Source organism: Medicago truncatula, chromosome 2, assembly GCF_003473485.1.
Source record: "Medicago truncatula cultivar Jemalong A17 chromosome 2, MtrunA17r5.0-ANR, whole genome shotgun sequence".
Taxonomy (NCBI): domain Eukaryota; kingdom Viridiplantae; phylum Streptophyta; class Magnoliopsida; order Fabales; family Fabaceae; genus Medicago; species Medicago truncatula.
In genome coordinates this window covers 9,677,690-9,731,679 of record NC_053043.1, presented here as the reverse complement: position 1 = coordinate 9,731,679, position 53,990 = coordinate 9,677,690, and the positions used below count along the sequence as shown (strand labels likewise).

Sequence of the window (53,990 nt, the reverse complement as noted above, 5' to 3'; positions counted from 1 at the left end):
ATAAATCATTGGAACCTGGTGTTGGAGTACTTATTTTTCTACATAACAATGCTCAAAGTATGAAGCTGACATATCCAGAACTCTTGTGATGAATGAGAAAAGTAAAGTTTCAATACTCACTTCAAAGCATTAGAATCATGAGTCATGAATTGTAAAGATTTCAAATTCCAAATTAACCTGCCTCATCAAAAGCTTAAAAAATATCAATGCTTGGTTGGTGAATTGTCCAGACAACAGTTCTCCACACAACAGTTTTATAATTCAAATTTATTTATTTTTAGACAAAATAGAACTCAAATTGAAATTAAAAATATATTAAGTGAAAAAAAAAAAGTAGCTTTGACAATGCAAAAATAATTGAATTTGCGAAGTTTTATTTACGAAATTTTTCGCACTCCCGAGCCAGGGTCCTGGATCCACCACTATTGGTGGGTGGTTCTCTTTTGCACATCTTGTGCGTGATGAACAACTTTTTATAATCTAATATATTCTATTTTGGCTTGTTAAAAAAAAAATCATAATAAATTGCTATTTAAAGGTCTTAACTAGTGCCCAAAGACATCAGTTAACATTTCCTTTTTTTTTTTTTTTTTTTTTATACTAAGGTGTTGACACTTTAGCGGGAGAAAACAATGTGTAATGGCCTTGCATTCACTGAATTTTAGCGGGAGAAAATCATAATATCCATGTATTTTTATTTATTTTGAGGGTAATGGTTAATTGGTTGCGATGTTTTGTATTCTGTCCTAAAATATATATAATTCCTGAAGTATATTGCTCACTTGATATCAGGAACAGATTTTGGAAACTATAATCAAAACTTTGACATTGTACTTTGAGCATAATATTGTACTAGTGTATGATAAAAATATATACTTCATCTTATAGAATTCTAGAAGCTAGTAATGACAAACGGAAAATATCTGATAGAACTCAATTTGTTTATCATTCAACTAAAACCGCTCTTCATGAATAATTTTTTAATGGGGTTCTATAACTCTATGTATATGCTATACTTGCATGGTGAGAGAGCTTCCTGCATTGTTGATGTAACTTGGAGATAAATCTGCATCCCACTCCTTAGTTGGAATACGGGTGCTACATGGTTTGGAAGGATGGGTTGGAGAGGATTCCTCACATTTTTAATGCGATGAAGGATGAAAATCCATATTTGATGTACTATAACGATTTAGGGATGCACTTTTTTATATATTTAGGCAGGAGGGAGTAGCAATGAAGAATGAGGCGCCTGTGAACTTTCTGACCGACCGATTAAATAAAAGATCGACACTTAGACATGCAGATGTTATGATGTACGAATGAGTAGGAGGAAAACATGCATGTATGAACTTGATTGGGGTTTCACCACTCATGGGATTAGGGATCAGACCTTTTATGGTAGGACAAATAGCCCTAAAATATGCGTCAAACAAAGTGGTTAAGAAAGCGTGTTCTGACTATCACCAATCACCCTTTCAAAATCCGAAGAACGAGAATGGAAATAAGTAGATGAAAGAAGCAGCTTCCAACTATCAAGATATAATGTGTCCTTGTATCATTTACTTCAATTTGTTTCATTGATACGCGAATGCAGAGAACCTAGTTAACATGGCTTCACTCTCAAATATCCCTCTTTTTCTTTCATTTTCAATCCCTCCTCCTTCTTCTTGCAACCCCAATTTCAAATTCAAAACCTTTTCCCACGTAAACCAGCAACATTCTCACAACCCAGTTACAAATTCTTCATCTTTATCCAAACCCAAAATCTGGGTCAATCCCAATAACCCCAAATCCAAACCTCTCCAAAACAAAAACAATAACAAACCTTCTAATTCTCGTAACCATTTTCTCCTTAAATTCGTTCAGTCTCTAGACTCATGTGATCCCACTCACCAACAAGTTAATGCAATTCTCAATGCTTTCATAAGCGACGGCGTTTCGGAACGTGATGCTGTGTTTATTCTTGATAAGATGACAAATCCTAAAACTGCCCACATTGTGATGGGATGTATTAGGGATAGGATTGAACATGTTAGAGATAATGGGGTTGTTCTTTACAATGTGACATTGAAAGTTTATAGGAAATGTAATGATTTTGATGGTGCACAGAAGGTTTTTGATGAAATGCTTCAAAGAGGGGTTAAGCCGGATAATATTACTTTTACTACTATGATTAATTGTGCAAGGATGTCTGCTTTGCCGGATAAGGCGGTTGAGTGGTTTGAGAAGATGCCGGGTTTTGGGTGTGAGCCGGATGCAATTACTTGCTCGGCTATGGTGTGTGCTTATGCGCGTACTAATCATGTTGATATGGCTTTGAGATTGTATGATCGTGCGAAAATAGAGAAATGGCCGGTTGATGTAGTGACATTCTCGGCATTGATTAAGATGTTTGATTTGAATGGAAACTATGATGGATGCTTGAATATGCACTTAGAAATGAAGGGTCTTGGTGTGAAGGCTAACGTGGAAATGTATAATGTTTTGTTGGTTGCTATGTTGAGAGGCAAGAGGCATTGGCAAGCTAAAACTATATATCAAGAGATGAAAAGTAATGGAGTTTCACCGGATTTTACAACGTATTCAACTCTTTTGAGAATCTATACTAGAGCGCAATTTGGTCAAGATGCTATTAGTGTTTATAAGGAAATGAAGGGGAAAGGAATGAATGTGAGTATAGATCTCTATAATGTGCTTTTAGCTATGTGTGCTGACGTTGGATGCAATGATGAAGCTCTTGAGATTTTTCAAGACATAAAAAATTCGCGGACCTGCACACCTGACAGTTGGACATTTTCAGCCTTGATTAATGTATATTCCAACACTGGGAAAGTTTTCGAGGCGGAAGCAATGTTGGATGAAATGATCAAATCTGGATTCGAGCCTAATATTTTTGTTATGGTATCGCTTGTCCAGTGCTATGGAAAAGTTAAGCGAATTGATGATGTTGTGAAGGTATTTAATCGATTCTTGAATCTGGGCATCGTTCCAGATGATCGCTTCTGCGGTTGTCTGCTGAATGTTATGACACAAACAACAAATGAAGAGCTTGGTAAACTAATAGGTTGTCTTGAGAAGGCTAATAAAAAGCTTGGTTTTGTGGTAAGATATTTGGTGGAAGAGCAGGATGGTGATGGAGATTTCAAAAAGGAAGCATCAGAACTTTTAAATTCAATTGATACTGAAGCAAAGAGGCCCATATGTAACTGTCTGATTGATCTTTGTGTCAATCTGAATCTACCTGACAAAGCGCATGACCTTCTCGGGATCGGGTTGAAGCACGGAATATATAGGAATATACAATCAAGATCTCAAACAAAGTGGTCTCTACACTTAAAGAACCTCTCGATTGGCGCTGCTATGACTGCATTACATCTTTGGATAAATGACTTGTCTAAGGCTTTGGAATCGGGGGAGAAGTTTCCACCACTACTTGGAATTAATACCGGTCGAGGAAAACTAAAGAATTCAAGCAAGGGTTTAGGTAGTGTACTTCAATCACATTTGAAGGAACTCAATGCTCCGTTCTGTGAAGCTCAAAATGAGGTTGGCTGGTTTTTGGTTACAAAAGAAGCAGCCAAATCATGGCTGGAGTCGAGGGGTTCAACCAAATCTGTTGCTACTTTGGATTCTCTGGTTTTAAGTGCTCCATCAATGACCCTTACCTATTGAAAATGTTCGAGGGAATGATTTTGTTGGATTTCTTTCATGCATTTTCATACTTCAAATTGTGTATAAAGTGTTCTTACACAGTGTTATCGAGTTCTGCTTCTGACTCCAAAATTTTGCTCTGTCAGAGGAAGGAAGAAAACCTTGAGAAGATTAATAACTTGTGAGGTATTCGCATTGCAATTAAAATTTCAAATATTCAATTTTTATGCATTTTTGGTTTCCCTTATACCCAAACAAAGAGGATTTGATGTAAAAATAATTCAATTATTCATGCTTTAGTAAACTTGAATAATTATATTAGTTTGAAGGAATCACATTCCCTCCTTTCTGTCTCTTGTTTACATTGAAGCTGAATTTTCACTGTTTTAATAGAAACGAAGCTATTAAGACTAATATTCTAGTTATGTAGGCCAATACTCCTTTTAGGAGAGGAATTGTCATATATTCAGCTAATTGAGTGAACGATAGTTTGAGGTGGGACAAAACAAATTTTAGATGTGTTTATAATAGTTTTTAGGTCATATGTGTTACTTTGAATGGGAGCACTTGCTTTTACATGTTCTGTATTGCTCTTCAATTTTTTATTGACAATCATTTAATAGGAATTGTTCCTGTCGATTGGTGATTTTGAGAGTTCTGAACCAAAGCCAATAGTACTAGTCTTGATGCATCTACTCCTCTCTCTTACAATGCAATCCAAGCCAAGAGAACTAGGATTGAAGAAAAGGAATTGAAAACACCATAAGAAGATTGAAGATAAACAGAAGCAACAAAAAGTTAACTCTGATTTTGTTGCTAAAACAAAAGGTCTTGCTATCTGATAGTCGATCTAAACTTAATCTTAAGCATATAGTTCCAATAGATAAAACTAGTTCTCATGTAGGTCCAAAATTTGCATATAACCTTGTGTGGGGCAGATGTTATTCGAGATGATGTTACTTATGCTTTGGGCAAGTGGTGCTAAATTACTGTCGTGTTGAAATTGCATCAGGAACCTTAAACCAAAAATCTAGCAAAGGGATGCATACCAAGTGGATGCTCAAATTAGATGGTCTCTGTAGCTTTTATGTGACTTATATTGCCTGCTAACACTACCAGAATATGGTCCTGGTGTGGTCTAGATAGAGGAAATGATAGAGGTGTATATTGATCATGACTTTGTAATCTTATTAGGCATATTCATGGCATAGTGGTCTACTGGCTTGTAAGTAGAGCTCTTTCTTTCTTTATTTTGATAATAGTAGAGATCTTTCTGTTTGTATCACGAGGAACTTTGGTGTATTTTCTTTATTCATGTAGCGGTGGCACATGACTGGGTTACCTCTCAAACTCTTCCTAGAAGGTGGGGAGAGTGTGTTCTAATGATGTTGAGCTAGATGTAAATTAATGAAGTACTAAAAGGGCAACCCGGTGCACTAAAGCTCCCGCATACGCAGGGTCCGGGAAGGGGTCCCACCATTTGGTGTATTGTACGCAGCCTTACCCTGTTTTACACAAGAGGCTGTTTCCAGGATTTGAACCCGTGACATTTCCAGTCACATGACAACAACTTTACCGGTTGCGCCAAGGTTACCCCTCGAATTAATGAAGTACTATTTATAAAAAAAAAAAAAAAAATCATTAGAAGCTGAATTTTCTGGTTAATAGGGGTAGATATTACTTCTGTGACAAACAATTGGAACTGCCTTTTGGCCTATTTGTCCAGTTTAGCATGCACACATTTTGGAGCAGACAATACTATTTCCCTTGCACGTAGCTTCTTCAGACATATGTGATGTGGCCTAAATGTTTAAAACATAGGAGGAGGACACCCTAAAGAAGAGGGAAGACAGAAGGTCGAGAAAAACCATTTGTTTAAGAGAGTCACTTATATTTTCCTCTAAGAAAAAGAAAGTCACATGTAGCTTTGTTGCAGACAATAGTAGAAGTGTGCTAGTATCTTGATTGGTGTAATTTTTTATTTTTCTTAGCTTGGTTGCTATGAGTTAGCCTAATTGGTGTGGTCTGTGTTGCAGTGTGTGTTTGGATATTTCAAAAAGTTGCGGTGCTGCCGTAGGTTGGATAAAAGCTAGTAATTGGAGCTTTAGGAAATTGCGGTGAAAATGGTCTTAAACTTGAGGTAGCGGTGAGCTACTAGGTTACCAAACACCCACGTAGCGGCATGAGTAATTCTTTGTAGGTGGTTTGTTTGCTATTTATGGTGTACCATTTTATCAAGCTTAAGGTCCTCCCTAAGTGATCTCTTGAATCCTTCTCAAAAGGTGTAGAGAGTGTTCACTTATGGTATTGATGCCAGATAATTTGAATAAAATTTCTATCTAATTATTGAGAAAAAATTTGTGGAGTAGCAATTTGATCCGCACACTCTATGCTCCTGCATATCATTACCTATTTGATAAGAGGTACTCCGGGTACCTTTTTTCTACTTTGAACATCATATCTATTTCATTTATCGTCAAAATATAATGATATAAAATTATTAGCAAGACTTATGTAATTTTTTTTCTTGAAATGTGGGTACTTACTAGACACAGAAGTTGGAAAGAAAATACCCAATGTTTTATGTAAACTATCAAAGTAGTCTTTGATTTTCTGAAACATAGTAGTTTATAAGAATATGAATATTTCAAATTGGTAATATTTCAAATTGGTCCACAACTCCGTAAAATATTTCTCATTCTCAGTCTTCTGCATGCAAATGTCTGCGACTAGACATTGTATTACTTGATGACGAGTCCATTGAGTGTATCGTTTATGGTTCTAGTTGGAAGTCTTAGTCATTAGATAAAGAATACAAAAGGAACAAACCATAAAATTGATCTATAATTCTGTAAATTAGCCTTAAATTAGTCATTCCATGGAACTTCGTGCGTGAATTAAGGCTGTCTCAACTATTAACATGACCATTAAACATCTAATTGGACTCCACATGGACGTTCATGGAAGAAGATGGTGGTAGAATGCAAATGAGACATGAGAAGAAGAGGATGATTTTTGTACACAAAATTTAAGGATTTTACTTTTTTTTAACAAGCCAAAATGAAATTATATTACCAAAAACAATAACAATTTCTTAGCACAAAGTGTGCATAAAAGACTACTACCAAAGTACAACGAACTATAACAAGAGGAAAAACCCACCGGTGATTAACCAATGCCCAAACAAACTAAAGGACATGACCACCACATATGAGTTCCAAAAACAAAAGTGGCCTTTTTAGCTTTAAGCCACACTAACGATAACAACTTAATTTTATCAAGCAATCTAGGAGCCTCGGTTACAACATTTTTAAACAAACGATTGTTAGGCTCACTCCAAATCACCCAAGTAGTCAAAAGCCAGATTAACTGAAGAAACGATCGCCTAGCTTTGGCAAAACCTGATAAACAAGTGAATTGCACGAAGTGATGAGAAATAATGTTGGAGTCGACCCCCACACAACCTATCCAGAGCCGCAATTGCTCCCATAAATCCGCAAAAAACGGGCATGATAGAAATAAATGATCTGATGTTTCAATCGAACCACACCCTGTGACACAAAGAGCAGTGTCTAACTGTAAGATGCCTCTTGATGCCAAATTTGATCTCGTCGATAACCGATCCCTCATAAGACGCCAAGCAAAAATCGACACCTTCAAAGGAACCTGATGATGCCAAATCAAATCAACAGCACTATTCGAGATTTAGTTGACAGTCGTTGTTAACACCTCATAAGCACCTCTAACAGAATAACTTCCTATAGGGTCAGGAAGCCAAATCCAAGAATCTGAAATATCAGTAAACAGAGAAACATCAAGCAGTAAAGTCCTACACTCCTCTAAGACAATCTCCTCCCACGCCCACAGCCTCCGCCTCCAACTCCACCCCTCCCCACCCCGCGACAACCTCAAGGGCAACATGTTAGCCACAGTAGTATATTTGTCTACAGCTAAATCGAACAACCTGGGAAACTGCTCTCTAAGGGGCGCCCCGCCACACCACCAGTGAAACCAAAACAACGTATCAGAACCATCACCCACCTTCCTATGCACACTATCACCAAACCAACTACCCCCTACACCACCATCACCATCTCTAATCCTCCCCACCTCCCTCCACCAATAAGAACAACTCCGGCCCCCAACCTCCAACCTCCCTCCAACCTCGCCATAACGGGCGACTAGAACACTATACCACAACCCTACTCTATCTACCAACATCCTCCAACACTATTTACCTAACAAAGCAAAGTTAAACTCCCTCAACCTCCTAACCCCCAACCCTTCAGACTCCTTTGGAGAACACAAAGTATTCCAACCTATCCAAGTAATTTTCCGACGGTCCTCACTCCCCCCCCAAAAAAAATTATTCAACAAAGATTCAATGGAAGAGATTATATCTGATGGAGCTTTAAAGAAGGACAGAGCATAGACAGACAACGAAGTCAGAACTGCTTTCAAAAGGACCAAGCGACCACCGAACGAGAGAAACCGGTTATTCCAACCTGACAATCTAGATTTAATTCTATTCACAACAGGGTCCCAAAACGAAAGACGACGCGGATTACCCCCTATAGGTAAACCAAGATACATGAAAGGAATCTAGCCCACTTTACAGCTTAACACCGAAGCCGCCTCATTCAACCACGACTCAGAAATATTAACACCCACTAACAAGCTTTTATTAAAATTAACCTTCAACCCCGACAAGGACTCAAAAATGACAAGAGTGGCACGGAGAGCACGAACATTAGCCCAACTTTTCTTCCCTAACAACAGAGTATCATCAGCAAATTATAAATGGGAAATATCCAACGAATTAGTTGTCCCAACAGAATAACCTGAAAACAAGCGATTGTCAACCATAGCTTTCATCAACACATTTAGACCCTCAGCTGCCAGAAGGAACAAAAAAGGGGACAGAGGGTCCCCCTGACGGAGTCCCCTTTTAAGCGGGAATTCATCGGTAGGACTACCGTTAACAAGCACGGAAGCTGTAGCTGTGCCAACACATTCGCTAATCCATTTCCTCCACAGAACAGGAAAGGGCATGCACTTCATAACCTCATCAAGGTAACCCCAATCAACTGAGTCGTAAGCCTTTTCAAAATCCACTTTAAACAGCATGAGATCCTTCTTTAACTTAAAAGCTTCATCAACAACTTCATTAGCTATCAGAATACCATCAAGGATTTGGTGTTTCTTCACAAAAGCCGATTGCGTCTCAGACACAACACTACCAATAACTACTCTCAGTCTATTAGCTAATAATTTCACAATAACTTTGTACATACTCCCCACCAAAGAAATCGGACGAAAATCATTCAAGCGCTGAGGATTATCCACTTTCGGAATGAGAACAATGAAAGTAGTATTGATACCCTTTGCCAACTTACCATTGCGATGAAACTCAGACACAAACCGCATGATGTCATCCCTTAACACACTCCAGAACTCCTTAATAAAACCAAAATTGACCCCGTCAGGACCCGGGCTTTTAAAGCTATCACAGTCCCAAATTGCCTCCTTCACTTCGTCAACCGAAAAACGTTTAATCAAACCCCCACCCTCAGACACAGACAACACCTGAAACCGAAGGTTAGACACACTGGGCCTCACCACATTATGCGCCATAAAATGCTGAGCAAAATGAGTGAAAATAGCATCCCGAATAGGCCCAACTCCTTCGATCCACTCATCCTCAACCAACACAGAGCAAATAGTGTTAAAACGACGACAGGAAGACATAAGAGAATGAATTTTTTTTGAATTCGCATCCCCTTCTCGCAACCAAAGGTTTTGCGACTGCTGCCAACAAATACTGGTATTCAGCTTGGAAAGGGAATGAATCTTCGCCGAGATACTATAAAACTCATCACATTCACTGTCAGACAGGTCCTCCACTTCCCCTTTCCCATCCAACACCGCCAAGCGGTCTTTAAGATTGACTATCGATGCAGGTAAATTACGGGTATGAGACTCATGCCAATCCTTCAGGGCAATTTTAATTTGTTTGAACTTCTCTTTTAAAACAAAACCACCCCATCCATCAACCTGCAAGGATTTTCACTTATCGGACACGAATTGATTGTACCCCGGTACCTCCGTCCAACATTTTAGAAATCTAGACGGCCGAGGTCCCCAATTTTCCTCATCCACAGACAGCACCAACGGACAATGATCCGACAAACCTCTTAACTGAGCCACCTGAATGCAATTAGGCCACTTCAAACCCCATTCCTCAGAGATCAAAAACCGGTCCAAACGACTCATCGACCTACCATCCCCTTTGAACCACGTAAAAATACGACCAAATAAAGGTAAATCTATCAGAACATTATCCTCAATAAAAGTATTAAACGGCACATACTCTGCCGATCCCCCATAATCCGACATCGATCTTCTTTCCTCCTTACCCCGAACCGCGTTAAAATCACCGCAAACACAAACCTTCGCCCCTCTCAGTGCCCGAAGCCGAATAGACAACTCATCCCACAAAAGTTTCCGATCACTACCACTACAAGGGGCATACACATTAAAAAGATGAAATTCCTCATTAGAAGCTAAAAAACGCCCATGAATACTCAACACATGATCAAAACTGCCCGAAGACCAAACCTCCACCTTCGAAGTATCCCACACCGTCAGCAGACCCCCGGACGCCCCTTGAAAACGCCAAAAAGAGAAGGAAACCGATTGACTATCGCAAATTGACGAACAAACCCAATCGTCATAGCAATGCAACTTAGTTTCTTGCAAACACAAAATGAACGGGCACTTTTCCTTTACCAGATTTCGGACCTCTTTTAAGGATTTTACTTTTACAGGGGTTGACTTTCATTTTAGTCATCAAGATTAGGTGTATGTAAGCACAATCTACATATTTATGTCACGTCAACAATTGAGATAGAGATTTGCAAAAGGACTAACTTGAGTAACGTTTTAATATTCAAGGATTATTTATTTTTATTTATTTTAAAATTTACATAATCTCAATTACTAATTTAAGAATATCGTACGAAGTCAACCATTTTAGCTACTAAAATGTGTAACTAGAACATCCAACATTTATATTTATCGGACAAATCGTCAACTTAACACAACATTTATTCTTTTTAATTTTTATTATCTCAATTACTAATTTGAGAATGTTTTACAAAGTCAAAGACTACTTTAGTTATTAACTTGAACATCCAATCGTATACTTAAGAGACAAGTCACCAAATAACACAACATTTCATTCAAGGGTGATTGATCAATTTAAAAAAAAAAATGTATTAAATTTGGATCTCCTCAAAAAGTTTTTCAGGGATATCTATTCAAAAAGTTATTTTGGTGTTTAATAATAAAAAGGTTATTTAGACACACGAAAATCAAACACCTTATTCGATAATATCTTATAAATATGAATAGTGTTTGAACCGATGAAAGGGAAAACAAAAACTATATAAAGATTCGAAAATTGTATATACTATATACTCTCCGGTCCTAAATATAAGCAAATTTAGTTTTTTAGGTTCATTCAATTAATGATGTATGTGATTCATAGTATAATCCACATATATCATTAATTAAATGAACATAAAAAGTTAAATTTACTTATATTTAAGACCGGAGGAAGTACATACTGTATTGATGTTAGATTTTGGTTTCTAGAAACATTTGTTAGCCATACAATGCCCCTAAGTACTCAATGAACACAAAAACATTAATGAAATAGTAAACACTTCTTCCAATTTAACTATAGGTTTGAGTTCAAATCTAAATATGAAATGCAACATTATAATTCTATTAGACTTAATAAATTAGTCTTTGTCGCTCGTCGATGGAAAAAAAAAAAAAAAAAAATACTCAATTAAGAAGAGAGAAATATAAGATTTTCAGCCTCCTGTTAGATTACTCTCTCTCTCTCTCTCTCTCACACACCTCAATACCAAAATGTTATCCAAATTTCACAAACATAGAAGAAACTCAAACTGAAATGTACTTGACCCATCAATTTTCCACCATTTTCTTCTCTTCTTCTTCCCAAACATTCAGTTCAGTTCAGTGAAGTACAGAGGAAAATGGCTCAAGCTTACCCTCTCTGTTCTTCTCCATCTTCTTCTATCTTCCATGATTTAACAACTCGCATTTCAATTTCATCCCCTTATTCTTTCAAACTTCCCTATAAATTCAAAACCTTCTTCTCCTTCCAACCTCTTCAAGAAAACTCCGCAAATCTCAACAACCCAAATTCAAATTCCTCATCTTTATCTAAAAGCAGAATCTGGGTCAATCCTAAAACCCCCAAACCCAAACGCATTTGGAACAAATCCGACAAAACCGTTTCATCTTTGGCCAAATTACCCAAAAGTCTTAATGAGCAACAAGTTTCTGAAATCTTGAATGGTTTAGGAGACAATGTTACGGAACGCGACGCCGAAAACATTCTTCATAACATTGCAGATCCTGAAACTGCAATTTTTGTGCTTGAATTCTTCAAGCAGAAGATTGAATTTGAAAGACATGTTGTTTTGTATAACGTGTTGTTTAAGTTGTTTAGGGAAATTAAGGATTTTGAACAAGCGGAGAAACTGTTTGATGAAATGCTTCAAAGAGGAGTGAAGCCTGATGTAGTTACGTTTTCAACTTTGATTAGGTGTGCTGCTGTTTGTTCTTTTCCACATAAGGCTGTAGAGTTGTTTGAGAGGATGCCGGATTTTGGGTGTGAACCGGATTATAATGTGTCGTCTTCGATGATTTATGTTTATGCGAGAACAGGTAATGTTGATATGGCTTTGAAATTGTATGATAGTGCGAAAAATGAGAAATGGGTTATTAGGCCAGTTGCGTTTTCGGCTTTGATTAAGATGTATGGGATATTGGGGAATTATGATGGGTGTTTGAGTGTTTATAATGATATGAAAGTTCTTGGTGTTAGGCCGAATATGGTTTTGTATAATGCTTTGTTGTATGCTATGGGGAGAGCTAAGAGGGCTAGGGATGCTAAGGGTGTGTACCAGGAGATGAAGAAGAATGGCTTTGTACCGAACTGGGGAACGTATGCAGCTCTTTTGGAAGCTTATTCGAGAGGACGGTTGAGTAAAGAAGCGTTGAGTGTGTATAAGGAAATGAAGGAAAAGGGAATGAGTATGAATAAAGTTCTTTATAGTATGCTTCTTGACATGTGTGCTGATGTTGGGTTTGTAGATGAAGCTGTTGAAATATTTGAAGATATGAAGTGTTCCATGACATGCCAGCCTGACAATTACATATACACGTCCTTGATTAACATGTATTCGTGGAATGGAAAAATTCCGGAGGCGGAAGCAATGTTGAAGGAAATGATCAGTTGTGGATTAGAGCCTAATATTTTGGTTCTCACAATGTTTGTACATTGCTATGGAAAAGCCAAACGAACTAATGATGTTGTGAATATATTTAATCAATTTATGGATACCGGAATCACCCCTGATGATCGTTTGTGTGATTGTCTTTTGTATGTCATGACTCAAATACCGAAAGAAGAATATGGTAAGATAACAAATTGCATTCAGAAAGCTAACCCAAGGCTTGGTTATATTGTGACATATTTGATGGAAGAGAATGAGGGTGATGATGACGGAAATTTTATGAAGGAAACATCAGAACTTTTAAGTTCAGCTGATGATGATGTGAAGAAGTCCTTATGCAATAGTTTAATTGATCTTTGTGTTAAGTTTGGCTTGCAACAGAAAGCTCGCAACCTTCTTGACTTGGGATTGATGCTTGAGATATACAGCGATATACAATCGAGATCCGAAACTCAGTGGTGTTTGAACCTGAAAAAACTCTCAGTTGGAGCTGCGATGACTGCTTTTCATGTTTGGATAGATGACTTGTCCAAGGCTTTTGAATCAGGTGAAGAGCTGCCACAAGTACTTGGAATTTCTACCATCCCTTGGAGACACAAGCGTTCGGATAAAGACTTGGCTAGTGTATTTGAATCATATTTGAAGGAGCTTAATTCTCCTTTCCATAAGGCTACGAATATGTCTGGCTGGTTTTTTACTACAAGCCAAGAAGCCAAGTCATGGCTGCAGTCTAGAGGATCAACTGAAACAGTTGCTTCTTTGAATAAGACGGTGTTAGATGTTCTTGCTGAGGCTCATCTCCATTGATATTGTTGTTATAGGTTTAGCCATGTGCCTTGTAGTTTCTATCCATTTTTATTGACCTTGTAAGGAAACTTTGGTATTAGATTCAAAAGATAATATTTGTGTATTTTGGATGTCTTGAATTGTGAATGAAAGCCTGATACTGGTATATTCCATTAAACATTATCTTATATTCTTTAATTATTTTTTTGAAGGAGTTATTCTTTTATATTAAGGAGTATTTGTCACATTGTTTACTAGAGTAAACTACCGAAACATTTGTGTAACCTATAACAAACTCCATACCTTTCTTAGACAGAAAGAAAGAATAGACTCCATGCTTCCTCAAGTAGTCTAATGGAAAAAATATTTAGTTATAGGCTTAAATATGTAAAGGTCCCTGGAAGTTCGCGTGTTTTTGGCTAAAACAAACCCTGTAAGTTGTTAATTTTTTGGTTTTAATCCCTGACGTTAACTTCTGTTAAAAAAACGTGTTGCTGGCAAACGGAGACACACGTGGCGAAGGCTGAGTTGGCGTTGAGGGACCAAAACCAAAAATGCAAATTTGCATAGGGACGAAAATGAAAAAACTTAAACATCAAAATTTGAAATTTAAAAACTATATCTTCTTCATCCCTCTGTTTTCTCTTGTTCATCTCCCTTAAAAATGGGAATTGGGTTTACGTTTTATAAATTCCAATTGTAAAAGTGAGATTCTCTAAGAGTATACTTTCTGGTATAAACGTCGATTCTTCCTTTATCTAAATGGCTGCACAGTTTTTCAATTGTAAGCTAGGGTTGCTGATGTTTATACACCTTGGACTACTGGTTGGTGTTAGCTCAATGAAGGTATCAACATGGCAACCATTGTTGAAAGTTCTTCGAAAACAGATTGGGATCGCGAAAAACAGATTGGAATCCAGAGAGTTACTAATGACAAAACAAGAAGAAGCCACTGCTAATTGAAATTGAAGTATCCTTCATTAGTTTAATCTGTAATAATGATAAGGAGGTTAAGGATTCTATCTCCACCTACAATATACATGACTAACATTAGCATATACTACCACCAACAAACTAATATTTGTCATATGAAAAAAATGGTAATCTTTGAAGTAAAAACTCTGTTAGTAACTTACTGGCTTCAATTACTAATAGAGTATATATATGCTATTTTATTTTGTAAATTTGTTTCCTTTACAGACCCAATTCGTGCTGGATCATCTCTCTGATCTTCAACGCAAGCTATGAGAAGAAAAAAAACTTTCCTTTTCCACTGTATGATATCTTATTCTAGCAGTTTGCTTTTACTCACCAATTAGTTACTTGTGTAGGAACATATGCTAAGCGAGGCTAACAAGTCTCTTAGACAAAGGATATGTAAAAAACACCTCATCAATCATGTTATAGAAATCAACAAAAATATACACACCAAACAACATATATTGTCACTTTGGCAGGCAGATGAACAAGAGAAAACAGAGGGATGAAAAGGATATAGTTTTTAAATTTTAAATTTTGATGATTACGTTTTTTCATTTTCGTCCCTATGCAAATTTGCGATTTTGGTTTTGGTCCCTCAACGCGAACTCAGCCTTCGCCACATGTGTCTTCGTTTGCCAGCAACGCGTTTTTTTAACAGAAAGTTAACGTTAGGAACTAAAACCAAAAAGCTAACAACTTACAGGGTTTATTTTAGAACAAAAAAAGATACAACGATGAAAACCAAAAACACGCGAACTTACATGACCTTTTATATATTTAAGCCTTATAGGTGCAATTTTCAATTCGCTTTTATATCATTACTAACCAAAAACAATTCAATGTACTATTATTTAAACTAATTATTTTTTGTCAAGTAGTATAATGACTAAAAAATTCACTTTTTTTAAATTAATAAGTGTGGTGTTCGAAATTCGAATCGCAGTCTTACATATATAATGCAATGTCGATGCTAATTGAAACTAAAAATTTAGTCTTTTAAAATCTAAAATAAACATATTATAAAAATAAAATAAAACAAACTAGCATATAATGCATGCTTGGTTTCACCGTAATTTAAAAAAATCAGTGTTTTGTTTTAAAAGCTTACACTTTAAAACTTCAACAAAGTAACGGTGTTTTAGAATATAGCGGGTGATTCCAAACATTGCACATAGTAGTTTGATCATGTCTCCAAGAAAATAATATATTTTTCTTTTAAACTAAGATTAATAGTTAGAATAGTTTATTGGCTAAAAATGCACCTCTTAAGATAAATAAGTGGGTGTTCGGGATTTAAACATCGACCTTCAGCTATATCATGCGATATCTCTCTTTATTATTATTTTTTTGGTACAGTGCAATATCTCTACCTGAGTGTTGGAGGTTCGAACATCGGTCATACGGATGAGAGTAACTTCTCTTTCCATTTATTGAAGAGAATTGCTGTTGACACATTGCATAAAGCTGAGGTACACGAGTAATTTACTTTTTTGCCCTCTCGGCAGTTAACTGCCGAGGAATACAATAACCGGCTGCAGTTGACTGCCGAGGAAAACCTTGGTAGTTAATTGCCGAGGAAAACAATTATGCAGACAGTGGGTTATGCATAATTCTAAAACATTTCCAAGCCATTTTTCGGCCAGTTTTTACCTATAATTAAACCAGAGCATTTCCAAAGGCAATATAAATCATACAACATTGAAACTCGGTCATAAACAAGAAAAATACAATATCTTTTACAATTGTCCATAATTAAATCAAAACGACATTTGGTTAAAATTACACAAACGCTTGAAATTCATCAAAACGTTACACAGTGTCCATAATTAAGTGTCCATAATTAAACAACTCATTACACATCATTAAATTAAATACCTACTTACATTCAACGCAATTGCATATTGAACGAACATACAAATATAAAATATATTATCTTCCACCATATTCCGAAACATAAACTCGACGTCGCTATCGTCACGAATAAGCCAAGGCATATAGCTTGCCGTTTTCCATGCGTATTCGTCTCTATCTTCTCCTAGGTCTATGCATGACATTTGACCAAACAAGTGACGTGTATATTGATTTTCACCAAGATGCTCAAAATAAGTGTTAAGTTGTGCATTCAAATCATCAAGAGAGTCCGTCGGCGTTATCATAACATTAATTGTCTTTTTAAAAGCGGAGTACCTAACAAGGTCTTCAATTTTTGCAACCTCGGACATGTTTCACTTGACAAAAGCTTTAAGAAAAGAATCATAAATTAGAACAAAAATTAAATGAGATGTAATAACGAATAAATTAAGTGCGTAAACATTAATAACGAATAAATAAGTATTGCACTAGTTTCACCATATAAAAGTCATATTATATATATATATATATATATATATATATATATATATATATATATAATATATCAATATAAATTACATAATGTTAATTATATATTGGCCACAAAAAATTGACGTTACAATTTCAACCCCAAAATATACGTCGGTGTAATTTCTACCAAAAAAAAGGACTAACACCGACAAAAAAAATCACTCAAAAGGGCAAGTGATTGGAGAAGATCAAGTGACATAGAATCTTCCTCATCTTCCACAATAACTTCAAATTGTTGATTTGGTTTTTCGGGAGTGTCCAACAAAATAGGCGCCGCTTTGTTTGACTCCTTTTGTGGTTTCGGCGGTTTGTTTCCACTTTCAATAGCCATGAGCTTTCGGAACAATTCATGTTGATCCAAATACTCATCTTCGCAAGTCACCACATCTTATTTCTTGTGATTGTGCCACTCCGTAGATGATGGAGGTGGTGGACAATCATTCTTCAAATAAATAAGCACGAAATGATTCGGAATTGCCCCAAGGCACAAGATGAGAGTTTTTTTTATTAACCGGCGGTGGTGGCCCTCTTAGTGGAAAAAAAGATTCAGAGTTTCCAACTTCAAGATTTGTCAACACTACCACACACCTTTTGTAATAATTAGCAACAATGTGTCCCATGTTCGGAAAAGTCAACCACTTATCAACAAGATGTGCACAAGTTTTTGTATTTGCGGGAGGATGTAAGTCATTTAAAATGTAGTTATAACAATCCTCACCCGCAAATACTTCAACATAATCATCTCCATGATCTTTCAACTCTTGAATAAGATGTGTACGGATCATGAGATGATTTTTTTCGGTCAAGCCCATGAACTCGGCTATAGCCCGGAATCCACAATGTTCATCGCCAATAACATCCACCACTTTTTCAATAAATGGAAGCATGAAGCGTGACATATAATCAATAGGCTTCATAACCGGGATAGCCTCAGACTTTGGATACCGAGTAGGTGGTGGAAGTGGGGAAAGTGATGTTTTACCAAGACGAGCACCTTTTTTCCTTTTATATGATGATGTTGTTGGTGATGGTGACGGTTGGCTATCCGGATTTTGGGAATCAACAACCTCCCACGAAGAAGGGATCCGACTAGTCGATGCAATTTTTTCTTTAGACCTCGCAATATCGACTTTTTTCTTTGCTCCATTGGTTGGTACTTTTCGTTGTGGTGGAGACATCATGGTGGTTTAAGGAAATGTCAACTGCCGCGAACCCTCTTTGACCTCAAGCTTCATTTGGAAAGGGAGTTTCTTTAGACGTTCTACATTAGCCTTCAACTCAACCTCGACACAAAAACCAACTTCGTTACTTTCTTCGCCCATACGTAACTTATGCCAATGGTGGTATATCTCATCCAATAAAATTGACTTCTCTTCAAGGAGCTTAGTAGCAATTTCGCATGCACATGGTAGCCCGTAAGATGTCCTTTGAACACAACCACAAATGTCATTGTCCATGCACAATGTTGAAGTTGAAGTAAATGTCACTAGAAGGAGGGGGTTGAATAGTGACCCTTTAAAAAATTTCTCTGTACTCTTAGAGAGTTTGAGCTTTCAATACTTTGCTTGAAATAAGATGATTATTAAAACAATAAATAACAAAGCATAAAGTAAAGAGTAGAGTTTAGAGAGATCACACAGAGAAGTTATCCTGGTTCCCCCAATATGGGTTAGTCCAGTCCCCACAGCTTTTGTGAGATTATCCACTAGTTCTTAGGAGTTTCTTCCTCCTCTTTGCAATGTGCAAAACAATATGTATTCTCTAAGCCTCACCAGGCTTACACTGACTCTCGAGCTCTCTCTGAGCTTGAGGCTAAAACAACTATGTATTCTCTAAGCCTCACCAGGCTTACACCACTGATATTATTAGCTTCAGCAAGCTTACAGTATCACTCAAGATTTTACAGGCTTGAGGATATACAATCAAAATGAGATTTGATGTTTGGATCTAATTACAACTTTCAAACTTAAGAGAATGAGAGATTGTAGTTTGTAATACTCTTAGAAAGATGATCCGAAAATATGATTTGGTTCTGTAAGAGTATTTCTGATATTGAGATTGATTGATGAATTTATCGCTTGTAAGTAGGCTTGTGATTGTATTGGAAATTCATGCTTTCTTTGTTGAGAGAAAGCTTCTATTTATAGCCATCCTTCATCCTTCAATATCTGCAATTGTTCATTCTTGTGTAGACGCCCTTGCTGTTGATAGGAATTGCAAAACTGCCATTGTCCCATCTTTTGTACGTTGAGTTTTGAGCTTGCCAGCCTCGGCCTCAACTTTTAACACCAAGAGCTTGAGCTCGAGCTTGAGCTTGAAATGGACCAGGAGTGTGGGTGAACAGTGAAAAGTACATGAACAGTGAAAATATATTTTCTTTTTACTACTGTTTGTATCTTGTTCTTCAAGATGCATCATTTGTCATTGTCCTTGCAAAGCTTTGTCTCCAAGATACCATTTATAAATTATATTTGCATACTTGGTCACCAAGTCATTGTACTTTATGTCTTTTTGCTTGCTTGCTCGTCAAGATACCTAATAGGGCTTATGTCATCATCCCTTTCTTTTCCAAATGATTAGCACATGATTGAAAGACAATTTTCCCTTGCATTTGCGCATGGTTTTCTTTGTGAAGCTTTCTTGGATTAAATCATTTAATTACCCTTTAATAATGAACACATATTCTTCTTGAGAGCTTGAGCTTGAAACTCCAATGATACATGGCTTTAACAATGTGTGAGAATTGGACTTTCCTATCCTTAATAAAATTCACTCAAGAGCACACATTAAATAACCAAATAACATTATAATCTTAATTTTAATACAAGAGTTTGTTTATCATTTAAAAACAAGTTCAAAGGGATTTTTGCTTCAACAAATGTTTCCCTACAACGTGTCTCTTCCAAAGCAATGTTGTCCAAAGCATATCTAGACACATGACCACCTAACCCGGAGTACAAAGTGACATCTTTGAATCTATGTTCCAACACGCTAACGCTCTAACCAAAGGTTGTTTGTATCGCATTGAACTGAAGCAGCAACATGTCATGTATTTTCTCCCAACAAGTACCCAAATCACTCACACTATTGTCCAAATATTTCTTCAATAAAGCATGAGCCGATTCGACCCTGTTGGTGGTCCTACAACCAAGATGCAACACATGGTCTGTCCATGCCCTCACAATTTTGTCATTCACTTCATTCAAGGTGGTCATGGCATAATTTTTGAAAAGTGGGAAATCACTACATGAATCTTGGAACTCCACTAATGCATTTGCATATAACTCTTGAGTGGGCGATTCAACCATAGCTTTCCATGCCGTCATTATCTTCTTGACAACATTGGGATTACTCACTTCTTTCCCATCCTTTTTTCCCAAAGGATATTTACAATCTAAGACGCACCTTTGTTTAACATTTGCCTGCACATGAAAGTAACAATTCATTGCATAACTTTCGGGGAAAACATTTGCAACTGCTTTCATCATAGACATATCCCTGTCGGTCACAATCACCTTAGGTATATTAATCTTTGACGTAAGAAGTTTATGCAACATTTTTAAAACCCAAACAAAGTTTTCCTTTTCTCATGTGTTACAAATCCAAACCCAACCGAATATGTCAAATCGGTCGAAATGACCCCAACTACCTCAAACATTGGCATCATGTACATGTTGGTTTTGTAGGTGGAGTCCATAATCAAAACCGTTGGAAAATTGTTAAACAACTTAACGGATGTTGGATGAGCCCAAAAGATATCTTCGATTGTAGTACTTTCACTTTGTGTTCTTGAGTAATAAATATAGTTGTGCTCCTTCAACTTCGACATTAGATATTGCAACGACTTCTTGTCACCTCTATTTGCCTTCCATATTTGTTGATGTTCATTGTACACTTACTTCACATTTTTCATGCAATGTGGTCTTTTGTTCTTCAAATGTATCAAAATATTTCTTGGAAGCATCTTGCTCTTGGTTAAGTCACGTACAATCTTCTTGTCGTCCTCCTTTAGTCTACCGGCAAGAATGTGTCCTTCTAAAGCCGGCTCCATTGTAACACTCCTATTTCTATTAAAGCAATTAAACATGCGAATAATACATTTATTCAAGAAATAGAGGCTACGCCACATTCAAAATTCAAAACCAATAAACATGTATATAAACCTCAACAGTTCAGCGGAATATAAACCAGAGTAATCAAAATATGTACATGTCATGAATCAATAAATTACATCACATAGATGCATCTCAAAAATCCCAAACAAAACGGGTAATCTCCAACAAAACAAAATCCAAAAATAACCTAATCTAGACCGACACAGCAAGCCTAGATCAGAGCCGACTCAACACCGATACTGGAGAAAGCTCCCGATATCACCAAGCACTACTCCTGCACAACGTCTACCCATCCATACAGACAGGTAGGCGGTTAAAATCACTGGGGGTAAGTATTACATTATCATAATCCAAATAACAGTTAACATGAATATTTCAATATCATGCATTTGATCAATAATAATCACATATTAATACTTACATCACATCCCAATATCTCACATCAATAATCATCAATCATATGAACAATTATCAATTCACAAATATTCATTCACAATTACCAATCACATTTATCATGAATAATCATTAATAACATTTCATGAACAGTCACCAATCACATATATCAATAAGACTCATGGCATGATATGCACCTATAGACACATATATGCATGTGGTACCAAATCTCCAAAAAGGGTCGTCACCCAAATCCAGATCTCAAAAGATCTCTGTCAGGCCGAAGCCCTATAACGAATAAAACATCGTATCCAGATCTCAAAAGATCTCTGCCAGGCCGAAGCCCTAAAACTAGACCTCAAAACATCTCTGCTAGGCCGGAGCCCAATAATGAATAAAACATCATTTCATCTCGACTATGATGCATGGACATGTAACAAGACTCGATAATGCGACAACAATCACAATTTTCTCCACAATATATAGAGCAACACCCAATTATATTGTTCATCTCCACATCATTTGCATTAACAAGAAAACATGCCCATTCATAATTAAATCATAGTATTCATCATCACATAACAACATGATTATCAACAATGTTATTCAACATCAACTATCACATATAGTTTCACTCATTCAAGCATTTCCTACATCATAAGTAAGATAGCATATACATCTCATGATAAATATCATATCATTCATTCATACAACTTCACATAGTTATACAAGAATGGTCACAACAATTCATAAGACAATACGACACAAAGATTCACTAGACTCCTTTTCACAAGGCTAATTCTTTCATAAAAACACTCCTAGATGATTAGGATAAAGTCCATATACATAGAATTAAGTTTGGAAACAATTGGATCAAAGAAAATTGCATTTTTAAGGTTTTTAGAAAGACAACATCGTGGCACGTTGGTTTTCCATCGTGGCACGATTTTTCCAGCATCAGAAGGACTGAAATTCTGGTCCAAATCGTGGCACGATGGCCCCGAATCGTGGCACGATCCTGGTTTGACAGACAACGCCAGATTTTCCAATTTCACGTTTTCGCGCGTAAAAATCAAACCGTTAATCCGTTTTCGATGTCGTTTTCACCTACGTGTTCATGACACTTAGTTCTATCTTAATGTATAGAAAAATTCAAGTTTCAACAACCCCAAATTCATTTTCAAAAGCCTTACACAACACTCATTTTCCAAAACGGTTAACAAATGAATTTTCACCCGAAACTCCCGTTTTCCCCCAAACGACTCGACTATCACAACTACAACATAAAAACAGAAATTCCATCAAGTTTAACTCATCCAACCACATAGACAACTCAGTCAACAACTTTGTATAACAAATTTCACTTCGGGTCCTTCACATGAACCTTTATCACAACTTCACCATTACAAACAACTTATTTCATAAAATGGAATACTCATGTTATCATTCGACAACAACAACATATCTAATTCAACAACACTTCATTTAGACATGAATTCAACAACACAATATCCCAATCCAACAATTGAGCAAAACACATAAGTATTCATTTTCACCAAACCAACAACAACAACTTATTTCACAACAACAAAATTATGAATCATGCATACCCAAGCCATGAATTAGCATCCATAACATCACTTAACAACATCAACATCTATTGATCATGAAAAATATCGCAATTCATCAACAACCATGCATAATTCACCAATTGAGGATAATTTACAAACTACCCATTTTCATACATCATGAACTTGCAATTTCATCATCAACAATTCATTTAACATCAAATTAACATATTCAAACATATCTCTACAACATAACCACGAATTTCAAAGATTGGGTTCATGATAATCACTTATTCCCATAATCAATTATGCATAGAACAAGAAAAAAAGAATTAACCAAATGATTATGATAAAGACTAACCCCCTTACCTTAGATGAAGATTAATCCCAACTTAGGTTTCAATTTAGCTCCTAAGTTCACTCCAATCCTTAATTCTTCAAGTTCTTCTCTCTAACCCTTATTCTTCTCTTCTCCCACTTTCTTTCTCTACCACTCTCTAGAAAATATCTTATGAAATGAATGAAATGATACTTTCCTAAGACAACTCCTTAGGTATGACCCTTAATGGGCTTAACCTAGTTTCTAGTGGGCTTAACTCATTTCTATTCAAACCAAAATATTTCTACACTTCAAACGATATTTAACTAATAACGGTAAAATGTCACTAACAGTCACTAAACGGTAAAATCTCAATTTACTCTAGTAACTTAGTGAAATAACTATTCTCACTAATCACTAAGTAATTCCCACCAGAATTATAATTTTACCCATTCTCACAAAATGACCAAAATGCCTCTAAGTCTAAAATGACTAAAATACCCTTCTAACACGGAAACCCATGAAAATGCACCCAATGATGATTAATCACACACAAACAAATATAAACACATAATAAAAGTAATTAAAATAAATCTAGCTAAAAATCGGGCTGTTACACATCACATGGTTGTGAACTCCATTAAGAATGTTCAATCCTCATTCCTTTGTTTGCTTACTTTGATATCCACTAATCATGAACAAGCACCCACATTTTCTTGAGCCCGTTCTCGCATGCTTTGATTTTTTTTCGGCACTTTGTGAGCTCCACTTCTTTCACACACTAGGCGGAACATTGGATTGATCAAGCTTGATCTTTGTGTAACAATTGTAAATCCTGCCTTATTTGCTTGACGGCGTGCCCACTCAAGCAATTCTTCTCTATCTTTCGACTTAACGTTGTCTGAAAAAAAACTAGCTATGTCGAACTCGTGGGCTTGAAGTGGGAGGACACTGGAGCCGCCAACATACTTTGAAGCTTTAACATGGACGGAAGCTCCATCAATGTTTGATTTCGCTTCAACCTTAGGCGGTTTGACATCTCCGGAAATTTTGACAAAATTTAGTTTTGTCTCTCCCGGAACATCTTCCGCATTCTCTATCATTACTATAATTAAACAACACATAAATATGAATTAACAACTAACTAATGCATAAACATCAATGCCATAATGAATTAAAACAAAAAAAATAAAAAAAACTAAAGAATTTTTTTTTGGAAAAAATGGCAGTTGCTGCCATTTTTTCGTTGTGAAATTTTTTCACAAGTATTTCTCGGTACCTAACTACCGAGGTTTTCCTCGACATTACACTATCGAAGTATTCCTCGGCAGTTAACTGTCGAGGTTTCCCATGACAGAGTTCTACGTAACTGACGTAGTTACCCATAACAAAACCAAAAAATGAACGGATTAAAATGCTCGATACCTGTTTTTTTTTTACGTCAAAAGTGTGTTGATACCTCCTATGCTTGATGCTTGAATGATTTTGGATCAAGATTTGATGAAAAAAAATATTGGATTTGGGGATTGATTGGAGGTGGTATTGAAGTTGATGATGAAAATAGTATATATAGGGAGCAGGTGGTTGTTTCATAAAACATCGGTAATTAACTGCCGAGAGGATAAAAACGTAAATTACAAGTGTGCCTTGCGGGTAGAGCTGTCAAAAATGGGGCGGGCTCATGGGCCGGCCCATATTTTGGGCCGGACCGGGCCTAAAAAACTAACCAAAAAATGCACTCGGGCTTTTTCGGCCCAAGCCCATTTGGGCCATAAAAAAGTTGGGCCGGGCCGGGCTGGCCCATTGGCCCATATTTCATTTTATTTTTGTTAAAAAACAACATATTTTTTAAAAAAAATATCAACTAATTTAAAATTTATTAACAAAAAAATATTTAAAAAAATAAACTTAATAAATATGGATGAATTTAGCTTACAGTTTTAAAATTTTAAAGTTTATAAATTATTAATTTGATTTAATTGAAAGAATAATCTAGAGTTTAATTATTATTCAATGTTAATGTAAAAATTATTTATATTTTTATGTCCATCCAATCATATTTTAGCAAAAAAATAATGGTGAGTAACTAATACATAAGAAAATACATAAAAAAAAGTGAATAAATTTTAAAAATAAAACATAAACGAGCCTGGCCCATGGCCCACCCGGGCCGGGCTCTAGAATTCACGGCCCAATCATTAACGGGCCGGGCTGGCCCATTTCTATAGTCGGGCCCGAGCCGGGCTAGGTCGGGCCGGCCCATTTGACACCTGGGAACAACAATTCTCTTTATTCAAACCATTTAGATCGCACTCACCGTAAGTTGGTTACTTACGGATAATCTTTTCTCACTCACGGTCACTGTTTCACAGAGGAAAAATGCTTCACACTCACACTCTTTGCTCTTCCTTTCCTTCCACCCTCACACCCTTCTCTACTTTACACCCCAATCGCAAACTCTTCTCCATTCAAAACCCAGATGCAAAGTCTCCACCTTTATCAAAATCCCACATCCGGGTCAATCCCAAAAACCCCAAAATCATTCAAAACCCAGATGCAAAGTCTTCACCTTTATCAAAATCCCACATCTGGGTCAATCCCAAAAACCCCAATATCAAATCAATTTTGAACAATTCTGACAATTCCATTGCTTTTGAAACTTGCCAAATCTCTTGACTCATGTGATCCTAATGAGCAACAAGTGTATGAAATCTTGAATGGTTTTGAGGGTAATGTAACCGAACGCAGTGCCGGGTTTATTCTTAATAACATGATGAAACTTGATAATGCTCTGTTTTTTTTTAGATATTTTGTAGACAAGATTGAATCTGTTAAGTGTGTCGTTCTTTATAATGTGATGATGAAAAAGTTTCGGGAAATTAAGAATTTTGAAAATGCAGAGAAACTGTTTGATGAAATGCTTCAAAGAGGGGTGAAGCCTAATGTTGTTACGTTTTCGACGATGATTACTTGTGCTGAGCTGTGTTCGATGCATCATAAGGCTGTGGAGTGGTTTGAGATGATGGGCTCGTTTGAATGTAAACCGAGTGATGATCTGTCAGCCACTATAATTGGTTCTTATGCATGCGTTGGTGATGTTGATACAGCTTTGAGATTGTATGATTGTTCGAAGAAGGAGAAATGGGACCATGATAAGAGGGTGTTCACGGCGTTGATTAAGATGTATGGGAATTTGGGGAATTATGATGGATGCGAGAGTATTTACAATGATATGAAGGTTCTTGGTGTTAAGGTAAACTACACAACATACACTAGTATGTTGTATGCCATGGAAAATGCTAAGAGGGCATGGAAAGCTAAGGCTATATATGAGGAGATGTTAACCAATGGATTTTCACCAGACGGTTCAACCTACAGAGTTGTTTTGAAGGCGTATTGTACAGGAAGGTATAAAGATGATGCTTTGAGTGTGTATAAGGAAATGAAAGAAAAGGGAATCAATATCGGTAGAATTCTGTATAATATGCTTCTTAAAATGTGCGCTGATGTTGGTTATGTAGATGAAGCTGTTGAAATATTTAAAGATATGAAACATTCTGAAACTTGCCATCCAAACAGTTTTACATACTCATCAATGGTTAACATGTACTCCTGCACCGGAAACTTTTCTGAGGCAGAAGACATGTTGAATGAAATGATTGGTGGTGGATTTGAGCCTAATATTTCCATTCTGACATCTCTCATTGGTTGCTATGGAAATGCCAAACGAACTGATGATGTTGTGAGGATATTTGATAAACTTTTGGATTTAGGTATTAGTTCTGATGATCGCTTGTGCGGCCGTCTTCTGCATGTAATGACACGAATACCAAAACAAGAACTTGGTAAAATAACAGATTGCATTGAGAAGGCTAATCCAAAGCTTGGTTTTGTGGTTAGAAATTTGATGGAAGAGAGGGAGGGTGCAGATTTTAGGAAGGAGGCATTAGAACTTTTTAATTCAATTGATGACTACGTTATAAAGAAGTCTTTGTGCAACAACCTCATTGATCTTTGTGTCAGTATGGAAGTTCAGGATAGAGCTCACGACCTTTTTGACTTGGGACTTAGTCTTGAGATATATACAGATATACAAAACAGATCTCAAACTAAGTGGTCTTTGCATTTAAAGAGTCTCTCAACTGGAGCTGCTCTAACAGCCTTACTTGTTTGGATAAATGATTTGTCTAAGGCTTTGGAATCAGGGAAGGAGCTTTCCACCAGTACTTGGAATTTATACCGGGACTCAAAAAAACAAGTCGGCACCTAGAGTAGTTGAATCATACATGAAAGAACATAATGCTCCATTCCAAAAGGATGCTGATATGGCTGGCTGGTTTTTGACAACGAACGGAGCAGTCAAGTCGTGGCTGCAGTCTGGAGGTTTATCTGTAACAGACGACGCTTTGAACTCTAGGGTTTTAGGTGTTAAGGCAAACTTGGCAACATACAATAATATGTTGTATGGAAAAGCTAAGAGGGCATGGAAAGCTAAGGCTATATATGAGGAGATGATAAACAATGGAATTTCACCAAATCAGTCAATCTACGGAGCTGTCTTGCAAGCGTATTGTACAGGAAGGTATAAAGATGATGCTTTGAGAGTGTATAAGGAAATGAAAGAAAAGGGAAAGGATATCGATAGAGTTCTGTATAATATGCTTCTTAAAATGTGTGCTGATGTTGGTTATGTAGATGAAGCTGTTGAAATATTTGAAGATATGAAACATTCTGAAACTTGCCATCCAAACAGTTTTACATACTCATCAATGGTTAACATGTACTCCTGCACCGGAAACTTTTCTGAGGCAGAAGACATGTTGAATGAAATGATTGGTGGTGGATTTGAGCCTAATATTTCCATTCTGACATCTCTCATTGGTTGCTATGGAAATGCCAAACGAACTGATGATGTTGTGAGGATATTTGATAAACTTTTGAATTTAGGTATTAGTTCTGATGATCGCCTGTGTGGTCGTCTTCTGCATGCAATGACACGAATACCAAAACAAGAACTTGGTAAAATAACAGATTGCATTGAGAAGGCTAATCCAAAGCTTGGTTTTGTGGTTAGAAATTTGATGGAAGAGAGGGAGGGTGCAGATTTTAGGAAGGAGGCATTAGAACTTTTTAATTCAATTGATGACTATGTTATAAAGAAGTCTTTGTGCAACAAACTCATTGATCTTTGTGTCAGTATGGAAGTTCAGGATAGAGCTCACGACCTTTTTGACTTGGGACTTAGTCCTGAGATATATACAGATATACAAAACAGATCTCAAACTAAGTGGTCTTTGAATTTAAAGAGTCTCTCAACTGGAGCTGCTCTAACAGCCTTACTTGTTTGGATAAATGATTTGTCTAAGGCTTTGGAATCAGGGAAGGAGCTTTCCACCAGTACTTGGAATTTATACCGGGACTCAAAAAAACAAGTCGGCACCTAGAGTAGTTGAATCATACATGAAAGAACATAATGCTCCATTCCAAAAGGATGCTGATATGGCTGGCTGGTTTTTGACAACGAATGGAGCTGTCAAGTTGTGGCTGCAGTCTAATGGTTCATCTGTAACAGATGATAGTCTGAATCAATAACACAAAACTTTCCTCTCTATTTGCTTCTTTACTGTTTTATTCATTTTGGTTCGTATCAGGCTCTTTCTCATTGATAGTGTTCCATTTTCCTTTACTGTATGAGGAAATTTTGATATAAGTTGACTCAAGATATATATATATATATATATTGTGTGGATGTCTTGTATTTTGATTGCAGGCCTGAGTAATCTATTTAATTAAAATAATCAAACATAACCTTTTATCTTAAAGAGTGGTTGCCTACAATACTAATAATCCACTGTTAACTTGTATACAAATGATACTTTAACTTATTTGGTTTTGTCTGATATTGGTCTTTAGATTTATTAGATGTGTTTTATACAAATATCTGATATAGGCATATAGAGGCAAAGATTGAATACCAGCAGGTCTTGTTACCCTCATGTTATAATGAGAAATAACAATTAAAGTGTCAAGAACCGACACAAATAAATTAAATGTAGCAGAGATGAGGATGTTGCGTTGGATGTGTGGTAAGACTAGATGTGATAAGATTAGAAATGTCAACATTATAGAGTTGGGGCAGTACCTATAGTAGAAATGATGGTGGAAACTAGCTTTAGGTGGTTTGGACATGTAAAAAGAAGACCTGTAGATTCTCTAGTATTAAGAGTAGGTCAGATGGAGGGTAGTCAACCACTAGTGGTAGATGAATACCTATAAAAACTAAAAGAGAAGCGGAGTACTAAAGATTTTGAGATTAATGAGTTTGATAAAAATAGTATATGATGGAACATTATGGCATCGTTTGATTCATGCAACCGATCCCATTTAATGAGATAAGGCTTGGTTGTTGTTGTAAATTGTCATATTCCTTTTTAACTGTTCCAATTGCCCAGGGCATGTAAACAATTGAGAAAAAGTCAACTGATTCATCTGCTTTTTATTTTCTTTTATTTATTCCAAAAAACTCTAAAAAAAAAAGTGCCAGTACTGTTAAGGTTGACTTCATGTTGAGCATAATGGTTGATCTTATTTAGTCACTTTCATTATTTGGGGTTGACTTAAAGTTTATAGTTTTATTGATTATTTGTAGTGATTGGTAAAATGAAAGAAGAAAGTGGTTCTGACTTTTGTTAGGGGCAATATTTTAAAGAGTTGTGTTATTTGAACATTCATATATGCGATAACTTTTGTGACAACCAAAATTTTACAAAGGAAATGAAGTAGTGACACAAAAACCAAAGCAATAGAGAGAGAAAGTAAAAAGATAATATGAGTATGAGAGAGAAAGTTGTAAAAAATAGTTGTTCAAATATCATTTCTCTATTTTAAAAAAGATGAGCACCTTCATGCCACTACTACCACCTCATTTGTCTTTTTTGAGTGTTTTCTGTATATTTATTAAAGAAGTCAAAATCAGAACCAAAGTTCTATGACCAGTTTCATGGCTTGCACGTTTAGAACATGGAATTGACCCAACCAAACAGACCTCTCTATATAATGGTGTGAGTCTTTTTTTCTTTTGATCAAGCAAAATGGGAAATTGTGTGGCTTGTCATTCTCAACCAAAGAATAAAACTAGATTTGCTCCAACTGAAGGAAGAGAAATAGAGGTTAATAATGCCTCGTTGCCAGTTGAAAAGATGAACACTACTTCTAGTAAACAATATATCGCGGTTCGTAGGAAAGTGCAGCACAGAGAGGCTTACCATCTTGCACCATTCATAAGGCAATCTGGTAAGCCTTGTATGACAACTGATGATGGAAAGATGAAGAAAAGGATTGTGAAGATTGTGGTGACTATGGAACAGTTGGAAATGCTGTTAAGTGGATCAATGAAATTTCAAATCAAAAGCAGAGTTACTCCTGTTAGGAAAAGTTCTGTGTTGAGAAGGTCTCCAAAATGGCTTCCTTCTTTACCAACTATTCAAGAGGTGCAGAACTTTTGAACGGTGCTACGAAATTTATCTGTAGTTTTTTACTAAGTTTTCTGAAAGATTCTAAAAAGAGAAAACAAAGCTTCTCAATGTGTACATCCATCTTCTCAAAGAGTTTTTTTTTTTCATACTGTAGGAGTAGTGAATGCTGGCTTTTGTTCATAATTTTAACTGAACAATGAGCATATGATATTTGTCTACTGTAAGATAGTTCTATGAAATTTCTTCTACCTTGAATTATTTTTAGACATATGATCATATTCTTCAAAAGCTTGTAGTATTCCATAACTCATTACAGGTAGATGGATATCCTCAACGCTTAATTGTAAGCGAACTTACTGTCATCATAGCATTAAGATTCAGAACTATTGTGATTTGAAGTAACAATAGTTCTATCTAACATGTGATTCAATTGGTCAACAATTTTTTTTTTTGTAGGCAAATGTTAGTAAGTTGGTGATTCGATTGGTAAATAAGTTTTCTAGGTTTGAACCCGAGATCTTCTCAAAATTCCTTCTGTGTGATTCAATTGTTTCTTATGTGTTATTCCTTTATAATCAATCTTTCTGATGTTGCATTTGACAAACTTAGCCAGTGTAATTCTCACAATCACAGAACATGGAAGATATCATTAAAATAAATATAGAGAAAAACATGCAATACTTCTCTGTATGTACAGGGTTGGATCTCAGACTCTGTAAGTTAGTGGAACTTTATTTAAACAAACTGCACACTGAATTATGTTGTGTATACAAAGAAAAATCATAAGATGCATTGATACATAAATTGCCTCCAATTTTCTCTTCATAAAGAATCTTCAATGTTCTTTCATCACCCTGCAGTAATTTTATAGCATTGTTCAGGTTAACTAAGAAGTTAAAGGTATCAATCTTTCAAAAGAAAAAGTGACAGAAAAGAACCTTTTAGAGAAGTCTGAGCTTCTGTTTTTCCTCCTATCATCGGATTTTATTGATGCAACTTCCTTCTCTCTAGCAGCTATTTCTCTTTTCATTTTTTTCCATTCTACTTCCATAGCCTTTGTCAATGCATCAACTTTCTTTGTGAGCATCTGAAAAGAATATCTCTTATCTTTAGTTCTATGTAACAAAAGGGAGATATGACAAAACAATGTTACGATTTCAACAAATCACTATTGCTTTGCGATACACTATTTAGTAAAAAAAGAAGTCAAATAACGGTTATAGCAGTGATATAGCATTGTTGCGTAGAAAAATATGAACAAACCACTATTTTCTACGATCTGCGATTGACAACGCTGATACGAGGATAGTTGTTACCAGTACCTTTATTTCTTCATCTTTGGTGTGCAGAGTACTGTCTTTTGTTTCACAAGTCTTCTTCAAATTGATGACTTCTTTTTGAAGCTTATCATATAAAAATCCAGAGACCACATCATTGCTTTCTAAATCATTGCTGCTATTAAATTTAGAGTCTTCATCAGCATTGGTTTTAACACTGCCTGTGTTCACCTGTATCTCATTTTCTTTTTCACCACCATCAGAAAATTTGTTTTTTGACGCCCATATACCTTTTTTCAACACATTTTCTGTAGAACCATATTTCATTTTGGTTATGCTACCCGGTTTTCGGTTCCCAGCCATACTTTCTATGTTGCCTTTTATGTTTGCCTTTTGGAACAAAGTTCTTCCAACGGTAGATCCTCTTGGTTGTGATGTAGACCTGTTTCTCAATCCACCATTGTTTGTTACGAAACTTAAGATATTCGATTTATCAGCTTTTGGAGATACTGAAAATGCATTGGAATTGACCGAGAATTGCTTTAAACCTTCTTCAAGTGTTTTTAGCCTCAGCTTCAGTTTATCCTGCGAAAAATAAATACCGTATAAAATTATTTATTACTAAAGAATCGACTTATTATATGCCCACATAGAAAAAAAAAAATTACCTTCAATTGTGATTCTGCTTTTGCTGTTCTCTCTGATATGGCAAGCTTTTCTTTCAATCTTTGCATCTCTGCCTGCATAATCCTTCTTTCTTCTAACCATTGCCTAACAGGCATGACCTTATCACTTTCATCTTTCCATTCATTAGCCGCAACAGTTGCAATTCTGTTAGCAGAAACTTTTACCCTTGCTAATTCCCTCTCTAGTGTCCTCTTCTCCTCCTGAAAATTTATGCTAAAACCATGTTATTGTATAGATAAACCAGTAGATACAAAAGTCCCATGTAAAAGTTAGTCCAAAATGCAAGTGGTCATAACATTATTAACATATGCCTACTTGCAACTCAGAAATCTGTCGCTTATAATCGCGAATGAGATTAGCGGTGGCTCCATTTGATAAGATGAGCTCCTCAAGTTCATGAATTGTTTGGCTAAGTTTCTCAACTTCCACAATCTTTTGACGGTGGCTTTTCTCCAAGATTTTGTTCTCCTCCTGTTCATGAAAAGTTGTATAAATTTTGCTGAAACTGATTGCCGTTTGATATAGAAACTATACACGGAAATGGAAACATAAAAAGATATATGCCTGGCAGATCTCGATCTGTCTCTTCAAGTCAAAGTTTTCATTCTGAACTTCTTCGACTATCAAAGCTCTCTCTAATGCACTTCTTAAAATCCTCTCTGCTTCAAGCAATGCCAACTCTTTCGACTTTGTCAGCCGTTCCAAAGCTTTCTTATCTTCCTGCAGTGCTGTAATCTGTAGACAGAATTGATGTTAGTGTTATCATCTTTTAAGGACTAAACATATTTATATTTTAATATTTCATTGTAAAAGCATCATTAATGGAAATTGGAGTATCATTACCTCAGTTCTATACATCTTAATCTCGTCTTCAAGAGGCGTGATGACACTTTCAAATGGATAAAAATCTTCTTCCTTTTGATCTGTGTGTAATCTTCTAAGTGCTGATTCTGCAGCATATTGTGCAGCCAACGCATCTTTCTTTTCGTCCGTCAGTTTCTTGATTTCTAGGTTCTGCATATGAAGATATTTTGAATAACATGCATCATAGAATTTATCATTGTTTTGGATACAATAGTACCTTGTTTTTAAGATGATCCTCTTTAAGTCTTAGTCTCTCATCCATCTTACTGACTTCATTTCTCAGCTGAAATTAGAAAAAGATAATTACTGACAAATAATGTTCTAACTGTGGTAAAAGAAAACTAATATGAAATAGTTCACATTTTATGTTTGTAAAAAACAAATACCTCTTCTATGGCCTTATCTTTCTTAGCTTCAATTGCCCTTATGGCCTTGATTTCACCATGGCATGTAGCAAGTTCATTAACCTTTTCTGCAACAGATTAAAACTTATTCATAATTATTTTTTGTGAATTTTTGCTAGTAACATATGAGAGGATCCATATTCAAAGAAAACTGTGATTTACTCAAAATAAAAATCTATAAGTAATTTTTGCCTCCATTGATCTATTGATTTTTTTAACTTAGTTATAAGTTTAATTTTTTTTCTTATTTCCATGAATAAATTGTCACTAGTTTCCACTATCACCTTTTAGTCATGATGTTATGAAACAAATTTAATAACAAGCTAACAATTTTCTTTTACACATTAACAATGGTGGAGAAATAAATTAATATCCTTTATTTTTTTAAATACCTTTACCTTATCTTTATTTGGAGTTTCCTTACCACTTGAAGGCCAATTTTAAATGAAAAGAAATAACTTCCTTTTCTTACCTTGGAAAAGAGTTCACTTAAAATTATTCATACCTTATGATAAAAAAAATGATTTTTTTTTTTTTTTACAGTTTCCTTACCACCAGAAATTAATACTAACACAAGACCAAAAATAAGGACTAAAAATAGTTTCCATGTAATTTTTGAAAATCTTGATCCTTAACACAATGAGTCCATCTAATTTTCCATTGGTGTTTTACATGCATGAACCTAATGAAATGATGAAGCAAATAAAATACTGTAACATATATTATATGAACTACCTATGAGTTTGTTTTGCAAATGATCAATCTCCAACACAACAACATCTGGTTTGACAAGAGGAACCTCTTCATTGACAACCATTTTCTTCTTTCTTGGTAAATTTTCTCAACAACAAATGAAGTATGATCACTAGTATATATAGTATTTTTCCTTAGGTGTTCTATTTTTGTGATGGAAATTGCACTATTGAGGCTAAGTACAAAAATACTAATGATCACTACTATATAAAGTATTTTTCCTTTGGTCTTCTATTTTGGTTATGGTAAGTGTACTATTGAGGCTAAGCACAAAAACACCAACAACAAATGATGGCTTTTACAAGTCATAATGCAATATATATATATATATATATATATATATATATATATATATATATATATGATGAAAGAGAGGTTTATGGAAGAAAATAAGAAAGTTCATTCATATAAGGAATTGACCTTAAAGATAGGGAAACATTTCCCAGCAGTGAAGCAAACTTAACATATATATGAAATGTCTAGTTAATTTTGTTGATTAATTCTAACTTTGACATTAACTTCTACTTACTTTCCATTTTTTCTCCTTAATTTATTTTTTACTTCATAGACTTTTACTCATATCATAAGGTTTAAGGCTTCTTTCACATTTATATCAAAATGATACAACAACCGAACATTTTCTTACCAATATGTGGTAAGTTTATCATTTATATCACCATAATATCAAAATCATTAAGTCTACTAGATTCTATCATAAACAGTTGCCTGAATATTTGGATGAACTATAAATATAGCTTATGATTTATTATCATAAGTTAATATTCAGTTTCTTTCAATAAATTCTCTTTAAGATTTTTTATGAACTATAACTTATATGAAAATAGTTTAATCATAGTTCACCTTTGAAATATTTGATTGCCTCATATTATTGAAATCGGATTGCTTGTGGCTAGAAATTTGACTCTTTCTCGTAGTTAATACATTTATGATGTATTGAAATTTAAATTATTCGATCTTGATCCAACGACCAATGATATATTGATTACGCAAATGCGTTAAATTTCCAACCGGAGGCAATGTTAATTCCATATTATTTGTCCTATAAATCAGACCGTGGATTATATTTTCACTAATATACCAATTTTAATTGTATGTCAATTCACATATTGATTCCACTAACTACTATTAACAATGATACCTCAATAAATGGAACTCATTTTAGGATAGAATCCAGTAGACTTAATGATTTTTTAAAGAAATGTTTATAACCTTAGAGTTAGAGCATCCAACTAAAAGATGTATAAGTGGATCCATGTACACATCCCCAATTTATAATTTGTTATTGTTAATACATAATAACCACCAAATACCTCCAACTTAAAGTGGATGTTCTTTATCCGATCCAAGAACCGACTAATCTGAGGGACCAATCTCACCGTCCACTTACGAGATGTCGTTTAAAGCCAAAGCAAAGTTTTGTATGGACTTACCCACCAAAATTGATACCAAAAGGAATCAAATCTGAGATTTTGAGATGAGCAAACTCTAAGATTCCAAATCAATCACTAGACTAACCCTAAATAAGTTGAATAGTTAACTCTTTTAATTTTATTCCCTTCTAAGTACTTTGGCTTATGAGATAATACTTCCATTTCAATCAACTAAGTTCAAGTTTCAAGAGCATAATAACAATATAGTGCATTAGTTGGTGGCATTTTTTCCTTCAATATTTATTTCTGCTGACACATTTTGCTTCAATCTCAAATAAAATCTCTATTATTTGTAATTAAGAGTGAAATACAAAGGATTCTCACTGATAGGACAAATCAGATAATTAAGTAGGCAATAACAATTTAGTTTATTGGCTTGATGTACAATTTTTTATATCAAATTTAACTCTCTTAACTTGTCACACTCTATCATTATCAATGGAAGGATATCACTTAGGACTATTGAATTGCTTCAGCGCTAAAAACGTTTGATATCATTTAATTCTCTTACTTTTCTTTGTGAAACTCATTCAAAAAAGACTACTCATGCGACTTCAATTAGAAAACGACCAACAAAAGTGGCTTCAAAGAATAAATAAAATTTGGATTAATATTCAGAATACATGTCATCTTTGCTTAAAAGTATAATAATAATTCAATATAGTAAAAAGAAGAAGAAAAAATTAAAACTTACGGTTTCTGAACACAAAGCCAAAGCCAAAGCCAAATATAAGGTGTTATTTATTTACTATTTATTTATTTATCTTGTTCTACTTGAAAATTGCTTTTTTGACATTGGAAACTTCCATTGACGCAAATAATTTACTAAAAAGCCCCCAGCGGTAATTAACAATCGTTGGAAGATGTGCCGGCAGTTAACTGCCGCTGGGACCCAGCGGTTGTTAACTGCCGTTGCTTTTTCCCCCAAAAAAAACTAGAAAACCCCTACCTCTCTTATTCACTTATCATCTTACCTCACCATTACCATACCTAAAAAAATTCAATTTCAAATATTTGTGTCAAAATCTTGCTTTCAAATCATTGCTGATCGATTGCTAAGACGTTTCTACACACAATATGCATCAAAGAACATGTATTACAATATTAAAATCCATTACATTTGATTGATTTTTTTGGTTTTTTTTTTTTTTTTTGTATTGTCATGAGTTGTAGCGGCAGTTAACTACCGTTGGGTGTGAGTGGCTATTAACTGCCGCTGGTAACTTAGAAAATTTTCAAATGGCAGTATCTACTGTCCAAAAAAAAAAATCAATTTTTTTTTTCCTTTTGTTCTTTTGTTTGTCTATGTTATTATATGATATTAGATACATGTTTATTAATTAGTTTACAAATTATATGTTGTTTATTTACAGATACGGTTGAGAACGCGGATGATGATCCGGGTGATCGAAAACGTAGTGTTGTCAATTCCGTTAAGGTTGAAGCTCCCATTAAGGTCAAAGCTTCCGTGAAGGTTGAAGCTTCCGTTAAAGTAGAGGCTTCAAGCGTCAATTCCGATGTGTGTAAACTTCGTGACAACGAAGTTGACACGGCTCATTTCTTTTCGACACGAGATTCATGGAAAGATAAAGAGGAATTGCTTGGTTGGGTACGTCGACAAGAAAATAGGCTTGAATTTACGGTTATCATTAGAAGATCTTGTGAAGGTAGAAATGCTATGTTGGAGTTGGTTTGTAAATGGAGCGGCGAGCACAAATTACCGAAGACAAAAGTGAAGCATGAAGCAACGGGATCAAGAAAATGTGGGTGTTTGTTCAAGGTGCGTGGATATGTCGTGAGGGAAAACAATGCTTGGAAATTGGCTATTCTTAATGGCGTTCACAACCATGAGATGGTGCGGTATGTAGCAGGGCACTTTCTTGCTGGAAGATTAATGGAGGACGACAAGAAGATTGTACATGACTTGACCGATTCTTCGGTTAAACCAAAAAATATTTTCACTAATTTGAAGAAGAAAAGGAAAGAGTCCATCACAAATATCAAGCAAGTCTACAATGAACATCACAAATTCAAAAAGGCAAAAAGAGGTGACTTGACGAAGATGCAAAATCTAATCTCAAGAGTTATATGCGGGTAATCTAGTGAAATTTCAACATGCTTGTAAGGATCATCCAAAGTTTATTGAATATGTTGAAACTACCATTTTGAAGCCTTTTAAGGACAGACTAGTGAGGGCGTGGACGGACCTTGTGTTACATCTTGGGTGTAGGACCACGAATAGAGTTGAAGGAGCTCATGGTGTGGTGAAGGAATATTTGTCCACCTCCAAAGATGAGATGTTGGAAAACCAATTTGGGGAGATACAATCATCGTTTGGTAGGAGCGTTACGGTCTTCGAACATAGGTACAAATATGTCACTTTGTACTCCGGGTTGGGGGGTCACATGTCTAGACAAGCCATGACCTTTATTTTTGTGGAAGAAGCGCGTGCTAGGAAAACCTTGTGCATCGAGAAAAAAACTTGTGGTTGTGTTCAAAAGAAGGCGTATGGCCTACCTTGTGCATGCTTCATTGCTATGAAAATCCGTCACAAGAAGCCCATTTGATTGGATGAGATACACCCGCATTGGCATAAGTTGTATATGGGTGAAGAAGAAAGTAATGAAGATTTGTTTTTGGTCGCGGAGGAGTGGCGTGGTATCCAAGAACGTCTCGAAAGAGTTTCGTTCCAAATGAAACTAGAAATCAAAGAGGGTATGCGGTTGTTAGCGTTTTCGGAGACCGCAATGTTGTCACCACCTCCAAAAAAGGTGCCAACCAAAGGAGCTCCCAAAAAAATCAAAACTACACATAGGATGTAACAGCCCGATTTTCGCTAAAATTATTTTTAATTGTTTTAATATGTGTTTATATGTACTTGTGTGTGATTATTTATTATTGGGTGCATTTTTATGGCCTTTCGTGTTGGAAGGGTAATTTAGTAAATTCATTGTGAGGATTATTTTTAGTGTTTCAATTGAGAACCATTATTTTACTAAGTTACTAGTGTGGTAATTAGTTGTGAGCCGGTAAATGATCGTTGTTATTATTTTACCGTTAAGTGAGTAGAAACATTTTAGAATTAGTGAACAAGTGAGTTAAGCCCACTAAGGCATTAGGGTTAAGCTCATTTGAGAGGAGCCTATATAAACTCTTGTCTTTAGCGAAAATAGGTTTTCATTTCATTTCATAAGAATTTGAGAGAGGTAGTGAGAGAAAGTTCAAGAGAAGAGAAAAAGGTTATAAGGGAGGAAAACTTGAAGACCCAAGAGGTGATAGAGATTCTAGGAGCTAAATTGAAACTTTTGCTAGGATAATTGCTAATTGAGGTAAGGGGATAAGATTTCAATCATAATCAATTAGTTGTAATTTTTTCCTAATTGTATGCTTAAGTGCTTATTTGAATAAGTGATTATTTTGCTCTTAGTGAGAGAGGTAGTGAGAGAAAGTTCAAGAGAAGATAAAAGGGTTAGAAGGGAGGAAAACTTGAAGACCCAAGAGGTGATAGAGATTCGAGGAGCTAAATTGAAGCTTTTGCTAGGATTATTGCTAATTGAGGTAAGGGGATAAGATTTCAATCATAATCAATTAGTTGTAATTTTTTCCTAATTGTATGCTTAAGTGCTTATTTGAATAAGTGATTATTTTGCTCTTAGTGAGAGAGGTAGTGAGAGAAAGTTCAAGAGAAGATAAAAGGGTTAGAAGGGAGGAAAACTTGAAGACCCAAGAGGTGATAGAGATTCTAGGAGCTAAATTGAAGCTTTTGCTAGGATTATTGCTAATTGAGGTAAGGGGATAAGATTTCAATCATAATCAATTAGTTGTAATTTTTTCCTAATTGTATGCTTAAGTGCTTATTTGAATAAGTGATTATTTTGCTCTTAGTTGTTGAAATTTGTACTCTTGTTATGATGATATGTTTGAATACATGAAATTGGTGATAATTGAATTGTTGTTGGTGAAACTGCATGTTCATAGTATGTGAAAATGATATATTGTGAATTATGCTCTAATTGTTGAATTGTGCTATGTTGTTGTTGAATTGTGATGAGAATCATGTTTAATTGATGTTGTTGTTGTTAAGAGATATTGTTGTTGATGATTCATAGTTTGGGTATTCATAAATCATGAGTTTGTGATGTGAAATAACTTGTTGTTGTTGGTTTTGTGAAAATGGGTTGATTTGGTGAATTATGTTTAAATGACATTTGTTTTCATGTTTGATGTGTTCTTGAGAGCCCTTTTAAGTGTTATGACATGTAAACAAACTTTGGAAACATATTTGGGCGTTGGGAGATCAAAATTGGGAATTTTAGGTGAAAAAGGGTTGAAACCCGAAAGTTTTTCTGCAGAACTGATGATTGTTCGCTTAAGCGAACACTAAGCGAACAATCACAGTAAGTTCTGGAACTTGGTCGCTTAAGCGAACGGTAAGCGAACAACTACTGTAAGCTTCTGAAGCTTGGTCGCTTAAGCGAACGGAATGGACACTTAAGCGAACTAGCCCAGTTTCAACAACTTTTGATTTTTGTTCCGGGCTTTAGGGGGCCAATCCGAGCTTTGTAAAACACTTATTTCAACTTGTTTAATCTCTGTTTGAACTCCTAAACCTACTGGAACATGATTTGCTCATTCAAATTTGGGATTTTTTATTTTGGTTGAAACTTGAACTTTTGATAATTTTGGATTTTGTCGGAAATGAACTTTGGTGAACTAATAGGGAGTACAAGTTTGGTCTACGGTCCCTTTGGACAAAGGCAAGGCTTGTAAAGTTGGTTAAATGTCTTAATCATGTCAAATTTGATTTTCAGGTGGGAATGTGGAAAATGTGGACTTGAGTTTTCTCATACGAACTTAGGCTAATCTTTGAACTAATGTTTGATAGTTCGTAAGTGGCTTAAGCTCATGACTACATGATTGATTAAGATTGATTTGTGAGTTTTCAAACTTGAATAAGTTACTTTGATTTGAAAATTATCAATGTTGATCGTTTGCCACTTGATACGGACTTTGTCGATAATGATTCTTTAAAGTCGTTTAACTTATAAATCTTTCGTGAATAGCTTTGTATGATTAAATGAAGTTATGTGAGTGACTTGTTAGGTGTTGGATATGATGTTCATTATAAGGTGATGTATTTCATCTTTACCAAATGCGCTTCGGTGGTGGTGGTGGGGGATTCTCGGATTTGGCATTTTCGGAATCATGCACATCTTCAAGTAAAAGAACCGGCAACACAATAGGAGGATCAATCTCAGGTGGATCATCATTTGGGGCATCAACAGGAACAACCATAACTGAAAACAGTGCGAAGCAGACTCAGAAAATGAGCACAGTTTTTGTACTGGTGTTGTTCGGATTAAAAAATCTGAAATGCATGAATGCAGTCCAGATTTTATTTTTCGTATTGCTCCAGTACAGATCATATGACGTGATCAAAAGGAAAGCGCCTAAAATTCAAATAAGGGAAGGTTTATATACACATTATCTTTGCACTCAGATGAAAATGATGATGTGTTAACCTCCCTTGATGGCCAGATTGCTGCTCCAAATCATATTTTCGCCCAAATTGGTGTGTTTCTAAGGGTGTAGGGAGTGTTTGTGATAAAGGTGGTGAGCTTCAGCTAGGTTCTTGGGAAGTATATATAACCTAGCTTTTCGGATTTCTTTTTTCGGAAAATAACGACAATTTTTCCCGCTCTGTTCAAATATAGGGTGTTCATATTTCATATTCCGGGAAGCATATATCTTGTCCGGATTATGATTTCTGAATCGTCTTGCACCCTGATCAAGTCCAAGTTTCAGTAAAGACATGGTGTAGCGTGATTTTTTATCATTTCAGATTATATAATCCAATCTATGTCCGGATTATATAATCCGAACAAATAGTATTTTAGTTAAAAACGGAGGGCACGCGAGAAGGCAGCGGGGTGGAAAAAGTAATAGTCAAATACAAATGAGTATCAAAACTTGGCCCAAATGACTCTTGATTGTTCATTGATTAATTAACTAACTTATGTGCTCTTGAAACACATAAAGTTATCAACATGAAGAAGGATAGGCCAAGGAAGCTATGCCTTTCCTGAATACTAATCTTCATTCTAAATTTCCAATTAAAAAGCTTCCACTCCCCAAAAAGGACATCGCAAACCGACCTGTCTGGAATTTGACAAAGAATCAATACCAAAAACATTCCATCAACTTGTTTTAATGACTAATATGCCCTTCACACTTGGTCCAAAAAACAATTATTGAAAGGCTTATCCCTTCTCCGTCATTGCCGTCCATGAGAATCTTTTAGTCACTACTCCATTGAAAATAAATGAAATGATATTAGTAAAATAAAATGTCATATTCCTTATCTCATTTGAAGAAAGAGAAATGATATTTGAACATCCATTTTATGATAATTTTTGTGACAACTTTTTCTCTCATACTCACATTACTTTTTACTTTATCTCTATATTGTTTTGGTTTTCGTGCAAATACCAACTTTTTCTTTGTAAATTATGGTTGTTCAAAAAGTTGTCAACCAAATGATTGTTCAAATAACACTTCTCTTGAAAAAAAATATATTTAATTTAGGTTGGTTAAGGAAAATTATAATGTATTCACAGTATGATCAGTGCAAGGGAAGTTTATAATGAAAAAAAAATTATATAGCACAATAAACTCTGAATTTTTACTACATATTTAGGTAAACTAGTAAAGGGACATATATGCAAAATATATGTAACTAGTTGATTTTCAAATTCTTTATTAAAAGTATAGAAGTGTAATAATCTAGTTCCTCCCATTATTCTTTCATATTCTAAAATGACATTAGGGTGATGATATTAGATGGTAATATTAGAGATGAGTTTGAAACTAAGTGAATAGTGTCAAAGGTGCGTTTGGTAACATCCTAAAAGAACAACGAATTTTTATTAACATTTAACAAAATTATGAACCATTTTAATATATTAATAATGTGAGGGATTAGGTCGATACAACCCTACAAATCAATCAACAACTTGGATATTTATTTTTTTGGTCAAGTTAATAACTTGGATATTTATTCCATATTATTAGAATAAAAAATTTCTTAAAATAAATATTTAACCACATATTAATAAAAGGACAATTTGGGAAAATAATAGTGTCTTTTGGAAAATAAGTGGCAGATGGGCCAAGCAAACTTTGAAAAGCCAATAAGAACATCAATTCCAAAACATAGAATCTCTTCAACTTATAATTATACTTGCCTACACTTAGATAGAAATCACCACATTCTCTTCCTCTCTTCACCCTTTTTCCCATTCTTCCTCTTCCTCTTCCTCCCCCTTCTTATATCTCTTTGCAGTAAAATTACTATTCAAGATACCATGGTCCTATCACAAAAGCTTCTAAAATATAGATACCAAATTACCATAGCAATATTAATTTCACTAGTATTTTCCTTGCTCATATATGGAGCACCACACTTTTTAACCATGCTAGCCTATTTTTGGCCTCTATTTGCTTCCACTACTGTCTTTTTGGTTGCAATTATAGCCTTTGGAGGTGTTTCAAAATTCTCAACTGAATCTCATGGTGAAAAAGCTGGTGAAGGACTCTTGGATTATGTAGCAGGAAAACCTGAACATACTCAAGAGTCTCAGTATAACTTCTAAGTGAATGAAGAGTGTTCATGTTTCATGCTTTGTTCAGATTGGTTAATTAGAACTTTGAAACTTTTCAAGTTCAAAATCTATGTTCAATGATGTCATGTTATTTCTGCTCAAAATATACTTACTTGTATCAATCCAATGTGTATAATAATTGTTACTGCAATATATGAGCAAAATAAACTAGTGTAACCAAACAAATTTCTTCTTGTTACTTTTATATTTTGCTTGTTCTATATTCATTTTTTTAGCTAAATTCTCCCCAAAAGAGCATATCTTTTTATGAAGGCAAATTTAAATTTGCAACAAAAAGAGAAAGAAAGTTATACCATTTCTAAATGGCAAATTGAACATCTTTTGTGAATAATGTGATCATAGAGGCTAAACTAAGGAATATGGAATAGTCACAAACTTAATTAGAGCCCTACAAAAATGTAGCTTTTAATGCATGATCTCATTGCTCTAGTTTATTATATATGTGTGAGCTCTACCCACTAGGCTACTAGACAAAAAAAAAAATTGACCCAACACAGTAACACCTGTAATTTGCGAACACACTTTTTGAATTATTTTATACAAGTTTTGGATTTTACCTTTTTAACCTTGTGTTCAAGGGTTTCAAAAGTACCTCAACTTTTATAGAATATTGACAAACACAAACCTCTTTGAGAGTAGGCATGGCAACAAAACCCATACCCGTGGTTACCCGCCCGAACCAAACTCAATTTGACGGGTTTTTCCCGTTTTGAATGGGTTTGAGTATGGGTATGGGTTTTCCCCGATCTCGAAACACGGGTATGGGACGGGTAATGGGTATATAGGTATCCACCCCGAACCCATACCCAAACCCGTCCCAAATGTAAAAAACTACTTTATGTTGATATGTTATGTTATTTTTTTTTATAATTGTCATGTTAATAAAAACTACCATTGATATTTAAAGGATCAACTAAATAATTTTGTCTAACAAATGTGAAAGTGAGCTTATTGTTGGATAATGTATTACAACGTTACTCTTGGGGATGCAAAAAAACTTATATTTTTCATCAAAAAAATTATTCAATGCGGGGACGGGGATACCCGAACCCGTTGGGGACGGGGATGAGATTCAATTTCTCATCCCCGTTGGGTATGGGTAGGGTAACGGGTAAGTATATAAGAATCGGGTATGGGAACGGGGAAGGTAAAACCCGTCCCCACCCCGCCCCATTGCCATTACAAATAAAAAAATTTGACCCAACACAGTAACACCTGTAATTTGTGAACACACTTTTTGAATTATCTTTTACAAGTTTTGGATTTTACCTTTTTAACCTTGTGTTCAAGGTTTCAAAAGTACCTGAACTTTTATAGATTGACAAACACAAACCTCTTTGAGAGGCTCAATAAAAGGTACATGCATAAGAAAAAAGATCACCATTTCTAAAATCTTAAGGGTGTGTTTGGATGGAGGGTTTAGGAGGGAAAGGGAGAAGAGGGTTAACTTTTCGTTTTTAAATTACGGACACCATGAAATGTCCTTTAAAAAGTTAACATATTAACATGATAAACGATAATATAATACTTCATTCACACTTGATTTATTTAAAAAAAAAAACATGTTATATAGTCGATAGTTTAAAAAAGAAAAGTAAACCTCTTTTCCCTTTCTCTTCTAAACCTTCAATCCAAACGCACCCTAAGTTTGTAGCAGAAGACACACTAATTATTTTATATCTCTAAAAACTACTATGAAATAACTTATTCATGTTATTTTGACAGCTTCATGTGCTACATGTTGTGCCTGCTTGCCTTATTCTGGCCTTTAGAGACAGAATTGATGGTTACCTGACTAGTGACTAGTTCCTCTTGATTGAGTGAGGACATTGACACTGTATCAGAACAGGAACAAAATACAAATTTTACTTACCTATAGAGTATAAAAAGTAATTTTTTATTATGCTTTGTTCTAGTCACACACATAAGTTCACTTTTTGGCTTAGACATGTTCTCAACCCCACATTTGAAAATTTCCATGTCTGACCAAAAAACATGTCAATCTGCCTTGTAAGTCCAATCCTGTTTTTCATCTATACAAACCACTTTCTATATGAACATTCCCAGAGTTAGATAAAGTTAATCTTGACATTATAACATGGATTATATTTTGTTCAATCTATGACACCAAGGTAAAGGTGTATATTGATGAAGCATAAATTCTAGCAAATGCACCACCAAATGGTTCTAAATTGCGGTAGCGGTTACAGTGGGAACCTTGATATTGCATGAAAATGCAGGAAGTTTTTGTTTTCAAAAGAAAAATAAGAGCAATATAAAAGTTTCTTATGGATTATACAACTTCTTCCTCATGTCTCAAATATAAGAAACAATCTTATATTTTGTATACGAGTAATAAGAACAAATCATCATAAATATTCAATTTCAGTTGAAAAATGTTTAACAACCAAGTTTATTTACATAACAGATTTACCAACCAAAAATTCATTAGAAAAGACTAAGAAAAGTTTTAACGTTGTTGCATTCCCAAGACTGGATTCGAGCGCAGGACCTGAAGCCCACTAAGTGGCCTTGAGTAGAATGACGATTGCTCTTTTGCCCTCTTTATTTGATCAACTTATGGAAAGTAACTCATGATAGACATTTTTTTTCTTTGTTAAAGGTGAATCAAGAGTTAACTCCCTATAGTTATTTCCTTGAAATTTTGAGAAATTGATGGGGGCTCAAGGAGTAAAAATGCAGAAGAATTAAATGGCCCAATAAATAAACAGCCCAAGATAAAAATTCAAAGAATTTTGATTCTTTTTCGACCAAAAAAAAAAACAATTTCGATTCTTTTGCGTTTCCAGTGAATTTGCAAGGAAGAAGAAGGGTTTATATGATTCTGGTAAGAAATTTACAAACTTTTCATCAATTTTCCCAAAAATTCAACATCTTTTAAAGATTTCTCAATTCTACCTAGCTTATTCAAAAAACCCATTTTTTCTTACATAAAATAATTTTTATAGCTCATTCTTTCGTTTTTTGATTTTGTTTAATTCATATTCAGTGTTTTGGTTTTGTTGTTTCAAATGGGTCATTTAAAGTTTCAAACTTTTTGATTAATTTCAACATTTCATTCAAGCAGTGTAACAAACAATGACTTCAAAAGACATATGGATTCGAAAACAACAATGTCCTTGTGGAGATTGGAAATGTTACATTACACATGAGGGTGATGATTCTGATGAAGGTTCTGCAGCACCAGAATCGATGAAAGCAGATAAAACACCTTCTGATATCATTACCCCTTATGTTGGAATGGTGTTTAAGAGTGATGATGAAGCTTTTGAGCATTATGGCAATTTTGCCAGAAAGCATGGATTTTCCATGAGGAAAGCAAGATCTAGAATTAGCCCTCAATTAGGCGTTTACAAGCGTGATTTTGTTTGTTATCGGTCTGGGTTTGCCCCGGTTAAGAGGAAGGCAAATGGTGAGCATCATAGAGATAGGAAATCAGTGAGGTGTGGATGTGATGCTAAAATGTATCTGTCTAAGGATGTTGTTGATGGGGTTTCACAGTGGACTGTTCTGCAGTTTAGTAATGTGCATAATCATGAGCTTTTGGAAGATGATCAAGTGCGTCTTTTACCTGCTTATCGGAAGATTCATGAGGCTGATCAAGAGCGTATACTCTTGCTTTCAAAAGCTGGGTTTCCGGTACACCGGATAGTGAAAATGCTTGAGCTTGAAAAGGGAATTCAAGGTGGACATTTGTCTTTCTTGGAAAGGGATGTGAGGAACTTTGTGCAAAATCGAAAGAAGGTTATTCAGGAGAATGAGGCATTGCTTAATGAGAAAAGGGAAAATGATGTTTTGGAACTTCTTGAGGTGTGCAAAGCCACGAAAGAAGCGGATGATGACTTTGTTTATGATTTTACCATGGATGAGAATGAGAAGGTTGAAAATATAGCTTGGTCATATGGTGATTCTGTTAATAAGAATGTGGTGTCTGGTGATGTAATTTATTTTGACACTTCTTATCGATCGATCACTTATGGATTGCTTCTTGGAGTGTGGTTTGGCATCGATAGTTGTGGTAGAACTATTTTCTTCGGTTGTGTTTTATTGCAGGACGAAACACCACAATCTTTTTCATGGGCGTTACAGGTTTACTACTACTAGCATAATCTTTATGAGATTTTACTTGTGCCTTCATAATTCATAAATATTCCTCTTATGATGATTATTCTTCAATGCAGACGTTTCTCCAGTTCATGAAAGGAAGATGTCCACAAACAATTTTATCTGACCTTGACCCCGGGCTTAGAGATGCCATTAAAAGCGAATTTTCTGGGACTAAACACGTCGTTCCGATGTGGAATATTCTAAACAAGGTATCTAGTTGGTTTTGTCTTCCTCTTGGGCCTCGTTATGCTGAATTTAAATCCACGTTCAATGCCTTATTCCACATTGAGAAAACAGAGGAATTTGAACTTAAATGGAGCCAAATGGTTTCTGTTTTTGGACTTGGTTCAGATAAACATATTGATCTACTGTATTCGGTTCGACCATATTGGGCACCGTCCTATGTGAGAGGTTTTTTTTTGGCTCGAATGTCAACAATAGCTTATTCCAAGTCTATAAATGCTTTTATGAAAGAGATCGTCACCGAACATACATGTTTGCGCAGCTTTTTTGAACAGGTATGTTTGGTAAGATGCAATTTTTTTCCAATATGCTTGCTCCTTGTTTTGTTTGGTTTTCGGTATCTTACAATACACACGAACTGTATCTCAGTTAGATACAAAATTGAACTCGGTCGATACTAATCTATGTGTTTGAATCCCAATGCATTCTAATGAATAATGAATCACTACTTAAACTTAGTGTCGCCAACCACTTTTGTTTTGTCCACATTGTATAGTCAATTTTTTTTTTCTTGTCATTTGATTCATGACTTAATTTTTCTGTCACTTTTTACTTTAAAATGTCATTTTTATTGGTATTATATCTTACCGTTCGTAACAAGATTTAATTCACAATTCATAAAATAGGTATTCCATTTCAGATTTGGAACTTGATTTGATAACCATGCTCTTATGATATTTCTATTTCTCCCTTCTCATGGATACTGTTGTAGGTTGGTATTTTTGCAAATTTTCATCCTCAATCACATGAGGAGACTCAATATACAAATCTTAAAACCGGCATACCAATTGAAGAGCATGCGCGGAGCATTCTCACGCCTTATGCTTTCAATGCTTTGCAGCAAGAGTTGGTGCTGACAATGCAATATGCTACATCTGAGCTGTATAACGGATCATATATTATACGACACTTCAAAAAGTTGGATGGAGAGCGACACGTGTTATGGCTACCAGAAAAGGAACAAATACTCTGCTCTTGCAAGGAATTTGAATCATCAGGAATATTATGCAGACACGCTCTTCGTATACTTGTAACAAAGAATTACTTTCAGCTTCCCGAAAAATACTACTTAAGCAGATGGCACCGAGAACGTTCTTTAATTGTGGAGGATGAGCATAACAACCAAAGTTTTATTGCTGAGAAATGGTTTCAAGAATATCAGTCCCAAGCTGAAAATTTATTTTCAGAATCATCAATTACAAAGGAGCGATCTGACTATGCTCGCAAAGAACTGATGAAAGAACTTACTAGGATTCTTAATGAGGTTAGAGATATGTCTGAGACCGATGGAGTCGAGACCGATGGAATCTGCAGCATGAATGTGGCAGTTTCACCAAATAGCTAGTTTGAAGGTTTGGATTGTGTATATGTGATAAAATGCAACTCGGAAACCACTGGTATCGTCATAATATCATCATGGTAAGAAGTGGCAAAGTATAGATTGCAGGCACTGAAAAGAAATGCAAGAACAGTTTCAACTTTTGTTAATCCTAGATCTTTTATCAACTTTTGTTAATCCTAGATTTGTTATCAACTTTTGTTAATCCTAGATTTGTTATCATCAGGCTAGAGATAAAGTTTATAAAGTGTTAAAGGATTTTACACATACTTTATATTATTTTCTTCATTGTCCATTTATTTATTCTATGAAATTGATGTATATTACTTTCATATTCAGTTAGCAAACCCAAGGATTTCATGGAGAAATTATTTGGTTGTTTAAAAGATGAAAGTGAAGTTTGAGTTTGGCAATTGAGCTCTGTTAATGTCATTTATGTAGCACTGACACTTCTGATCAAAGGTGTATCCAGTGTTCGACGCATGTTGATATCCGACACCGACACATGTGTACATTCAATTATGTCATTTTTCAAATTATTATCAGTGTCGACGTTCGGTGTCTGTGTCACATTCGTGTTTGTGTGTGCTTCATAGTCACTAACTGCATCTAATTAATTTAGTATCTCAATCAAATTATTATGAAAGATGATGTGTCAATGTCGTGTCTAATGGTTGTATCAATGTCGGTGCTTCATAGAATGTCGCTGATTTTTCATTCCCCTTTATATTATCCCTTAGATTGTATCAATAGATGGAAAATTCTGGACATGCCATTGACAAGAACCAGTGGTTGTGTTTGTCACTTGACTTTGCTTATTTGTGGGCCAGTTTCTCCATATTTCTGGAGAGGATTTATTTATGAGCTGAAATGGTGACCACCGACCACAAGCTCTTCAACTTTTTCTCCTTCTTCATAGCTGAATATTTTGGACCCACGTGACTATTTATTAATGAATGAGCATGGACGGCTAGTTATATTTTTGTCTTCTTGTAATCAAATGTCATTTTTTTTCAATAAAGTTAGTACTGTTATGTTAAAGATTTTCATTGTTTTTATCCATATTATTGTCTATGATTATATATGTGTACACTATATTTATCACCAAGTGTTGACAAATATTTGTAGTTCTAAGTTGCAAACGAGTGTCTTTGCCCTTCTAGATTCCTCCTTTTGAAGTGGTGAGACTTTAGATAATTATTTGAATTTGACATGATATGTTGAATCCAACACTTCATATATTCATTTAAAAGAGGGTCCATCAATTTGGCAGACATGGACCTTGTCCATGATACTTGGTCACAACATATTTGGATATTGATGCAAAGATTTATAAAAAAAAAAAAAAAAAAAAAATGTTTTTGACTTTTTTAGCCACTTCAGAGTAGAAACTTTATTGATCACTGATTAGTTGATGGTTGTCCTGTTTAATTTAATCGGATGACAAAGGAGGGAATAATGTTCACGTGTAGATTCACCATAAATTTGGCGGATTCATAGTGTATTATCGTGATTTTGACAAAAGTTCAAATTCAAGCATGGACCAAAGCATCTCAATTCTCATCGAAATATCCACTCCAAGACTGGAATTTTATGTAATTAAACAATGAATTTACTAAATGTTCCCGAACCTCGACTGAACCAAGGGCACAATCCTTGGCCCCAACTGATACGAGTTCGATGCAAAACATATAGATTACTCTTTTCCCTGTATTATCCCCCAACATAAGGTACACTATCTCTATCTCATTACTTTTCCTCCTACTCATTCTTATACTAACTTGAGCGGTAGAGTACTTGCAAATATCCACTCCCTCCTCCAACAGACAACCAACTCGGCCATCCTTCTCGGTCCACTCATGGCTTGGATGGATAACACATATGGTACTCCATGGCTGGTTCCTCTCCCATGAAATGTATTAAAAGTGCATGGGGTAATAAATAATTTGTGGTCTGGATTCCACTAGACCAAAAAGGCACGGGAGAGAATCTCTTCCCATGGTACTCCCTCCCTCCGTCCCTTAATATAATACTAGTAGTTTACAAAAATCACGGATATTAAGAAAGGTTATCGAAGTAATTAATTTATCTTACATTTTGAAAACAAATTTATTATGTTTAATTTGATATATTTTGTGCTTCAGCTCTGCTAGTTTCATTATTCATTCTGATTCTTCATCATAATGACCATAAATCAATTTTAATGAAGTTCAAATTTAGTTTGATACCATCTGGTTATAATGTTTGCTCAAATTGATGATGATCAAAAGAAGTTCAAACAATCCTAGAAAGGCAGTAGGACCACTCTATATTGCATATTATACTAATTTTAAAATAACATGACATAATTTAAAAGACTAAAAAGGAAAGAAGATGCTAGAAGGTTATGTAATATATCTCATCAAAATAAAAATTAACAAAAAGGACTAAAAAGTAAAAACAAGCATATGGCTTAGTCATATGAAAAAAAAGAGACTAAAGCACTTAATTAGAAGAAGGTTGTTAAACTGCAATAAGGTGTGTTTGAGCTTCAATCCTCATCTCCTCTTTCATTTTCCTTATGAATTCTTCAAATTTTCTGTTTAGTTCTTCTGTATTTGCTAATTCTTCATTTGTTGTCAATGTTGTTTCATCTACTTCATCATCATCAGCATAATCTTGTGCCAACACATTAGCATCAACCTCAGTTTCTGTTACTTCTTCTTCATCTATCCCTTCATTTTGGATATTTAAGGTATCTTCTTTATGTTCTTCCGCTTCTGAAACTTGTTTTTCATAGTATTCCTCTTCGAGTTCTTCAGCCATAAGAGAAACTTCCTCCAAAGATTCGAAGCTTGCGAGAGGGGCAACTACCATGTCATCAGAAGCATGAAACTGATCAAAGTCATAATCTGAAGAGGTAGTTGTAATGATGAATAAGTTCTTGGCTAGAAATGCAAGGATTCCATTACAAATGAGAAACATGTATTTTCTTTCAAGGGTGTGAGTGAAAATGGTGAAAAGGCATGTGCAGAAGAAGTTAGCATTGAAGGTTTGTGAGTGTATGAAAAAGTCAGAAGAGTAGTAACAAAGGAAGATAGAAAAAGCTGAAATTGAGAAAACATACTTCAAAGTTCTTTTCAAGAATTTCTTCTTGTTCAATCTCTTCTCAACTTGATCCATATTTAGAAGAAGAGTTGCTTTCAAATTGTGCTAATTAATTAATGGAGGATATTGAGAATTTGTGAGAGGAATGAGAGAATGGTTTGGGAATAAAAATTATATGTTGTGGCTTGAGTGAACATTGAACTATAAGATCTCTATTTATAGTAAGACCTGAATCTACTATAGTATCTATGTTGCCAAAATAATTTATTATAATGATATATTTTTTTAATGGATGCATGTAGGGGTGGGCATGGTTCGGTTAACCCAAAAAACCGAATCGAACCGAACCAATCCAAAATTTTGAAATGGTTCGGGAAAACCAAACTGAACCGTTTTAAGTTTGGAGCTAACCGATTGAACCAAAGTTATGGTTTGGTTAACCATTTGCTTACCTATTAACCATATCGAACCGAACCAAAACAAATATTTTTTATCCAATAAATAAAACCACTTTTATTATAAAAAATAACAAATTAAAATTAAAAGTTAGAATAGTTTATTTCTTCAAAAACAACTTATCTTATGCATAACAGTTTATTTTAAAAAGCAGCTTATTCAAAAAAACTTATTTTATGAAAAACAATTTATTACGATCTCTTTTTAAAAATAGCTTATTCAAAACCCCTTATTTTATGAAAACACCTTATTTTAAGAAACAGCTTATTCAAAACAGCTTATTTTATGAAAATACCTATTAAAAAAAAAACAGCTTATTCAAAACAGCTTATTCGATAAACAGCTTATTTTATGAAAAACAACTTATTTTATGCAAAACACCTTATTTAAAAAAAAACAGCTTATTTTATGGAAAAACAACTTATTTTTGAAAACAGCTTATTCAAAACAGCTTCTTTTATGAAAAACAGCTTATTCTAAAAAGCTTATTTTATTAAAAATAGCTTGTTACGATCTCTTTTTAAAAACAACTTTATGCAAAACAACTTATTCAAAACAGCTTATTTTATGCAAAACAACTTATTCAAACAATTTATTTTATGAAAACAACTTAT

The 53,990-nt window shown here is 35.1% G+C and overlaps 7 protein-coding genes across 9 annotated transcripts; 5 read left to right on the top strand and 2 right to left on the bottom strand.

Moving 5' to 3' along the window:
* The first annotated feature begins 1,485 nt into the window (after window positions 1-1,485).
* LOC25486258 (pentatricopeptide repeat-containing protein At4g16390, chloroplastic) lies at window positions 1,486-6,130 on the top strand. 2 transcript variants are annotated; one of them, XM_013607482.3, is made up of 2 exons: window positions 1,486-3,837; window positions 5,688-6,130. In XM_013607482.3, exon 1 carries the CDS (start codon window positions 1,609-1,611, stop codon window positions 3,670-3,672), a length of 2,064 nt encoding a protein of 687 aa, XP_013462936.1. In that variant the 5' UTR covers window positions 1,486-1,608; the 3' UTR covers window positions 3,673-3,837; window positions 5,688-6,130. The 2 variants fall into 2 exon arrangements, with proteins under 2 accessions (XP_013462936.1, XP_039686313.1); XM_039830379.1 differs by lacking the exon at window positions 5,688-6,130 and adding an exon at window positions 4,664-5,289.
* Window positions 6,131-11,546: 5,416 nt separating this feature from the next.
* Window positions 11,547-13,960, top strand: LOC25486257 (pentatricopeptide repeat-containing protein At4g16390, chloroplastic). The gene has a single exon (XM_039830378.1). It carries the CDS (start codon window positions 11,718-11,720, stop codon window positions 13,791-13,793), a length of 2,076 nt encoding a protein of 691 aa, XP_039686312.1. The 5' UTR covers window positions 11,547-11,717; the 3' UTR covers window positions 13,794-13,960.
* A 12,430-nt stretch (window positions 13,961-26,390) lies between these two features.
* On the top strand, window positions 26,391-27,800 carry LOC25486252 (pentatricopeptide repeat-containing protein At4g16390, chloroplastic). Its single transcript, XM_024776902.2, has one exon. The coding sequence runs from the start codon at window positions 26,391-26,393 to the stop codon at window positions 27,798-27,800; it is 1,410 nt and encodes a 469-aa protein (XP_024632670.2).
* A 16-nt stretch (window positions 27,801-27,816) lies between these two features.
* Window positions 27,817-28,974, top strand: LOC120578292 (pentatricopeptide repeat-containing protein At4g16390, chloroplastic). The gene has a single exon (XM_039830949.1). It carries the CDS (start codon window positions 27,817-27,819, stop codon window positions 28,972-28,974), a length of 1,158 nt encoding a protein of 385 aa, XP_039686883.1.
* Window positions 28,975-31,632: 2,658 nt separating this feature from the next.
* LOC25486250 (microtubule-associated protein 70-5) lies at window positions 31,633-35,286 on the bottom strand. The gene is made up of 10 exons (XM_013607474.3): window positions 34,973-35,286; window positions 34,220-34,305; window positions 34,051-34,116; window positions 33,813-33,983; window positions 33,534-33,704; window positions 33,285-33,440; window positions 32,951-33,169; window positions 32,328-32,867; window positions 31,944-32,092; window positions 31,633-31,859 (listed from the first exon to the last, which is right to left on the bottom strand). Exons 1-10 carry the CDS (start codon window positions 35,052-35,054, stop codon window positions 31,841-31,843), a joined length of 1,659 nt encoding a protein of 552 aa, XP_013462928.1. The 5' UTR covers window positions 35,055-35,286; the 3' UTR covers window positions 31,633-31,840.
* An 11,506-nt stretch (window positions 35,287-46,792) lies between these two features.
* LOC112418973 (putative protein FAR1-RELATED SEQUENCE 10) lies at window positions 46,793-50,165 on the top strand. Of its 2 annotated transcripts, none has more exons than XM_024775592.2 (4): window positions 46,793-46,971; window positions 47,212-48,233; window positions 48,326-48,769; window positions 49,336-50,165. In XM_024775592.2, the coding sequence occupies exons 2-4, from the start codon at window positions 47,223-47,225 to the stop codon at window positions 49,837-49,839; spliced, it is 1,959 nt and encodes a 652-aa protein (XP_024631360.1). In that variant the 5' UTR covers window positions 46,793-46,971; window positions 47,212-47,222; the 3' UTR covers window positions 49,840-50,165. The 2 variants fall into 2 exon arrangements, with proteins under 2 accessions (XP_024631360.1, XP_024631359.1); XM_024775591.2 differs by having other exon boundaries at window positions 46,797-46,971; window positions 49,207-50,165.
* Window positions 50,166-52,335: 2,170 nt separating this feature from the next.
* On the bottom strand, window positions 52,336-52,995 carry LOC25486247 (uncharacterized). Its single transcript, XM_013607471.1, has one exon. It carries the CDS (start codon window positions 52,993-52,995, stop codon window positions 52,336-52,338), a length of 660 nt encoding a protein of 219 aa, XP_013462925.1.
* Window positions 52,996-53,990: the final 995 nt, after the last annotated feature.

Coding starts and splice junctions, on each gene's coding strand:
- LOC25486258 (XM_013607482.3), top strand. CDS start 1,609: ATGGCTTCACTCTCAAATATCCCTCTTTTTCTTTCATTTTCAATCCCT.
- LOC25486257 (XM_039830378.1), top strand. CDS start 11,718: ATGGCTCAAGCTTACCCTCTCTGTTCTTCTCCATCTTCTTCTATCTTC.
- LOC25486252 (XM_024776902.2), top strand. CDS start 26,391: ATGAAAAAGTTTCGGGAAATTAAGAATTTTGAAAATGCAGAGAAACTG.
- LOC120578292 (XM_039830949.1), top strand. CDS start 27,817: ATGAAAGAACATAATGCTCCATTCCAAAAGGATGCTGATATGGCTGGC.
- LOC25486250 (XM_013607474.3), bottom strand. CDS start 35,054: ATGGTTGTCAATGAAGAGGTTCCTCTTGTCAAACCAGATGTTGTTGTG. Junction 34,117..34,219: donor AAGATAAGGCCATAGAAGAG/GTATTTGTTTTT, acceptor TTCTAATTTCAG/CTGAGAAATGAAGTCAGTAA. Junction 33,170..33,284: donor GACAGATTTCTGAGTTGCAA/GTAGGCATATGT, acceptor ATAAATTTTCAG/GAGGAGAAGAGGACACTAGA.
- LOC112418973 (XM_024775591.2), top strand. CDS start 47,223: ATGACTTCAAAAGACATATGGATTCGAAAACAACAATGTCCTTGTGGA. Junction 48,234..48,325: donor CTTTTTCATGGGCGTTACAG/GTTTACTACTAC, acceptor TCTTCAATGCAG/ACGTTTCTCCAGTTCATGAA. Junction 48,770..49,206: donor TGCGCAGCTTTTTTGAACAG/GTATGTTTGGTA, acceptor ATACTGTTGTAG/GTTGGTATTTTTGCAAATTT.
- LOC25486247 (XM_013607471.1), bottom strand. CDS start 52,995: ATGGATCAAGTTGAGAAGAGATTGAACAAGAAGAAATTCTTGAAAAGA.